At 36.6% G+C, this 72,089-nt stretch overlaps 2 protein-coding genes and 1 long non-coding RNA gene across 4 annotated transcripts in view; 1 reads left to right on the plus strand and 2 right to left on the minus strand.

Annotated features, from left to right (window-relative positions):
* Positions 1 to 12,561: 12,561 nt before the first annotated feature.
* Positions 12,562 to 25,632, minus strand: LOC105420890 (cell number regulator 8-like). The gene is made up of 3 exons (XM_011626193.3): positions 25,284 to 25,632; positions 18,151 to 18,347; positions 12,562 to 13,004 (listed from the first exon to the last, which is right to left on the minus strand). Exons 1-3 carry the CDS (start codon positions 25,588 to 25,590, stop codon positions 12,771 to 12,773), a joined length of 738 nt encoding a protein of 245 aa, XP_011624495.1. The 5' UTR covers positions 25,591 to 25,632; the 3' UTR covers positions 12,562 to 12,770.
* On the minus strand, positions 23,257 to 23,524 carry LOC148781744 (uncharacterized). The gene is made up of 2 exons (XR_016058312.1): positions 23,421 to 23,524; positions 23,257 to 23,316 (listed from the first exon to the last, which is right to left on the minus strand). It is a non-coding gene; the product is annotated as an uncharacterized LOC148781744 (long non-coding RNA).
* Positions 25,633 to 71,018: 45,386 nt separating the features above from the next.
* LOC18437208 (biotin carboxyl carrier protein of acetyl-CoA carboxylase, chloroplastic) overlaps positions 71,019 to 72,089 on the plus strand; it is a 23,265-nt gene continuing 22,194 nt past the window's right edge. Inside the window, exons 1-3 of one of the 2 annotated variants that reach the window (XM_011626192.3) lie at positions 71,019 to 71,324; positions 71,923 to 71,970; positions 72,079 to 72,089. The exon at positions 72,079 to 72,089 is cut by the window's right edge and continues 138 nt beyond it. In XM_011626192.3, the coding sequence (XP_011624494.1) occupies positions 71,187 to 71,324; positions 71,923 to 71,970; positions 72,079 to 72,089 (197 nt within the window). In that variant the 5' untranslated portion in view covers positions 71,019 to 71,186. The remainder of the gene's footprint in view (positions 71,325 to 71,922; positions 71,971 to 72,078) is intronic. The other variant, XM_020669032.2, reaches the window with a different exon arrangement.

Consider the following 72,089-nt stretch of genomic DNA (forward strand, 5'->3'; position numbering starts at 1 on the left):
CCAATGATCTCAATAAAATAGCATATGGTAAATCATGGAAACCAATTACAGCCTTACCATATTATAAAAGACCTACACCGGTAGATGTCCAATTGGAAGAAGATGCAATACAACAGGCAGTATCATATTTTGGCAGATCAATTGTAAATTAGACTATTGATGGCTTATTTGATTTAAAAATATTAGATGTCATGAGACATATGACTATGTTTGCATCAGCCAACAAGATGGCCGGTAATCCTGATCAAGAGGTTGCCAAAGCAATAGTCAATGGATTTACAGGTTGGTGGGATTTTTATGTTGATGATGAAACCAATAATAAAATCTTAACCAATACCAGACAATGGACAGCCAGAAATGAACTGAATCAAGAAATACTTTATATTGAAAGGGATGTTGTAAATACTTTAATTTATACTATTACCCTATATTTTGTAGGAAGTACAGCCTTATTAGCAGCAAGATCAGAAAACTTGTTATCAAATCTACAATGTCCTACTCTATCCCATTATAAATGGTATAATAATGTATTCTTTTCAAGATTATTAATAAGAGAAGACTGTCAGCTTGATCATTGAAAAGAAAAGTTTATTGTTGGTCTTCCCTACTTATTTGCTGAAAAAGTCAAAGAAAGACTAAGAAAGAAACATAATGGTGTTATTACTTATTCTGCTTATACATTAGGAGAATTATCAGCGGAAATATGTGCTGAAGGATTAGTCTTATGCACAGACCTAAAGCTTAAACGCCAACTCGACAAACAACAAATTACTAAACGAAAAGAGCTTGGTGATTTTTGTGAACAATTTGGGTATCACATTGATAATAAAAATAAACCAGAAAATTTATATAAGAAAAAGAAAAAATATCATAAAGGAAAACTGAGGCTAAATAAATCCCATAAAAAATATAAAAAACAAAAATTTATCAAAAAAGCTATGGCCAAAAAAAAAAAGGAAAATCCCTGTATGTTACAAGTGTGGAAAACTTGGACATTATAAGCATCAATGTAAAGTAAAAAAAAAATAGATGCTTTACAATTAGATGAGTCATTAAAAACTAAAATATATAATATTATTAATTATGATAGTACATCCTCTTCCAGTACAAATGAATCTTTAATAGGCAATATACATGACGATGATTTGGAATGGACAGATTCTTCAGATTCCTCTTCCTCCTCAAAAGAACATTCATCCAGTTCTATGCAAGAACCAACTTGTGCTTGTCCTATCCAAATACATAATCTCCATACTTTTAACACAAGAAGATAATTTAATTTTAGATCTCATAGAGAAAATCACAGATCCAGAAGAGAAATGATCTATAATTACTAAATTTATAAACCTAGCAAAAACAAAAACAAAACCGCCTCCTATAAACAAAACAGATGAATATATTTTTGCCGCTATTATGAAAAGAGTTAGTCAACAACATCTCACTAACCAAAAAGAACCTTCTATTTCCGAATTAAAACAAGAGATAAATGAGGTAAAAAAGGAAATAAATAATGTTAAAAGCCAATTAAAAAACAAATAAAATTTTCTCTGCACTTTAAAACAAGAAATTAGATATAAACATGTAGATGAATACCTCCTATCCTCAAAAAGAAAAAAAGTAGATATTGAATACTTGAAAAACGATTACTTGGCACAAGAAAACCAAGATATTAAAGAATGGTATCTCAAAGCTTTTCAACCCAGATTAATAGAATTATTTCATAAACAATACAATAAATTCCTAAAGAAAGAAAAACAAACTAAAGGACTTTTCATATGGTTACAAGAAATCTGTGTTCAATATAACATCCAAGTTCCTCAATTTAATATAGAAACTATAGAAGAGAAAACTTAAATAAGCACAGATGGAACAAGTACTGCAAGTGTTCATCCTCCTGAGAAAAGTATAGTAATTGAAAGGTGTAAAAACTCCACCAATAAAAGGAGAACCACCACAAACCTTATATGAAATTAATGCCACACCTTATAAGGCTATTATATATATATATATATATATATATGAAAATGAACAGTAATTTCGTCTACCCTTATCATCGTCCAAAGTTCATCTCACGATCAGGATTGTCCCTTAGTATTTCATTTTTCATTTTTTTTTACAAATTAGAATGACTTAAACCGTATATACATCTTAGTATGCGCACTTAATAAAAATATAAAAATAATAATTAACGAAAACTATATTGATCAAAATAGCCCCAAAACATTTTGGGGGTATTTTGATCAATGTTTTTCATTTAAAATATTTTTTTGATATTTTTCGTAGATTAGTCTATTTTTTATGAACACACGCTCCACATTTTATATCATTCCGATTTGTTAAAAAAAAAATTAAAAATGAAAACACTACCGGACAATTGTGACCGTGAGATGAACTTTAGACGGTGAAGAGGGTAGGGGAAATCACTGTTCATTTTCGCCTATAGACAGTATCTTCCATATATATATATATATATATATATATATATATATATATATATATATATATGATCTTAAAAAAATCAGGTCGGATCCCAATCGAATCCACTTGGGTCTAGATCCAATCCAAATCTTTATTAAGAGATCTAAATTTCAGATTTGGATCGAAAATTCAGATCCAATTCTTAGATCCGTATACGGATTCAAATAGGATCCAAATTTCGGGTTTCGGATCCAGACCAATTAAATTTTTAACCCTACTAATTTCTAAGGGGATTTTCTACTATTATTTTTATGAAATTTTAAATTTTCTATAAATTTCTAGAGATTTTTAGATGATTTTTGGGTTATAAAGTTTATATAGATTTAATTCAAAGCACCTTTAAATGAATATACCCTTAAATCCCAAAGTCGCGCATCAAAACGCTACCAAGAACCGACCTAAAACACCCCAATGACCATTAGAAAGTCCAAAAAGCCTCTAGGGCATTCTGGATATTTTTGTGGCAAGAAAATTGTGTTAGAGTCACCATGGATCGTGGAGCCAGGCCCCATGAATCGAGTCGTGGGAAAGGGGACAAAACGAAATTTCTGCAAGACTAAAATGCAAATGGCTCTCCACAAGAAGTGTCCTCGCCGTGCTCTCAAAAAGAACAAAATGGGTGCGTGAGGGGGAAAATCTCATCTCTTTTCTTTTTTTTTCTTTTTATTATTATTATTATTATTATTATTTATTTTTTTATTTTTTTATTTTTTTATTTTTTTATTTTTTTATTTTTTTATTTTTTTATTTTTTTTTTAAGTTAACAACAAAAGGAAATCTCAGCTGTTTCAAAGAAAAACTCGCGATCATTCCGCCGAGGACATATATAGGCATCCATGGTGCAATTTTAGATTTATAATATATATTTATGTGAGGGTGTGGTTATTTTAAGGTTGCAACTTTAAACAATCCAATTAAAGCGCACCTCCAAATTTTATCATACATGTAATTTTGGTGTAAAAAATTCTTAGAATTAGCTCAAAATCTATTTTCATATCTAATTATAAAACTTTAAACTCGAAAAATGGTTAATATCAAGTAGATCTATAAACATATGAAAATTTTGAAAATGGACATCTAAATAATGTGTTGCAAGATGCATTATTTTTGGGACTCATAATCTTTTTTTATATATATATTCATACATCTCGATGTTGAACAATTGGAGATATTTTCAACATTAAAACAACATTTTTCGATGGATTTTTGTGGTGCATCATTAATTCTACATCTTAAAGTTGCAACCTTATATAAACTTTTTCCCTTTGTTTTTTATAAGGCTTGAATGGATTGATTTGGATTATCCTTTGCACTTTGATTACTTTATTGCCAAGTCACTCATGGCAGGGAGAGTGCTTCCCAAGAAACGTATTTGGAAATTTGCGTTTGGAAAAATTGTGCGATCAGGCTTTGGGTATTTGTTTTTTTTTTTGGGTTAGTCAGTGGGGAGAGGGCTCCTACTCTTGATAAGAATTAAGCCTAAGACGTAGTGCTGCAAATGCTAATCAATTAAGCCTAGCTCTTTTACTAGGCTTTGGGTGTTGCAGGCGACTTTAGTGACCATGTTGAAGTTGCACAGTTCGGTTTGCCAAAGGTGGTGAATAAAGCGGCAAGAGGTGAACAAGGAGTCATTACTGTTCCTTTCTATATTGCACAAGTCGCATATGTTTTTCATATGAAGTCCCCAGCATTGAAACTTCATCATTTATGAGTAGTTTATTTCGGTATGCTAACCGATTGAACCAGGAGGTTCTAGGAAGGATAGGGGCTTTCCATATAATTATTTTAGAATATCATTTTTGTTCATGTGTTCTTTGATCACCTTATGGAAGCTCTAGAGATAGAAACATCCATCTTGAGCGGGAATCAAACTGATTACTTCTGCTCCATCATTGTGCAATCCAAACAGTGGACATGTATATTTTATGTTTCTTATCAGGTTCTATCCAAACATCAGACACCACTACAATTACAAGAGAAGCTAGTTACAGGAAAAGCCTATCCCCACGAAAAGCTTCTCTAGGTACCCAAATGGACCCTATGAGAATGTTCTTCAATGATCGATAGGTGTGCCATGTAAACCTTTATCCATAACTCTCTCTTTGTGGTCTTAGGATCCCACAAATGGTATCTCCCAAGAACATCACCATCATAGCCTTTTCTCAATTAATTGAGGTCGGCTGCATGAATCATGATCTTCCCAAGGTACTTTTTCCTAATTAATATTAGTAATGGCGGATCTTCCCCATTCGCCAACTCTCATCCTAGCTTGGCTAACATGGCCGAGTCGATTTCCTTCATTTGGTACCTAGCCACCTTCACACTTGACTTTCACAAATCAAGTTCCAATTAACAAAGCTTGGACGTTTCGGTTAGTTGTTTAGGAAAGCCATTTGAAGCCTCGCAAGGGCATTTTGTTACAGTGGAGAATAAATTTATAAACGTTACACTGGTGCAGTGTGATTGGGGTGAGATAGGAGTGTTGGGTGTATATGGCCATTAAAGGCATTATTAGTAATTGTAAATGAATTATATAGTGGAACATGAACTCAATGGGAGTGTGATCCATACTAAGCAAACGATATTTGTTAATACTGGATTGTACTTAATGTGCTAAGTGAGTCTGGTTGGGAAAACTCATATACCTGGGCATAGAGAAACAAACCAATAAGGGTTCATCCCTTGATGAGGTCGGAGTATTCCCGGAAGAGTAAGCCGAGGGATTGTGTGAACCTTGTGTGTGATGGAGGCTTTCAGAGACTGGGATTGTGACCATTTTCCTATTGGTTAGACTTTGGTAACACATTAATGATCCCTTGCATGGACTGTGGATTATGGGCAACATTGGGTCGGTTTGAGAAAGCATGTGTAGTCTGTAGTCCACAGTTGAAGGTAGAGTACCCCAGTGCACATTTATTCCTAGACCATATGGATCATGTTCCCATCATGGTGTTTAATTTTTTTTATTTTGATAATGTATGCTTTTTGGAGTTGTTATTTGAATTTTTCTAAATCTTTGGATATTTTATTTATCAAATTTGGATGTATAAAAACATAGATATTGATTTTATAATGATTTAAATATTCAAACAATGATTTTTTATTTTTCTAAGAATAAAAAACAGTATAATTGCATAGGATGCCCAATATGACTTTTGGGCTCACCGTAACATGTTAGGTAGGGCCCATTATGTGCCACAAAAGGTGGCACGCCCCACCTAAGTGGCTTTCTATTTTGTTGGTCAAGCTTTAAAGCTTGAGAGGAAAGAAATTGTTGTTTTAGAAAGCTCAAGCCTCGATGAATTTGGAATAAAATTTTTAGTATATATGAGAAGGCTTATGCATGAAATAAGAAAGGATAATATCATCTTATATTAATTCCTTATTTGAATTAATTGATAGGGAAATAATTTAAGAAGTGGGGGATAATGGTTTTAGCACTGTCCATAAGATATTGATGGCCCATCTATAGAATGAAAAGCTCATATCTCCCCCTTCACAAATCATCCTAAATCAATGGTGCGTATTCAATATCACATGAAGCGGCAAGCTATGAAAAATCCTAAAAAACCTTCAAACACTATAAAAAGAGATGGACCCTACCCAATATTATCTACACCATATCTCTTACACCCTCACTATTTTCTCTCTCCCATTTAAAAAGGAAGGGGCACGTCCTTAGCAAGAATTCTCTCTCTTTCACTCTCTCTAGTTTGTAAAAAGGGGGACCCCATATCTTGGGACTCTCTCTCTTAGAAAGTTTCCCTCTCTCTCATGCAAGCCAAAAGTGGCACACCCCACTCTCTTCATCTCTTGAGATCTCCATCTCCCATCTCTCAACTTGGGTAATTTTTGCCAACAGGTTTAAGGTGCTTTAAAAAGAGACTTTATATCTTTCAAACTAGGTTATCAAAGGGGGTTCACATGGGTTTGAGTTTTGTGATCAAAGGGGTTCATATTCCATTGGATTGGCTTATCCTAACTTGCTTTCCTGGTTGAGATTGAAGGTTGACCGTTAGATCCTGCGTCATTAGAAGGTAGTGACTCGGTGTGGGGTGTAAGAAGCCCAATAGAGGTAATCTCCGACACGCTCTTTTGTTTATTGCTTATTTACTTATGTCTTCTTTATTCCCAAACATTTTTATTGTTTATTTGCTTATTGTTTTCTTTATTCCCAAACATAGGTTGTCTTTTCTTTGTTTATGAAAAGTGAGGTTTTGAATAGCTTCAAGTTCTTGAGATCTTATTGTATTCTTTTTATTTTATTTTATTTGAAGTTATTATATTGTAAAAGGACTACTTATGAGTGGTCTAGGCCGTGAAGAAAAAGGAAAAAATTAAATATATACTCCAATTAGATCACACGTGTCCTTCTTTCAAGGAGTTCATGAAGGCTGGTCTCCCTAGATATGAGAGGATTTCAATTGTCCAATCTTTAAGCCTAAGCATGAATTATTTAATAGAGTGACTCGTAATTTGTAATTTGAACAGTGCCAAACCCACATGAGGAATAATTCGAGTGGTTCGAATTCTAAAAAGCATCGACTTTGGTGTTAATAGAGTTTGGGAAGTGGAACAAGAATATTACATTACCAAAATATCCCCATCTGATTTTTGTTTTTTTTTAACGAGATATTGCTACTTTGGAACCAGGAACATGCAGGGTTGATTTGGGTAAGTCCATGTTTCAAAATTCGTAAATTCTGATCGGCAATCATCAATTCAAATTGAGAATCGGCAGGGACCCGACAAGATCCTAGTTAAACTGAGAATTAGTTCCATTTTGATGGAATCCCCCATTTCTATCTAAGAGCCGAATGAGCCTGTTAGGGAAACCTGGTCTCCAACCATTTTATTTTGCATTATTTTAAATTTTTAATTTAAATTATTACTTAGATTTTTGGGGTTTGATTATCACACCAGAGAATTGTTCTAGATCACCAATCTAACCCAAATTTTCGAAAGGTCTTTCAGCCCAGCAAATCCCAAATTTTCAAACATGGGGTAACTTAACTGCGGTGGTATTACCAACATTGACCCCATGTAATTCTCAACGAGTACAACATGTTGCAGTTTTGAAACCCGGAACAAGTAAAGCGTTTCTGAAAATATTTGAAAGCATTTCTAGTATTTATGGAAAGGTTTTAGATATAATTTTTGGAAAAATTTCATACAGATCCCTAATTTCTCATCTTATTTCACGGTAGACCTTTTTTTTATTTCTCTTTCAAGCGACATAAAAAAAACCCTCAAGTATTTCAATATACCCCCTCATCTCTTCTCTCCCACGTTTATTCATTTTTTACTACAAAAACTAACCCTAACAAATTGTTTTATTCCATCTCAATCCAAAAGCTTTTTTAATCATATTTTGCACTTTTTGTAAACTCTCTCTCACTCTCATGCATACACACATGCGCACACACACTTTAAACACAAACAAATTCTTCTTCTTTTTGTTTGGCAAAATCAATACAAAATTGAAAAAGTGCAAAATAGGGTTAAAAAAGCTTTTGGATTGACATGAAATAAAATAATTTGTTGGGATTAGTTTTGTGGCCAAAAGTAAATAAACCTGGGAGAGAAGAGATGAGGGGGTACAGTGAAATACTTGAGGGTTTTTTAATACCGTTTGAAAGAAAAATAGAAAGATGGTCTACCGTGAAATAAGATGGAGAATTAAGCTGTATGAAATTTTCCCTTAGTTTTTTTAGTTAGGCTTTCTTATTTGATAAGGAAAAAAGTTAATACAAGGTGGAGACCTTAAAATATAGAATTAGGGTGCCCATCTAAAATCCTTCCAAAAAGGTTGTTTGGATAAAAACCGGGCAATCTAACTAGCAATCGGACGGTTAAATCCGAACCGGCTACTGGCCGGTTTAGGTTTCAACTGGTTTTGGTGACTAGCCGGGTATTTTTAAAAAAAAATCAAAAATAAAAAAAATAAAAATAAAAATAAATAAATAAATAAATAAATAAATATATATATATATATATATATATATATATATATATATATATATATATATATATATAATCTAAAAAATAAGAGTTTTGTTTGTAATATATTTTTTAATGTTATGGCAAAGATTAAAAATTGTTTTGGTCATTAATACTTACTTTTACTTTTTTCTTTTTTTAATAAAAAATTTAACAAGTACCCTAGGCACAAATCAATTCTTTAAAATCTTTTTTTTTTTCATTAATTTTCAACTTCATTTGAATACGTTTAATTTAAATATACTTTTTATATTTTATTAGATGTTATTTTTTATTTTTTTCAACACTTTTTTGACTGCCAGGGACTTGCCCGATTAGAAAGGTTGAATCAACCGGTTTACCGGTTAGGCCAGTTGAAGCGCTTCTGAGCCCATGTCCGGTTAACTGTTCTGTTCGATTTTGCGAACACTGGTTTGGATGTTGGAAAAATATGTATCTGATCATCTCGACATCAAAATGTGTAAATATGGAGAAAACAAAAAGAGATTTCAAGTCCTAAAAATATTACATCTTACAACATATTATCTAGACCTTCCATTTTCAAGATTGTCATGTATTTATAGATTGCTTGATTTGAACTAGTTTTGGAGTTTAAAATCTTATAATTAGAGATATAAGTAGATTCTCCGACCATCCTAAGAATTTCGACACCAAAATTACATCTCAAGTTCGAAGGTGTTACAATTTTATGCAAATCACACTCTTTGAAAAGACCTAGATACACAAACCCTGGATATGTCTCAAAACCTAGTTGTGCATATTCTAGTATATGTAAAACCTGATTTTGAAAACAATAGCATTTGGGTCGCTACTAGAAGAACCCAATATATGAAACATGTCTTGTTTGGCTCCACTAAGTTGAAAACGAGGTTTTGGTTATTTATTGTTAACCTAGTTTAGCTGTTCATTTAATAAATTGATGATTCTATTATAATATATGGCCAATATGAAAGATTTTTTGGGAAAAAGTTATCGACAATATGACGAACAGGTTCCAATAAAATTACCTCTCTCTCCACAACCCATACGTTATTCCCAAAATACCTCTCTCTTTCCACGACCCGTACGTTATTCCCAAATTACATCATATCCATAACATATTTCATTAGAGAGTTAAGAAGTTAAATATAAAAGTACCATGAAGTCCAAAAGTAGACTTCGTATAGGTTCTTTTTTAGCTTTATGATCATAAATAAAATCAATTTATTGCATAGGCTATGATATTCTAGGTCCTCTGCAGAAACTTGATCCATGAAGTGCATAGGAGGTAAAACAATCCCAAATTTCTTCACATACCGTTGCTATATTGATGGCAGGGTAAGAGTTGTACGCCTTGGGATTATTTCTTAGAAAAACTAAAAAAAACTGGCGAAAGAGAGAAAAAAAAAAAGAAAAAAAAAAAAAGAAAAAGAAAGAAAGAAAGAAAGAAGAAGAAGCAATGATTTGCAATAAAAAAAATGATTAACAGGGAACATAATTTCAAGCTCTTAACTGTCCATATAGAAACCAATTTTCAAAGAAAAATTGCCAAAAAAACAATCAGAAAAATATCAAAGAAGCAATTTTGCTTACCAATCTAAAAGCCACACAAATGAGACCTTGTTGATGGCAGGTTTTGTCTTCAAAGAAACACAGTGACAATGGAGTGGGATTCAAAACAGAATGTTTGAAGCCATGCGATTTCTGGTGGTGGCTTAGGAGTTTGCTAGCAAGTGAGCAAGATCTGCGAATGGGTGGAGGAAGCTACTGCAATGGCTTGGGTAAAAGAAATTGAGGTGGAGAGAAGATGAGATTAGAAACGGGTGGTATGACTGTCGAGGAAATTTCAACTTTTTTTGGAATGAGCATTATGCTCATTTTCAGGGGTTTTGAGTATTGCCAAAAACAGGTTTTGGTGGGTACAAATGGATCCAAACAGTCGAACTCATGTCAAAACCTAGAAATACAAAATCGGGTTTTGCATATTATAGGTCCCAAACAGTGGACGGCTTCGAATATTGTATGGGATAAATAAATCTTTATTCAAAGGGATTGTATGCAATGTCACCGCTTACATTTGATATAGAGAGGTCACAATTATTTACAACCATCCAATATGAACTTTCTAATAGCTTAGATGTATCACAAAGTTCGATAACATTTCTTTTGAACTTTTAACTTGACCAATGAAATAAATTCAGACACCCCAATTTTTCAAAAGGGGCAACTTTCTAAATATATAACTTTTTTTCAAAAGGGGCAACTTTCTAAATATATAAATTTAAAGGATCACATACAATGAGATCATTTATGTTTGATACAAGGTGATCACAATTACATAAAACCATTTCATGTGATAACTTGGGTATATCACAAAGTTTGAAATTTTTTCTTTTGAAATTTGAGCTTGATCAATGAGATAAATTCAGCCTTTTACTTTTACATCTAATAGTCAAGATTAATTGTGACCACCTTATACCAGAGATAAATGGTCCCATTGTATACTTTTCTTAAATTTAAATTGTATGAGAAGGCACATGGGAAAAAGTTAAGAGTTGAGCTTTAAAATAGTGATTCCTCTCCAAGTATGTAGATGGACCTTTTATAAGAAAAAATAATGATACAATATTTGTTCTCCTTTTGCCCTAGCATTTCTATTTTCTTTGTTCCTCCATCATTATATTATCTTGAGCTAATACTTTGCAGATAATTTTCATATAACAAAGAGGGAGAAAGGAGAGGGATATTAGACAGAGAGAAAAAACAGTCTGATCTTGAAAATAGAATCCCAAAACTCGCCTAATGTCAAGTATATGATCCAGCCCAGTACTGCTGATAGGCGCTTCTTGGTCCGATTTTAAATCTTTAACTCTGTACGAAACCATCACCTCTACTTAATCGCAATATGTATTCTAAGGATTGTCCATAACAAAACCATTTATTTCTTATGCATACTCATTCATTAAATGTCGCTTGGGGTTAGTTACGAAGTCTGAAATTTTCTTTTTAAAACTTAATGTCTAATAAAAAATACTCTTACAACCGTCTATTTTGAAATTTAAGAAACAAAAATCAATGTGACTTCTTTGTAAAAAAAGATAGATGGTCTCCGTATAAATAATCCCTTTATTCTCAATGGTAATTGAAACTGAGCACAGGAACCTTCCCCTGCTGACTTACCAAAAATAAATAAATGAACCATCGAATAATGCACTTGGCAATAGTTTACATCTACGCAGGATGTAAACGCATGCTACAGTATAGCATATTATTGCCTTCCAAATATCTAAAATTAACTTATTCCGACTTCCCAAACACAAAAAATGAATAGGGGTGGTAATGAGCCAGACCAGCCAGGCCCTAGTCCATATAGGGACTGGCCAAATACAATAAAAGCACACAATATGTTAAGAAAAGCTCAAGCTGGGCCGGCACTAACGTGGAGCTAGCCCAAGCTTAGCCTAGCCCGGCCCTATCCTCGAGCCGTAGTGGCCCAGCTCTCACGCTACATTTTATAGCCCAAGCCCTAATTTTTGGGGTCCAGCCATTTGGGCTGGCCCAACCAACCCAATGTTAACCATAAAAATGCAGTAGGTAGTTGGTATCGCGCAATAGATAAATAAGAATATCCAACAGAAAGGAATATCCATACAAGTGTGTTTCCAAAGGTCAAAAGAAAAAAAGAAGAAGATGCGGTTAGCATGCATGCCAAGCCCACACATGTAGAAATGCATACCTCTTGATAAATCTATTTTTGAGATGGATTTTTGGACTTAATTTTTAAGGACATGTAATCTCTAAGATGAAGATCATGAATATGAATAAATAAATAAATTTCCAAAACTAAAAATAAAAGTTCTATTGAGAAATTATATGGACCATTAGTTTCAATTGTTTTTAGATTGACCACCTATTTGCATCCCTCTTTAAGATGCCTTGTACTTGTGGACGCTATATGTAGAAATGCGGTCCAGCTCGCATGAAACAATTTTGCAAAAAAGAGAAGCTCATATTTTCAGTTTGGCTCCTTAGCACTTACATAAGAGCCAGAGTGAAACCTTCCTTATTCCCCTCCTTTTTTCTGGGTTTAGAAACAAGCACCAATTTCAAAAGGACACTTTCATACCAAACAATATCGCAGCAATACTATGTGCACGAGGACCAACAAGTTTAGTTTGTAAAATAGGTAACATCACCTGAGTTCAGCCTCCCCATCTAGATCAAATTACCATATAGCCGAGACCAAGAAACAAATAATGAGAACAAAGCACCTCCTTCAGACATGGTTACGATGATGGGATCGATCCTCAAGTCTAAGGTCCATGAGCCATAGCCTGGTTTGAAGGAGGGCTCATTACCAACATCGATTGGCAATAGAAACCAGGATGAGGCAGCCTTCGTCGAAGCTCACGACCTTCCTGACAGAGAGCAAAGTTGTGGCAAAAGAAATGACTTGCACGGTCACATCGGGCATCCCATCTATCAAGGTGCTCCTCATCCTCAATGCAAGTGCAGCATCCAGATCTGATCAAAGCACTGCAGCTCCCCTGTTCTCTTCCCCTCACAAACTTCAGCCAACAGAAATAAAAACTAGAACACTACCCTCCTATCAGAACAAAATGAAAAGCAAGGTCCATTGACTCCATTCTGGTATGGGATATACATTACTAGAATGTTGAATGAGGTGATAACCAACAAATGAAATGGAGAACATGAAAATATTAGATAGATGATGATTAGGACGCGAAATGGTGTCCTACAAAACCAAGTAACTTAGGCAAGATTCCAACCCAACAGCCGGAATAGAGAGCGAAATTTATAATTAATTCCTAGATGCAGATCTTGTTAGAAAGTTGCATAGTTAAATTATTTCCAGGAATATAGAAGGTTTTTTAGATTCAAAAAAGAATCTAAACAACTGATCTCCTGTTTCTTATTACATTGCGTCGCAGAAAACTGATTGATATGCAATTTGAACAATCAAAAAGGTTGCCAATGTGAATAAATAGAAAACATGAGAGGGCAACACAATTTGAACAATAAAAAAGGTTGCCAATGTTAATAATAGAAAACATGAGAGGGCAACAAATTAACAAATATCCAAAGAAAAAATAACAGGATTTGTGAATGGTTAAATTGAAAAGTGATCCTGAATGAACGATTTCCTAGAAAGGAGTCTCGTGCAAGTCATATAATATAGGGGATCATTATACTTCATGTTTTGAATACTAGAAACACCTGGGACTCACTTATCGGTATTGGGAAAGCCAACTGTGGAAGATGTTTTCCAATAGAAATCACCTAATGCACTGAAAAATGGGGTTTTGAAATTTCGGTACCTAGAATGCTGCCCAGGTAGAAGGCGCTATATTTCTCAACAATATTTAGTACTTGGATTATTTCTTGTCTCTTGATCTTAAAAAGATAATACTGATAACAGATACAATATGCCTCGTTTACCCTGAACTAATAATATAAGAATAATATTAAATCACCTAAAGCACCGACTATATGGTTTTGGTTTCAGGACGGAGAATCCTGCCCAGGTACAATATCTCTATATTTCTTTTGCTATTTTTTGTCCCTTGTCCTTAAAATAATACTGGTAACACATAAAATATGTATTACTTTACCCTGACCTAATATAAGAATAATATTTTCCCAATGGCACCTACAAGCACTCCTTTTTGCTAGTCTCAATTGTGACTGCCAATTCCACCTATCTTAAATGGAAATAGATGATAAATACTGACAATTTAAAGTAAATTTATTTTGCTATTATATAATACATTAATCTTTAGCAGCTTTTCAGCATCAACAAATCAATCCAGATTCCACAAAACAGTGCAACATAAGAATAATTATACGTAAGCTGTCATTCTAGCTACCCATCAGCCACATACAAATAGTAGAGTATCCAGATTTCTTTCAGGTAACCTTTTGTGTAGATTATCTGCCAGAGGTAGATGCATCCTTCATCTTTGTAAATATAGTAACGATGAAATACAGAAAATTTCCCATTTCTAATATAATATTCAATTTGTAAACAACCCATTACAAACTAAGACTGCTAAAAACAAATAATTTAAATAGTTTCTCGACACGCCAGTAACTATGTGCACCGAAACAACTCACTAGTACTCTTCTAGTGCAGAAAACACAAATGTGGTCCAACCAGAAAAAGCTTTTCCAAGACAGAATCTTTTTTTTTATGTTTTTATCCCTCATTCCAAATATAGCCCCATGTCGCAACTCAATAAAGATGAACCCTTTTTTTAACCTTTTCAGAGGGATCTCATTGGAAAGAAGGACAAAATGCCTACCCGAGTGGTTATGGCACATGTACGTTCCAACTAATGAGTATCTACTTTCCCCACAGGTGCCCGGGAGGGTTAAGGACGCCTAGGTGGCTACCTAGGACCTCAAGCGCCTAGAAGTTTGAGACACATAAATGTGCTGTCCAAACACACATATATGCACATACGAGTGTTGAAAATGTCTATTCATGCATTTATATGTATTCTGACTAACTCTTTTATCATAAGGAAAAAGTGTATATAAGGTTGCCACCTTAAAATGTAGAATTACATATGCACCTCAAAAATTCATCAGAAAAGGTTGTTTTAATGTTGAAAAACCTTCTAATTGATCATCTCGACAACGAGATGTATGTATATGAAAAAAAAAGATCGAGTCCCAAAAATAGTGCATCTTGCAATACATTATTTTGACCATGCATTTTCAAAATTTTCATATGGTTATAGATCTACATGATTTTAACCATTTTTGGAGTTTAAAATTTTATAATTAGATATGAAAATAGATTTTGAGATAATCCTAGGAATTTTATACCAAAATTACATGTTATGACAAAATTTGGAGGTGTGCCTTAATTGGATTGTTTAAGGTTGCAACCTTATAGAAACCACACCCTTTATATAAATGCATGTGAGTGGATGTAGAAACACGTTTAAATCACTGAAATTTTGTTTCTTTGAATAAAAAATGGAACCTTTAGATCCAAGGGTATCCAAAATCATGTTTTGCATGCCTATTGTATTTTGGATAAAAACATGTTTGGTAACTTTTTTGGACCCATAATCATATTTTTTGAAAGTAAGAAAGAGGGTCAAAACATGGTACACAAAGTCAAAGAAAAAGTTGGCATATTAAAAACCTAACTTTGTGTAAGCATGAGAGAGAGAATACAATATAGTACAACTGATGATAATACAATAATATTATTAATAGGAAACGTACACAAAGAGAATAACAAATATTAATCTTATTATAATATAATGATATTAGAAATACAAAATTACTATAAAAATAGAATTGTATAAGGCCGAGGCCCTAAACAATCAAGTGGGGCACACCTTCAAATAGTGTCGACATATGTTGTTTCAGTATCAAAAATCCGTATGATGCCATGAAAATTTATTTTCATCTCTAATTATAAAATTTAATGTTAAAAAATAGTGTAAATAGAGCAGATCTATAAACAATTGAAAATTGACGGTCTATATAATATGCTACAAGATGCACTATTTCCAAGACTTGAGGTCGACATGATCGAATTGAGGCGTTTTCAGTATCAAAACAACCTTTTCTAAAGAATTTTTGAGGTGCACCTTAATTTGATTGTTTAGGGCCGCACCCTTATATAAACTTTTACCTGTTAATAATGAATGTCATAATATAATAACATGTATAATAGTATTACATTAATATATAATAATAATTTATTATTATTATTATTATTGATACTGAAACAGCATATTTTGGCACTATTTGAAGGTGCGCACCACTTTGGTAATAATGATAGTAATTATTATTATTATCACACAACGGAGCCACGCACTTTATCAAATACAATTAATTCCACCAAAATACCCCCACAAATTAAAGAGAGAAACCATCTCAAATTTTAAGTTTTAGCGAGAGAGCATCTGAAAATCTTAGAGAGAGATACTACATCAAATTTTAGAGAGAAAAACTAACTGAAAACTTTTAGAGAGATAAACTATCTCAAATTTCAAATTTAGAGAGAAGGATCTTAAAATTTTAGAGAGTGAAACTATATCTAATTTTAGAGAGAGGAAATACCCATAAATTTTTAGAGAAAGAAACTATCTCACCTTTTTAGAGAGAAAAGCCATATCAAATTTTAAGTTTTAAAGAGAGTATCTTAAAATTTTAGATAGAGAAACTATATTAAATTTTAGAGATAAAAAATAAATGACAGTTTTAGAGAGAGAAATTATCTCAAAAATTTGAGAGAATCTCAAATTTTAAGTTTAGAGAGAGAAAGTATCTTAAAATTTTTAGAGAGAGAAATTATATAAAATTTTAGAAAGAGAAACTACCTGAAAATTTTGAGAGACTATCTTAAAATTTTTAGAGACAAAATACCTCAAATTTTAAGTTTTAGAGAGAGAATATTAAATTTTTAGAGAGAGAAGCTATATCATATTTTAGAGAGAAGCTAACTAATAAATTTTAGAGAGAGAAACTATCTAAAATTTTAAGTTTTAGAGAGAATCTTAAAATTTTAGAGAGAGAGGACAGAAACTGCCTGAAATTTTTAGAGAAAGGAACTTTCTCAAAAAATTTACAGAGAAAGCAGCCCAAAGTTTTTAGAGAGAGAAGCTATCTCATTTTGAATTTTTGGGGAGAGAAACTGTCTCAATTTTAGAGAGAAATACTATATCAAATTTAAAATTTCAGAGAGACAATTTCAAGTTTGATGTGTTTTCTCTCTCTCGTTCTGCCTGTTTCCAACTGTGTTTACCAAACATGGGAAAAAGCATGCTTGAGTAATTTTTTCCTGTAAACTGTTTGCATATTTTAAATGTTTTTCTAATAAATATTTTCTTGTCGAACTTTCCAAACAACCCCCAATAGCAAACTAGGTTATACAAGAAGATGATCCCAACATGAGATTTGCATAACCTGGGTACCCATTCAAAGCCATTCAAACATTCTTGTTTCATTAACCATGTTTTAAAATAACCAAGGTTTGGCATAATAAGGTTTTAATTCAAAACCTGGGTTTGTTAGATCATGGAGCCAAACGAGCCATAAAACAGTGCAAAGAAAAACATAAGTACATAGTATATTAGTGATTTAGTGTCCATACATGATACTCTATAGCCCATACTGCATACAGCCATAGACTCCAAGTCTCCAACGAGACCAAATGACCAATACAAGATGACGTTGTACAAAAGATGCTATACAAATTAAAAAAAAGAGGAGATCCTTAATGCCTTGGATGTCTTAACTTCAATGTGCAGCTGTCTAACAGGCTCATAACCACCCCAAATGTCTTCTAAGAACATTATTTGAACCCTATATTAATTGCAATAAGAGATATGGTAAGGTTTCGGATGTTTCCACAAAATTCTCAAAAAAATCGCAAAAATCAGGAGCTAACAGACACACATCACAGAGCAAAAACTTGCCTACCGCACCAATATGAAACATGGAACTCAAAATGAGTCCCTATATTCCTATACTAATTTCCCTCCTCTGAGATATACAAAGTTCACAAGTTTCCCTCAAAATCCAGGCACACAACCACACAAATGCAACAAAAAATTCCAACTAGGAAGAATATCCATGAAGTATTCATTCTAAAATCAGATAATAACTAGCCAATAAAGCTACAAAAAAAAAAAAAAAAGGATTTACCTCCAAGTTGAATTGCCTACGAATATTTGTACGGCTAGGATGGGTTATACATGGTGCCAGACAATTGGAACCGCAAATTGAATAGCCCAGAAGACAAATCAATGCATAACTCGTACAGCTACCCAGGTATCCACCAGACCTCATCCTCTCAACATTGCTTGCGTAGAGCATACAAGGAGCAAATGCTCCAAGAAGACCTGAACATAATTTTGTGCGGGTCAGTTTCATAGTGTTGAGACATTCATTATACACCATCATGCTAGTCAATTAGTACTGCTGTTTACATATACTATGAAACAACATCTTCAGGTTACAAGGTCGAATCACACATTACAAAACAATGCATATACAATGTCCACAGAAATGTAATTATCAACCAAACTAACCACCATCCAAGTCACATGTAACCAAAAGGAGAAATCCTGCAAGAAGGGAGCTAATCCTCACTCACAGATCAATTGGCTGGGGATGTCAAGATAAAGGAAAGATAGAAAGATAAGTGAATATAATCATGTCTATCTCATCATTTGACTGAAAGCATGCAAAAACACATGCATAATATACCAGCTCTAATCCCTATACTTGCTTACATTTTCTTCAAGTTAATTAGGTAAGCCGAAAGAAAGAATCCTTTGAGATTACCTAATATACTTTTTCTTTTTTGTAATCAAAGGTTCAGTCAGATAGTGCAATGTATAAATGATGACAACAAAAGCATAATATACCATCTCTAGTCCCTATAATTGTGGAATGCGTTTTCCTCAAGGTAATTAGGTAAGCCGAAAGAAAGAAATCCTTTGAGATAACCTAATATATTTTTTCTTTTTTGTAACCAATGGTTCATTCAGATAGTGCAAGACATAAATGATGAAGCAAAAATAGACTTATTTTTAATTTTTGTTTACTTTCAAAGGATATATATTTTCATTTTAATTTTAGGGTTTTTAAATTTTTTTAAGGATTCTAGGGTTTTATTATATTTTTAAGATTTTAGGAGTTCTTTAGAAAAGTTGTTAGAATGCTTATGGAATTATTTGTTTTATCGAGGGCAAAACTGATATTACAATTTTGTCCTACGTTGGGACTATTTAGTCAATCTCATTTTTGGATAGCAGGAGTATTGACTTTTATAATAAAATATGGAATAAAAAGAGATGCATCGAGCTCTATTTTGCTCCTTAGGGTTTTGGGAAAGAAACCTGGTTCCTTTTAATAAATGCTTGTGCTTTGCTTGGAATTTGCAAAGAAAATATGCCCGCGTGCATGCACACACATTCACAAAATGCTTACAAAACAATATATGTCCCCCACCCCAACCCCCTACCCTTAGGGCCGTCCAGGTACCATGGCTGCCTCTGCCGTTTTTAAAATTGTTAACTACAAATTGTGGTCTTGGATTCAAAAAGTAATTGATAAATGTCGAGAAAGCCTCTAAAGGCCAGAAAATTGAGTTCGAAGTTTCCTACATGATTTTCAATGCGGGTTCAGGGTTAGCCACATTCGATAAATTATCAATTCCTCAATATACATATCAAATCTGTTTCTTGAGGATTCTTCTTACCGCATATAATCTTTGAGCCAACAAAGAAGAAGAAGATTGAAGAAGTTGGTTTTGATGCTCAATTCATCTTCGCATACTTCAAAACTCAAGAACGGGTTTGCTCCAAGCAGGGTGTCCTATAGGACAAAATTATTCTTATTTTTAATGTTTTGTATTTTCAAAGGATGTATATCTTAATTTTAACTTTAGAGCTTATTTTTAGGGTTTTTAAGTTGTTCAGGGATTCTTGTTTTTTTTTAGGATTTTAGGAGTTGTCTGGAAAAGTAGCTAAGAATATTTTGTTTTATTAGTCAAAATTAGCTAAGAATATTTTGTTTTGTTAGGATTATTTAGTAATTCTTATTTTTGATAGGGGCATTATATAGAATAAAAATAGATGTGTGGGGCTCTATGGGGCCATTTACGTGACTTTGAAAAGAGGAAAAAGTAAACAAAAGCTTTTGCTCCCTAGATAGGGTTTTGGGAAGGAAACCTTGGTTCCCTTAAATTGGCGCCTGTGCTTTATTTGGATTGCTTAATTTTATGTTTTATTCATCAAATCTCTACATCAATGTTTTTTTTTTTTTTGAGAAAGGTTCTACATCAATAAATATCGTGCACCTTAAGTTGTGGAAAGACAAAAGACAAATTAAAAAAAAACGAAAGAAAAAAGAAGAAAGGAGAGAAATACAACGTTAGGGGAAAAAAAGGAAAATTAAAAAGAGAAAAAGAAATTCAACACCAACTCAAAGAGTGTGAATCTGAAAATGAAAAACTGCATCCCAAAACTCCACTAGAAAACTGGTTGGCTTTCTAGTCAAAGAGGCCCATCATTATAGGAGAGCTGGGGACTCGGGAGACTGGAGTCTTGCTTGATCCTAACAGCCAACCACCAATGAGGTCCATTTACCCTGATATCCCATCTAATAACATTAATGGAGCCTCCTGCAACAACGGCCCCAGAAAACAATGGTGAAAAATGTGAGGCCTATGAATAATGTGGAAACTTTCGCCTTATGAGGGTGGTCCATATCGCAACCATAGAAAAACTTTTCCAGCCACACAAATAAAAACCCAGTAGAATTGCCACCTGAGAGGGCAAGCAATGCCTAAAATCCTATCACCATGTGCTCTAAGAGGAGCAAAGTTTTAGGTGGAACCTGCTTGAGAGGCAGTTTGGAGAAGCCCTTTGCCAATTGAGGAATCTTGTCCGCTCCACCCCCTCAGTCTTTTATTTACTTTTTATTCATTTTCTTTAGTTCTGTCATTTGGAATGCATCACAACTGCAACTCTATCTCCTACCACTTGACACACACAAGCAAACACGAGCACCATGCATGTGAACACAACACACAGAGGGTAAGAAATGGAAAAGTGCTAGTTCAAATTGCATGATTTCCAGTCCCATAGAAAAGCCTCACTAATCAGATTCTAAAAAACTGAATCACATTTTATAAGGATAATTCAAAGATAGACAATTTCTCTAGGATTACACATAAAACAGTTACATTATTATCAATGTCTTAAAAAAGGGTCCGCCCAGTGCCTAGGCGCCCGCCTCGGCGGCCTGGACCAAAATACTGCACGCCCAGACCCAAACAGCCCTACACGGGCAGATGTACCTGGGCGGACGCCTATGCAGGTGCTCAGGCAAGCGACCAGGGACGTTGGCTTTTTTTTTTTTAAGATACCAAAAGGGAAAAGGGTGTAATTTTGACCACCAAAAATGTTTAAATAGGTTATGAGGATTCTTTTCAACCCCTAAAATTAAAAGAACAATTCCATAAAACCTTAATGTCTTTGCTATACCTATTTATGAGAATCAAAAATATTTTTGTGGTTTGAAGAAGCTTCCTAAACTTTTTTCACTTATTATGGAATATGGAAAGTCGGAGACTATTTGTATGGTTTGAATTTTGAAATTTTGAACAGGGTTATTCTCAACTTGTGATATCTCATATGTTTGTATAAAAAATATGTTACAATAATATAATATTTTCAAACGCAATAAATTACAAATTTGATACAAATATATGTATATATTATATGAGTAATGATCTTATGAGACCCTCCCACACCCATGTGTGTAGGACCCCAAAGGATCACCATTAAATTTAGCACAAATCTCTGGAAAAGTCAGGTCCCACACCCATTTATTTGATGATCTGTGCCAAATTTAATGGTGATCCTTTGGGATCCTACACACATGGGTGTGGGAGGGTATCATAGGATCATTATTCATATTATATATATATATATATATAGAACTTGTACTACAGGGCGCCCAAGGTTCTAGGTGCTCGCCAAGGCGTTGGGCGCCAGGCTGGCCGCCTAGAGGCAGCCTAGCGTTTTTTGAAACCTTGATTGTTATATATACTAGAAAGGAAAAAACGAAGCAGAGGATATGTTTGCAATGACCCAAAGCTCAGCATGAACAAGAATTTAAAAATAGGTATAGACTTTATTTTGCTCTGGTAATGATTGATTGAGTTTAGTTTACATCCCAAAATTTCTTCCAAGATTAAGAAAATTTCATGACAACATGTGATGCAGATCAAAATGAGATGGATTTAAAAGGTTGATTTTTATATTAGTAATGAGTCGTTTTTGTTTAGTTGATAAAGTCTTCTTTTTTTTTAAATGTCCATTTTTTTATCTTAGGAAAGTCTTATCTTTTAATTAGGTAGGTGGATAAGTTGGTTATTTTTAGAGTCTTTTTTTAATTTAAAATAATCTTTTTTTTAGGGATACGTTTTTTAATAAGACATTTGTTTTGGTTTAGGAAGGTTTTTAGGAGGTAAAAAGCCTATATGATAAGGATGTGGAGCAAGTTTTAAAGAGTTGTTTTAAAAAGGAATAAGTGGGCGGTCTTTGGATTACGTGGATAAAATTTGTTTCCCTTAGCAAGTTTATCTTTAGTGGATGGGAAAAAGGAAAATTTATACAGCAACAGCATGCTTCCACGATGGAGTAAGAGACAAAAAAGACATGAGAAAACAATTAATTTCCATTCTGTCCACTCACTATTTACCTATTTAGTGCTCCTTGATTCAAACAAGACACTCAAGACTTACCTACCACAGAACCAGTGAGATACATAGCTTACATTCAGAAAAGTAAGAAATTCAGGACCTTCAACTGGTTCAATTTCTAAAATCAGAAAATTAGATCTAAATTTGTCATTCAAAGAAACAAAGTGAATACCAGCTTGTCAAAAAGATATATGAGTTTATCATGCTTATTGGTCACATATCCTTCAAAATTTATCCTGTTAGTGTTTAATTTTGCGTACAAGTAAAAAAATAGTTGTGTATCAAGAATATTGTAAAATGGATAGTTAGACTCTGTCCCAAATCAATCAATGCTTTATCTAATTTATCATTTTAAGAAGAACTATAACTTCAATTCAGTTGTAAGAAAATGAGAAGGGTTATAACTTCAATTCAGTTGTAAAATGGATAGTCAGATTCTGTCCCAAATCAAACAATGCCAGAGACAACCAAATAAAGGAAATATTCACCATCAACCCAGGTCTTTTCTAAAAATGTCCCTCAAACTTGACGAATTGATTAATGGACCACCAGTTATTTCCTTTATTGCCGTTCCCAAGTAGTGCTACAAAGTACTGTGGAATGCCACACAAATATCATAATGAATATCAATAAACATTGTTGTCAAAAGTTATAAATCTGATAAATTTTGAGAATCTTCCAGTCTATAACTATCCACCTTGAGAGCAGCCTTTCATATCCTGCCACACCATCCTTCCATGTAACACCAAAAGGTCCACCATCTTCTTCATTGCTAAATCCCATATAGTATTTTGACATACTGGAAACAGCTATCAGAGCCCATTAAACTTAAATTATGTTTCCAAACACAATGAAATCTCATAGAATTCCCTGAAATATCCAAGTTATCTACCTTTTTATAATAGAGTAGAACCTGTTGAATTTGAATAAAAGCTTCACTACTAGACTTTCCTCATCAAAAATTACACACGACCTTCAAAAATTAATGAACCTTGTTCCCGTATCCTCATATTGTCAATCCTATAAAATTCCTTATGTTGCACAGCCTAGTTTTTCCTACTTAAGTCTTCTGGACCCTGATTTTCACTATCATCATCATCGATATTTCTACTTTCCTCCTGTTAGTGGCTATCCTTCTATCCTCTGGAACTGCGTTAACCAAGTATCAATACTCCCATAAAATCCGTAGTTCTACAATTGAGCTCCCTTACTAATCATAAAAAAGGAGCGCACTTTTCACAAAAATTTAAGATTGTTAAGAAACGTAGCTATCCTGAAGTTCCATATTGCACAAATCATCACTGGGTCGCACTGCATATCAATCTTGTCAAAAGCCTGAATTCTTCAGCAGGACTCTTTACAAAATAACTCATGACCTTCAGTTCAGTCCATGAAATCTGAACACAATGAATGCGACTTTCCCTTGTTCTGATTGGTGTATTGAATGCCACTTTCAAGCAAATAAAATCCTTCAAACCCAGCACTAGAGCTGGAAGTGATGGCATTAACCAATACCCTAAAACACTGAGTTTTGGAAAATAATGAAAAAATAAAAACAAAATCTACCCTAAATCATGGGCCTGGAGACGTTCCTTCATGGAAGTTAGTTATCTAAAACCATATTCTTCCACTGAAACTTTTCAAAGTTCGAGCCATTTGTAAACAAAATGGAGATAGGGACTTCCAGTGAGTGTTAATTCTGCATCATAGAAATAAGGTCACTGCTCATTACAAATTCAAAGATTTCATGCATATGAAAGGAGATGATGCCTAACCAGTTTACGGTTAGCTCAGCTCAATTAAGTCAGATCTAAATTACCACTTGTTTGAAATAAATAAAACTTTTAAAAAGCATTGAGCATACAACTCATGTTAGTCAGAGATATTTGGTCCACAATAAGAAATGATATATAAACCCTAAAAGAAGGGCATGATATCACAAATTTAAGGGGATACAAATCAATAGGGGAGACAAACCAATAAAGGCATCAGAATAACATCCTGAAAGACGAATTGCAAGGATTAGTCCACATGCAAATCAATCATACTCATAACCTATCAAAGACCAAAGGGGCGATAAACAACAAAGAAAGGTGTACCAGAAGAGAACGATAAGATGAAAGAGAAAAAATCAATTCGGAATAACAAAAATAAGATCCTTAAAAGAGATCAAAACAATAAAATGAAATTCAACATGAATATTAAACAATAATCCAACAGAAACCAAACAAAAAATAAAGGTGCATCAAACAGAGATGACATCAAACCCTCTCGACAGATCAAATTTTGATTCAGAAATCCTACAGAAATGTCAGAGAGAGAGAAATAGATCCTTGTGTTCAAATTTTGATTGAGAAATCCTACATAAATGTCAGAGAGAGATCCTTGTGTTTACCAGAGAGATAGGAGATATACAGAGAGAGAGTAAAATTGATAAATGTCAGAGAGAGATCCTTGTGTTTACCAGAGAGATAGGAGTTATACAGAGAGAGAGTAGAATTGAGAGAGAAATAGGACATCTTAGAGAGAGAAATAGAGAAGCTAGAGAGAGAGGACTCACAAACTTCAAGATCGCTGCTTAAGAATTCGTTGTCAACACCACCAAGGCAATTAAACATGGAAGAGTTCCACTGCTCCCTAACCCTAACAAAAGCCACACCTTCAACCACCTCCTCTCTCTCCTCTTTCTTCTTATGCTCTGAAACAGACTCTTCTTTCTTCTCAGATTTCGCGTCCTCCTTCAAAACCCCATCGTTAGCTTTTGCTTCATCTCTTTCTCTATCTTCTCCGTCGTTTCTGGCCCAGAGCGAACACTTCTCTCCTTCTTCTTCTTGTACCTTGGATCTCTTCATGCCCGCCCCTACCATCTTCCTCTGCAATTCTTCTTTCCTCTCCTGCCTCACTACGACAAAACCAGGGGATTAAAAAGCGGATGGTTTAAAAATCGGATCGGTGCAAAGGATCGTGCACCCAAAAGAGACACCGAGGCGAGTGAATCGGCAATTCGATTCAGGAATCCATCGCCTTCAAAAAAAAAAAATCTAAACAATTATTAAAATTTATTATAAATATTATTCTTATAAATTCCATAAAAAATGAGGGTCTTTCATTAACAACTTTTATTTTTAATCATTAAATTTATATTATATAAAAAAAACTTCGAATTATCATGGATAAAATATATCATCATACATAGACTATAATAAAACATACAATTCGTAAAATATGACCTAATAATAAAATGAAAGACGACGTCGTTCTTCATCTTAATCACACTGGTGTCATTGATTGAATTCATGTGACAATTCATTAACTCGATCTAAAAACGAATCATCCAAATTAGTGGACACTTGACTATTCCCAAATCTCTAAGTATTAGAATTTTGTTGCGCTCCTAATCCAAAATCCTCAAAGCTTGTCCATCTTTCATGCTCACATATATTGTCGTACTCGTCCTTACCCTCTTACTGTTAGGGCTCTGTATGTGAATAATTTGGTTGGGATAGGGTGGTGGCATAATCATCATCTTTCTCATTTTTCCTTATACCCCCTTCTAACTCTCCATCATTAAGTGCAACACCACCGATATCTCCGACGAATTGTGCCGATTTTGGCAGGCAACTTCCTCTTTCATATTGTTCATCACCTTTTTCACGTCTTCTTCACCGATAGCCTCAAGGAATGGTCTCTTGTGCAACACTAGCTACTATTCCTCTACTACCTATTGTTTTGTTGTGCAACACTACCGATATCTCCGACGAATTGTGGCGATTTTGGCAGGCAACTTCCTCTTTTATATTGTTCATCACATTTTTCACGATCTTCTTCACCGATAGCCTCAAGGAATGGTCTCCTGTGCAACACTGGCTACTATTTCTCTACTACCTATTGTTCTGTTGTGTCTGTGAGAAATATTGGGTAAAAGTATATCGGCCTATAGTCTTCAAGCTTCCTTCTTATTTTTTTGCTCTCGGAGGTCTAAGTTATAATGAACGTAGACTACCTTATGAAGCCTCTTCGAAGCGAGTCGATTCCTTCTAGCAGTGTGCAACCATTGGAACATGCTCCAATTTCGCTAACACCTAATAGTAGAACATGTATGAGAGAGCATCTTGATTGTTATCCTCCTTATGTGAGGTGCATCAATATCATATATCTTCCACCATTTAGCTGGATTAAAATGCAAAAGCATTATAAGGGCAAGAACAATTCATAAGATTAGAGATATAAAATAATAAAATATTAGTTAAGGGTTAACCTGAATCTATCATAGTTTGAGAATTCCTAGCAAGTCTAGTTTCGAATGATCCTACAGCATCCATACACATAGAAAGCTACAAAAATATATTTCGTTTTAATGCATTTGTTATTCTTCACAAATATAACAACTCAATGAAGCTCTTATCCAAATGTTAAATCTTACCTCCTGTATTACCTCTACTTGGTTTCGATGGCTTCTCTCCAGCCTAACAATAATGTATCTGATACCTTCTACAATCTTGTTTGGATGTTCAAGTGTCAAATAGAAAATTTTTGGGCTGAAGTAGTAATTTAGAAAATACATAAATAATTAAAGGTCATTTAAATGCACATTAAAAATATTTTTTGAAATTGAACACTCTAAGGAAACAAATATATATGTACCTACATAATGAATTGGGCAGCCCAATTTGGTATCCCATCTTCTTTCTATAATCTCGATCATTTTAATAGCAAAACTACATTTCTCCCCAATTGCTGATTTGGCCCTCTTGATACCTTCGTAAAGAATACCCATAGTAGCTTTTTTGTCAGCATCCATCATTCTTAACACAGTGACCAAAGGGGCAGTGGCCTCTACGACACTGGAACACTGAGACTAGAACCTCCTATCTATGACTATGCCTTCCACTTTTAGGTCATTTCTAGACTTCAAGAGGGGGTCTTTTGACCACTCTTTGCTGGTAAACAATTTCTTCAATGCAGCTTGGGATTCCCGAATGGAGTCCACAACCAAGTAATTTGGGTTAAAGGGGGTTATAACAGAGGCCTGATTATCACTTTTTTCTCAGATTGTTCTCTAAATAAAATAAAATTTTAGAGTGGTTACATATAAATCTTGACACGAACCTCGCTGCCTCTAGAGTCTCATTCACAATTTTGATATCATTGATCTTCTCTAACATAAGATCGATGTTGTGTATAGCACGCGAGGTTTATACTAGGTGCTTCTTCTTATCTATCAACTTGCTGCCTGTAGAAACACAAGCACCTACATTGTCCGTAATAAACTGGACCACATGGTTATCTGCCACCTCCTCCACTATTTGGTCATATAGTCGTACCAATAAGTTTGCATCATTTTTTTTCCCTGAGACGTCTTTGCTAGACAAAAAGGTTGTACCTATTGGGGAATAAGCTAAGACATTAAGATAATCTTTTTTCCTAACTTTATTCAACCAACAATCACTCATGAGAGTAATGCATGTTCTTGGGCAACCCTGTTTATATTATTCAATTAACTCCTAACTTCATCCACCTCTTCATTCAAGATCGGCCCACTGAGCTCATATGCAGTCGGGGGTTTTCCCCAGGCGCGAATCTCTGGATTATGTTGACCATAGGCCGAAAATATGGGCTATTGACTGTATCAAAGTGGATTCATTTATCATAGAACTATTTACCAACATATCTGCCCAACATGTTACTTGCACCTTTCACCATGGGCTATTGGTTGCATCAAAAGAGATCCCTTTAACGTAGAACTATTTACCAACATATCTGCCCAACATGTTCCTTGTACCTTTCACCATGCCTTTGTAGGTCATATGTTGTGACTTGAGCTTTGAGAGAAATTGGTATATGTGACTATGACCTGTAATACTGGTGCTTCTAGATAAGTCAAGAACAATTTCCTCAACATCCAGTGCCTCTGGATACATATTGCCACCAACCCTTCCATACATATTCGAGTTGGGCCCCCCATATATGCTCGAGCTGAGGTCGTCATGCATGCTCAAGCTGAGGCTGCCATGCGTGCTCGAGCTGGGCCCACCATCCATGCTTGAGTTGGGCCTACCATGCATGCCCATGCCATAACCACCAAGCAATCCGAACCCGCTTTCTCTCTGGTATATTTCGTGCAAGCTCATTCTTGTGGCCATCTCCAAGTCATGATTATATTGCTTTTGTGGATCCATCCTGCTCGATGACGTATATAAGCCAACTATCTCCTCATTCATCTTCTACTTTGCGACTTTTTTTACCCTTGGTAGCCTTGAGAATGGCAGTCATTTGTTTTCTTACATTGCTAGGGACACTATTGCACACAGAAACATCTTTCTTAACCCCAGCCACATGTTGCTTGAACCTAAATACCTTACTACTAATCACTTTTTAGCAGTAATTATAAATAAGTTTATCTTTTTTGTTGGGATCAAGTCTGACCCTATGTTGCCATGCAGGCCCTTTGTTAGAATTTGTCATGGTTCAACTGTTTTAAGATGTAAATGGTTAAAATAAACTTGACAATTCAACATGAAAAATAATCAATAGTGATAATGTGTAGGGGTAGTTCATGAAGTTATCATTGTTGTTAATGCAAAATACTTCTACTGACAAAAATATTTTAGTTCCTACTGGCAAAATATTTTATTTATGCAATTTTATAGATAAAAATAGTCGATATCAGCCAAAACTAGAATCAAGAAAAAAAATATTTATAATAATACAATATCAATAAAAAAAATATTTACAATGATATAGTCATTTATAATGCCACCAAATTGCCACATATCTTATTCTTGACAATAAAATTAAAAAATACAATTTTTTATTGCATGATAATTATACATTCATGACATACTTAATTATGTATCAATCAAAATTTAATTATATATCTAGATTCAAGAACATACATTTTAGTGCATTAATAAAATTGAACATACATTTTAGTGCATTAATAAAATTGATAATGAAATTTAAAAATACATATACATACCTAAAATTTCGAAGCGATTTCATTTATACAACTTTATAGATAAAAATAGTCTATATCAGCCAAACCTAAAATCAATAAAAAAAAATTACAATAATATAATATCAATAAAAAAAATTATTTACAATGATATAGTCATTCATAATGCCACTACATGTAGCCTCACCACATATCTTCTTTTTTACGATAAAATTTAAAAATATAAGTTTTTATTATATGATAATTATACATTCATGACATACTTAATTATGTATCAATCAAAATTGAATATATATCTAGATTCAAGAACATACATTTTAGTGCATTAATAAAATTGACAAAAAACTTAAAAAATACATATGCATACCTAAAAATTCAAAGCTATTTTATTTATGCAACATTATAGATAAAAATAGTCTGTATCAGCAAAACCTAGAATCGAGAAGAAAAAAAATTACAATGATATAGTATCAATAAAAATTTTATTTACAATGATACAATCATTCATAATGCCAATATATCTTGACAATAAAATTAAAAAATACAAGTTTTTTATTTTGTTTCAATCAAAATTTTAAAAATACAAGTTTTTAATTTTTGCTTCATTCAAAAGAGTAATGATCTTGTAGGATCCTCCCCCACCCATGTGTGTAGGACCCCAAAGGATCACCATTAAAGTTGGCATAGATTTCTAGAAAAGTTATCACATGGGTGTGGAACTTGACTTTTTTATATATCCTTGCCAAATTTAATGGTGATTCTTTGGTGTCCTACACACAAGGGTGGGGGAGGGTCCTATAGGATCATTTCTCCATTCGAAATGCATGATAATTATACATTCATGACATACATAATTATGTATCAATCAAAATGATTTTAGTGCATTAATAAAATTGACAATAAAATTTTAAAATACATATGCATACCTAAAAATTCAAGCAACTTTCGATTTATTGCAAATTCGAGTAACTAGTGTTGCTTAATCTCAATAAACGCCTGCAATAGCTTATGAAGATCATGATTACGAGCAAAACCCTTTTGCTTTCAAGAAAAAATTCGGCCATATCGATTCAGATTTCAAGATTAGCGGATTTTCTTTTTTCGTCAACTGTTCTTCATAAAGTCCCTCTGACTTCTTGAAAAATTGACCAAATCAAGCAAGAAGGCTACAATAGCAAATGAAGATCAGGATTTCCAACAAAAACCCTCTGTTTTCAATAAAAAAATTCGGCCCATATCGATTTAGATATCAAGATTGGTAGAATTTCTTTTTCCGTCAACTGTTCTTCACAAAACCTCTGATTTCTTCAAAAATCGACCTCCAATATTTGTTGAATCACAAAAACAATTACGACAATCATCTGTAGAAAACAACTTCCTTCAAAAGCCCTCTAATTCGAACAAAAAACAATCATTATTTCTGACGAAATTGAAAAAATGGCGGATTTAAGGTTTTTCGTTGCTTTATAATAAAATATAAATAAATTCGAACAATAATGCAATGGAAAGGCTGAAACTGATCAATAATTGAAGAAAAGGCAGCAATCTACAATTTTCATGACCTTTTTTTGGCTATGCACTGTTCATCGATTTTTTTCAACGACTCGGACGAGTCATTGTTACGAACCGAGCAATTCCGTCTTTTTAGCCAACAAGGTACGTTTTGGGCGATTCCCATATCGACTCGGGGAATTCCAGGTCGACTTGCCATTTTTTAATCCATGGACAAAACTATTTAAAAGAGAAATACTAGTTTATTATGAAAAACTGTTTCATGCGGGGCTGGACCGCATTTCTACAATAGCGGTCCCCAGGTATAAGGCATGCAAATAGGTGAACCAACTAAAAATAATTGAAACTAATGGTCCAAATGTTTTCTTCATAAAATTATTATTTTTATTTTGCATAATTTATTTATTTTTTTATATTCATGATCTCCATTACTTGTCTTTTAAAATTGAGTCCGAAAATCCATCTCAAAAATACATTTTTAAGGGTTGACTCATTTCTACATAAACTCATAGAAACCGTGTCCATTTATTATTATTTGGTTGGTTAAGTATGACAGTGTCCTTTGTTTTCTTTATTTCTATTATTTCTTCCTTTTTTCTTTTATTTTCCATTTCATTTTTTTCACATAAACACCGGCTTTGCCCATATATCAGCCACGTAAGGAACACAAACCGGCTTGTTTACATTTAAATATTTTATTTATAAAAAATTATCAAAATATTCAAGAGATCATTCCCTTTTAACATTTTTTTATCTTTTTGGAAGGGCCGTACATTATTTTATAATTATTTTAAATTGAAATAAAAAATATAGATAAGAACAAGATTTATATGAATCCTGAGTGTGGAAATAAGTCCCCTCTTAAAATTGATTTTTGAGATGGTTTTGGACTTAAATTTTAATGAATATATGATTTCTAACACGAAGATCATGAATATGTAAAAAAAAGAAGATATTTTTATGAAGAAAATATGTAAACCATTTGTTTCAACTTTTTTGGAGGGAAAAGAGTCAGGTTTAATTAGTTAGCGCTTGATGATTTGCAATGCTTGCTCAATTCCTACCAAACCGACTCACCTGAAAAAAAAAAAAAAAAAAAATAGTTTGGTTGTACCACACACATGCATTGAACCTTTAAGATGGATGTTTTATGCCTTGGGGGACACAAATGTAGAAATGTGTCCCCCATGACGCATACAATAATTTTTCTATAGATCGTGTTAAATTGTTAATCTCACATAGATAAGTTGGTAAATTTCCCTTTTTTATAGATAAAGTGTTATATCCGCCAGGGGACATATTCTTATAGTTGCATCCCCCGAGGTATAAACCATCCACCCCAAAGATGGGTGTAAATGGTGGTCCCTCCAAAAAAAGATTAAAACCAACAGTTCAAATATTTCATTCTAAAATTGTTATTTTCAATTTTAAAAAATTAATTTATTTTTACATACTAGTGAACTTCATGTTAGATATTATACACTGCTTCGAATTTAACTTTATTTATGAATTCTAAAACTATATGGCACACTATCTCAAATACCATGGGACATATTTAACCATAGTCATTGCCAAAACATATTCCAGCCCAAAATATTCATTGAATTTGCCATATATCCAAATATCCCCTTCTAGGAAACCAAACATCCTTAGATATAAAACTTTGGAAAATCTAAATATCCCCTAAATACTTTAAAAATCCTTAGATACCATCAATATTTCATTTTAGGAAGCCAGATAATCCCAACACCCAAGATATGTGGGTCAACAATTTAAATTTCCCACTTAGGAAACTAGATTTCCAGACAAAGTAGTTTATATAACCTGAAAGGAAAAATTGCACATCACGACTTTCTGGAGCAATCCAAACTCGATCAGACCACCACCATTAGGATCAGCGAAACTCTTCTAATGAATCTTATAAAGGCTTGGAATAGAGATATTTCAATGCCGCAATATGTGGCATAGAAGACAAATAGTTTTCATTGCAAATTGTAGAGCAGAACACATGGCATCTCCAGATCAAGTCAGAGCATTGCTTTCCCGTTTTGTAGTATATTTTGCTCATATAAGTCATTTTTCTAGCCATTTCAGTAGATCTATACCCAAGTAGAAATCCTAACCTAATTCTTAGTTATAGAAACTTTGTAGCCCTAAACCCTATACTTAAGCAACTCAAACTCTAGATCTATGACCCTACTCCAACAACTTTAAAGATCAAAATAAGTCATTTTCAGTCAACAAAATCCCTAGATATGAAATTCCTAAGCATCTTTCTCTTCCACGGGTTTCTTTCATTCAATCAAAATCATCAACTTGAAGATTGAGGAGTAATCTTCATCGTTTGATCTGGGCCCAACTTCAAGGTGTCGGACTTAAGGCCCCGGCTTTCCAGGTTCATTTCTTCTTTTCTTTTATTTTCTTTCATATTTTATTTGTTCTTCTATTTTCTTTACCTATCTAGTTCTATTTTTTTCTTAACAGATCTATTATTCACATTTTTCTCTTGTTTATTTTATTCTTGTTATTAGATCCTTTAGTTTAATTAATATTTTTCCTTTTATTTCATTTATCTTTATTTTCTCTAGTTATACATTTTTATATGCTATGGACATCTCTTTAGATCCATTATCCTTGTTTCCTTTATTTTATTTCCTTTGTTTTTTTGAGTTTATTTCAAATTTCATACTATATAAGCCGGCTCAGCCGCATATCTGCGAAGAATAGGCTTTTAAGGTGGATTTCTTTTTAGATTTGAATTTGATGGGACCCACATCCCTTGACTCTTTTAAATGACTAAGTTTGTCTATAATCTCAGAGGTCTCTTAAAATGGTCGGTCTCGGATTCGTGAGTATATAGTTTGGCGCTCATCGTGGGGCTCATCAAGCTTAGGTTTGTATGAAATCCAATTAAAAACACATGATATTCACCTCTAGATATTCTCTAGCTTTGAATCCAGAGACCTTAAAAAGAACATCTAAATAACTAAGAAGCATATCGATGCACTCCGAGTTCATTCAAAGTCTGAAAGTTCTTTGCATTACAAATCCCAGTGCAGAAGATCACTGTTATGTGCAACAAATCGCCGCACAGATTCCAGAGACCCTCGGAACATCTCGAAGACATGCTTCTCGTCATTGGTGCTGCTTGTTATGCAGTTTCAACTTTCTGTTCGTCTTGATTTTCTCTGTTTTGGCATATTTAACTTAAATTTTGATTTCATAGTTTATATACCTTCTCTCAAAATCACTTTCTAGCATATTTTACCTTGCTTTCTATTCAAAGTAGGCTTATTTCTATAGTGCTTCCATCGCCTGCCGGTAATTTTGATACTTGTGGGACTAGGTTGCGACCGACTCCTTCCTTATTCGTACCGGGGACACAAGTGCATCAAAAATAACGTATAACATGTACACCTTAGCCTTAGAATTCAAGAGGAGTTTTAAAAATGGCTTAATGAGGAGAGAGAGAGAGAGAGAAATTTTAATAAAGATCTTTTTAAAAATATAAAAGGTAACTACAATAACAGAAAAATCGAAGTAAACTGAGCTAAACTAAAAAAGCTTTAAATCATACTCATGAATAACGATAAAAGCATTAAAGATGGAGATAATGAACATTATGAATGCTTATAATCAAAGTAGGAGAGAGAGAAAAGAATGTAAGCTTTAATGGAGAATATTATCAATGAAGGGGAGGAGAGAGAGAGAGGAAGAGAGAGAGAGAGAGAGAGAGTTTAATGGGACATTAAATGCTCATTAATGGGAAATGAAAGAAAACATGGTCACATGATTTAAAGTTAAAAAGAATGAGATGAGGAACCTCTAGCCGGGCTCCTAGGCCTGGCATCGGGAGTCGACGCTAATTCAGAGTCGATAATTCCATGATTAGTCACAATACTTCGGGCTTAGATGTAGCAAGTGAATATGGAGAGAAGAGGGCCCAAAAGGTCTAATTATCCAAGTCGCCTTCTTATCAAACTGTCGTTATGCAGGTTAAAATTTCAAGTTTTAAAGCTTGGGTAAAAGTTCGGGTTTGGTCTAGGTTTACTTGGGCAGAACTTACACACTTAATACACAAAAGTCATACACTAAACCTAAGGTCAAGTGCCTTATTTATAGCCAAATCAGGCTCAAGATGACCATTGTATCTTTTTTTGGTGCAATATTGACCATTCATCTCTCGATGCTAGTCGGAACACCTCAAACGCCATCGGTAATGGCCCTTAAGTCATCATTACTTACCATTAAATGCAGTCTTCAAAATTAAATGTTGCCTTAATTGCCCTCTAATCCATTTAATTGCTTTTAAATCATAGTGGCTGGATCAGGTACAAGTGTGTCAGAAACCCGCTGGTGCCATTAGAACTTGCTCCATGAGCCAAAATGCCATGTGTCATGTTCTGAATGGTTTGTTGTAGGGGGGATCAGGATCTGTTGCTACTTGGAACTCCTCTGGCGGCATTCTGAGTGGCGAAGGTGTCAAACATCTACTTTGGCATGTCATACGGACGGTGGTTGAGTGGACATTTCCTAGACCAACCAAAAGTTGACACACAAGTCCGTACTAACACCAAAGTCTGAGTTTAAATTTCTGAGCGGACTGCTTTAGATGAGAATGACTGAGAAATTTCGATTGAGTGAGCCATAGTTGTCCTCGGGCCTCAGGTGTGTTCCTCGGCTTTAAGGCTATGATAGTTTGGGAGTTGGGAGATAAAGTAGTGTAGTATCTACTTGAGGTAGTCTTTACCCTTTTGGAATGGATGACCATATGTGATTTTTTATCATAATTACCGGGATGGTTCTGATTCCTTTGTTTCGAAAGCATTTTTAGGAGAGTATTTTGAAGTCAAAGGGGAGAGGGGTTTTTGAATTAGATATTGATGAACCAAAGAAATTAAGGTCTTTTAAATGATAAACAAAAAGCCAATTTGTGAAATTCCCGAACCGAGTTGCCCAAGCATTCGGGTTGTTTGAAAGAGGGGTGAGATTCGGCCATCGTGGGGCATTTTTAAGAAGATGGTTTTTTAGAAAGAAAGGTGGTCACAAAGTTTAGGCTCATGCGACCGAGGAGCTAACTGGGCAATTTTTTGTGGTGCAGTGATGGATGTGATCAAATAGTTTAACGTTGTGCGATCGATGGACGTGATCGAGCAATTTAATTTCATGCAATAATGGATGTGATTGAGCAATTTAACATCATGTGGAATGGACGTGATCGAGCAGTTTAACGTCGTGCGATAATGGATGCTTCTAGCTGCCCCGAATAAGTATCGCCAAAAATCCTATTGTGGGGTGTTGATTACCGAGCTTAGGTCGATAATTTCGTTTATTGTGGGGCCGACATCCGTTCGAATCATATCCGGGTGATGTTGAGGGTCTTTGGCTCCTGGCGTCATTGCCAATGATTCCAGTGACATTCGGAGTGTCGCTGTACTATGGAGGCTATTTTAGTCATTTTGATGACACTGAGCCCAAAGGGAATCGTCCTCCTTGGAAGAAAATCTTTTCTTCAGATTGATGGGAGGTAACCTGGTCCCTTCGGTTTTGTTCGTGAGATGACTTGTTGCAGTTTGTGCCACCATTGCCAATGGCGACACCTTGCTCCTAGCAGGGTTATGTAATTGATGGCCCTTAGAGGCCTATGAGGTCGCCTTGCTCGTTTTCTGGCAGTAGTGGTACTAGCGATATAACTATCATTACCGATGATGCAGAGGGTTCCCCATCCTCAATGGGTCACTCCGAGATGGGGCATAGTAGCACAACTAGTGATAGTAAGCAAGACTCGCCATGTCTCAAATTTATGGAACGTAGCATTCTCGATGACGGGATCGGTAATAGGGATCTCAAGGGCATCTACTATTGTCTAGACCATGCTTCCCTTGGTGGGCTATTCATGTTTCCCTTTCTTATGATAGGGGTAATTGAGAAGCTTAATACCCCAAGGGCCGAGTCCCTTTTTGATGAGGTGGCCAGTTTGGCTGGCCTAGTTGAGGAAATCCTAGACCCAGAGGAACAGTCCTTTGAAGGGGCATGGTTGGCCGAGTTAAAGGACAACCTTCAGGAAAGGCAGGAGGGCTACATCAAGAGAGGAGTTCTCTCTAAAACTTGATATAGTTTCTCGCTCTAAAATTTTAAGATATTTTCTCTCTTGAAAGCTTGATATTTAAAATAGTTTATCTCTATAAAATTTTGTAATAATTTCTCTATAAAAATTTTCCCTCTCTAAAATTAGAAATAATTTCTCTCTCTAAAAATTTAAGTTACTTTCTCTCTCTAAAACATAAAATTTGAGATAGCTTCTCTTGCTAATTCGTGGGGTTGTTTTTGTAGAATTAATTGTATTTTATAAAGTGGGTGCTCTATAACAGAAAATCTGGCATGAAATTAATTTCGAAGGATAAAGACAATGATATAGATTTTTTTGTTGGGTGTGGTTTGTATAGAGCTAAGGCTCGAAATAATCAAAGTAAAGCGCAGAAATAGTGTCGAGAAATGTGGTTTCAATACTGAAAATCTTTGTGATAGCCTTAAAATATATTTACATCTTTAATTATAAATTTTAAAGCTTAAAAATAGTGTAGAACGAGTATATCTATGAAAGCATGAAAATCTTGAAACTTGACGGTCCAAACATAGCGGTACAAGATGCACTATTTTTGAAACTTGAAATCCATTTTTTTTTTTATATCCATGCATCTTGATGTCGAGATGATCAATTTGAGGATATTTGGGTATCAAAACAACCTCTTCTAATAAAATTTTGGAGGTGGGCTCTAATTTGATTATTTAGAGCCTTGGCTCTATATAAACTTTTCCCTTCTTTGTTGGCTCGATATAAATTTTTTCCTTCTTTGTTTTTGGCTTGAAATAAAGTGAACAATTAGGGCCAGAAATACTTCTCCGTTCCAAAATTTCGATCCAAACGTCAAAAATATGCATATTCACTGAAAAAATATTTCTGAAAATATATTTCCAAAATATCGAAATGACCCCTAAGAGTCCCCACATTCCTCACCAACAAAACACATGAAAAACCAAACATAAAATTAAAAGAGACCTTGGAAGTAGCCCACCAATTTCATTGAATGGTCCAATCCTTATCCAGTGAGGCATCATGGGATTTGTCGCCACCACAAGCTTATTTAAACCAAGAGGACGACCGTCATCTACCCCCCTTGCATAGAGTTTAGCAATCTCATTTCTCATTCGATGCTTACTAAGCTCCCAAACCCCCAGAGCACCATTTTAAAACCATCAAATCCTCTCTCTCTCTCTTTCTCTCCATCCCAAGTTTAAGTCTATCTACCTCTCTATCCTAAGTCTCTCTCTCCTCCTCTCTCTTTCTCTCTCTATCTATTTATCTATCTATTTATCTGTAATTTCGAGCGGATGAACAGGGTAAGGGCCGAAGAAGGGATACTGAAGATGGTCCACCCAGGTGGGTCAGTGGAGATCCACACAAGCCCAATTTTGGCCTCACAAATCATGAATAGGAACCCTAGACACCTAGTCACTCGCCCTGATGTCTTCAAATTCCCATGGATCGTGGTCCACCCCGACACTCTCTTGAACCCAGGCCATGTCTTCTACATCGTGCCCTATCGCACCATATACCGCTTGCTGCAGGAATACAAGAACATGTTCGTGGCCAGCAGCTCATAGATACAGCATCCTAAATAAAAGCCACACAACTTTTATCATTGCTTGGAGTCTCTTACCCCGTCACTTGTTTCATCTTGAAATGTATAATCGCCATATTCAAGATGCAAAGAAAACAAATATTCCATGATCTTCTGCGTGGTTTTCAAGATATTCTTATACATAATTTTTGTGGAAGTTCTTATTCATGATATACTTGTCAAGAAACTATCGTCAAGAAACTATCATATGTTGATGTTCAAGAAGCTCTAACATGGCTCATTTTGCAAACCCAAGTTTTTTCATCAAACATCTAACGTATTCACTTTTCTTCAAATGGTTCTAACGTATTCTTTCCCTTGCAATATCGATGAGAATGGCTGTTTCCACAGCATGTGATGGTTTATTTTTTGGGATGGTACAGTCCACATGATTGGATGATTGAAGGGTGCATAAGCATATCATTTAATGGTTCAGATTGAACCTATTATCATCCAATGGCTCAAAAAAAGTTTTACATTTTATATTTAAAATAATATTTATCTAAAATTTAGAGTATAGATATATTTATATATGGCACATGACATAAAAAAAAATAGTTTGAATTAAAGTTGATCAAAATACCCTTGAAACAATTTGAGGGAATTTTGAACCAATTATATATATATAATGTGGTTTCTCATATAAAAATACATCTATAATCAAAATTTTAGACAAGTAAAAATAAAATACAAAATATAAACTCTTTTGAGGTCGTTGGCTGTGGCCGTGTTTAATATGAGGCATTGAAAGGGTGCTTGTGCACCCTTCCACCATCCAACCATCCACATGATGTGGACGGGAGACTTTCGCTTAATTATTTGATATGTTAATTGGTAGGAATGATCAATGGAACCTTAGGCATCAAATTGTGGCTCTGCCACCTTGACCATCAAAGCCAAGGGCCATTCCTCAGCATGGATGGTTTACCACATCAACCGACAGGCTCGTACAAGTTTTACTGTTGATCACTAGCTTATACTGTAAATGGTTTCCAATATAGCACTAATATAAAAGGGATGTCTTGAGTAATAGTTGTCGAAAAAAGTAATTTTCAGCACTCATGATCATACGAAATGTTCTCCATTTTTTTAAGGACAAAAAAATAAGAGGTTTTTTTTTTTTTTCTTGACTGCTGTAAGGGTTCTTTATCAGTGTTTTGCCAAAAAGTGGAGCTCTAAAAGCTGAGTGGCTTCTTGAATGGCACCATGCCAAGCTTTTTATACAGTAAGAGAAATTTATTTTACAGCCAAAGACCTGTGCATCCCAACATGATTACAGTCAATAGTATTTCGAGAAGGAAGCTTAAGCTTATTTTGGTCACATGTAGTTACTGTATGAGGGTAATTGTCGATAAAGGTGAGAGAATATTTTATAAGCCCCACATTGGATTTATTTTGTGACACATTTACTTGCATGGGTTCTGGTAGCTATAATCTTCGACTCCCCTTGTGGAGAAGAACATATATTTTTTATGACATTGTATACAATAAGACAATTTACTTTTAATACAAGGAGGTTACAAAGTTCGAGAATATTTCTTTTGAAGTTTGAACTTGGTCAATAGAATAAATGCATCCATATAATTTCTCATCCAATGGTCAATATTAATTGTGACCACCTTGTACGAAAGATAAATGGTCTCATTGTATACTTTTCCAAATTTTATACATGTAAGTTGAATCTGTTGATGCATAGCTGATAAGAAAAAAAAGCAACGTGAAAGTTTAGATGCATGGATATTCTTAAGCTAAGCATTCCCGAATGATAGAATCTCGCCTAAATAGGTTGATTAAGAAAGTGGCCTTATGATCTCCAAATTCTGGATTTTGGTTCTGCCACAAACGAGAATCTTAGTTTAGAACCCTTTAGACCCTCAAAACCTTAAGGAATCCCTAATCCCTCATGAATCTTAATTTTTCATTTGGGAGCCTTAGATAGACCTTATCCTTAATTCTTCTTGAAACCCATGAATATTCTTAGCCATTCAAGCTTAGGATTCATTTCATTTTTATGGCATAAACCTAGCTTCCTAGGGACTTTCTCCATTTTCAAACTTCAAGTTTGAAGAACTAAGGAACTTAGCTATTTAATTCCTCTTATCGAGGCTCCTACTCTGGATGTCGGTTTGACAGGCCTGACAATAGGTAAGGAACATTATTTGCTTTGATTATCATTTTATCTCTTATTTTAGTATTTTTCTCATTTTGTTCTCTTTAGATTAGTTGTCTTTAGCTTTCTTCTCGATTTCGATGCGATTTATAGCTAGTGCTGTCAACAATCTGTAAAAGGTTTAATCTCCTTATGAGATTGGGTCATATTTGGATAAGAATTCTACAAGACCCCATTCTTTCTTGAGTTAACTAAATTAGAGCAAATTTGCACGATATCTAAAATTAGGTCAGGCTGGGATTCAGTTGTAAACACTTCCAATGGTTGCGTCCTTAAATCTAGCTATGAAGTCAGTGAAGGACTCGTTAGGCTCTTGTTTGGTGGCACTTAGCTCATTGAGGGTGATTAGCCTTGGCTTTGCCCTGCGATAATGGGAGGAAAATCATTCGAACATTGTGTTGGGGGTTGCATGTGGGTTATCCTTCATAAAGTTTCAATGCCATATCAGGGGTTCTCCTGACATGCTATGTAAAAACAACACTTTAAGTTGATTGTGTCAGTCCCGCAATGTAAGAATTGAAAGCAGGTACGTGGTGATATGTGCCTCTAGGCCACCCTTCTTGGAAAACTTGTTTCCAAATTGTGGTTTCTTATACATGAATATTAGGAGTTGTAAATTACATATTCACATCCCCTCTAAAGAGTCTTGAAGGTGTGTTTATACTCGAAAATGTGGGCAAGGAATTCGGTCCCCGTCTTGGTTTCAAGCTTAAACTCGTCGAATGAAGTTGATATATGAAGGGTCTTGGCAAATTACATTCTAGGCAGGAGTCAAGCCACAAGACCTTCTCCCACTCAGACCGCCGGCAAAGCTGGCTTCCCACACACCTTAGCCTTGAAGTTCAAGAGAGGTTTTGGAATGTTTAATGAACATAGGGGGGAGGTTTAATGAAGAACTTTAACAAGCCAAGGAAAACTAATAAATATACGAAATAAAAAAACATAAGAGGAAAAGCTTATAAATTCCACTACTGAAAGTGAGCTAACACAGAAAATGATACCTTAGGTCGGCCCCTAAGCCCTGTGTCAAGAGTCGATAATTACACGGCTAGTCATGTTCCTTCGGGTTTACTGGTTAAATCTATGGGTGGAATAGGGACTTGAAAGTCAAATTATATGGACCGCATTCGGTTCCGATTAAATTGGATGAGATCTTAAGGCATGAGATATGAGATTTTGAGTTTGGTTTTAAATATTGGGTACGCTCGGGTCTGGTCTAGCAGAGCTTATGGGTGTTATTGTCAAAATTGTGTCCTTTGGCTTGAAGAGGAGCCCTCTACTTATAAACAATACAATTATAAGACCACCATTGGGCGTTTTTTATGCAATATGGGCCCTTATGTCACCACTTGCAATGACTATGGTGCCACTGGCAATGGTACCCGATTAACATTAATTACTGTCAGTAGCATTAAGTGCTCCATGATCACATGATCTTGGCCCGAGTATGGCTTTGTAGGTTTCGTTAGCGTCATTTAGAGTGTCTTTCTGTCAAAATTTGCCATGTTTTGTCTTCTAGGCATTCTTTCGTACATCTCACCGACCAATCAGATTTCATCATCATTCTGATTGTCGTTGAAGCTATCCCCAGTGTCGTTGGTGTTAGTCGACAATTTGGACATCATCCTATGGTTGATAGTTGATGTGATATTTCCTTCGATGAATCCAAGAGCGGCATGACCTTTTGTATTGACACCTGACGTGTCAGTTCTTTTCGACATGTGTCAATTTGTACTAACACATGACACAACCCCATACATCCAGCATGTATTCATCTTTTGACTGTTAGAGGGGTGACATTGTCTCAATGGTGCTGGCGTTATTGCCAATGGCGTCAGGCCTTTTTCTTCTTTCTTTTGTCGCCATGTCTGTCCGAAGTGTCAGTATTCTTGTATCATCACTAGGCGTGGCGCTTGCGCCGTTCGCAGTGGAATAGAAACTTTCCTCTTCCAGACTACTTCCAATTTGGTAATTTTGGGTTTTAATTGGCCTTGCTCGATCTTTAGGGCTGTTCTTCAGTGCTTTAAGCTCTGCTAAGCGATCTGGGTTCATGGGTTATGGTTTGTGGTTAGGTCAGTAAAGGTTGTGAATGGTTCAAGTGCCAAGGTAAATTGTCCGATCTTCCATTGTTTCCTTGATCGAGATCTGGGTGTCTACAATTGCCCTCTTTGTCGCCTATGTCACACGTTCGCGGTGGGACACGAGGTGGCAAAGCAATAGACCCTTAGGACACAGAGTTGGGTGGTATGGTATAAAATATCGTTGTTTCTCATAAGCTTAACAACAGTCGGCCTCATTGAGCTTGTGGTCTCTAGGACCAGGAGGTGAGCTAGCCCATTGATGGGGGTGATCACTACACCCTATGTTTTATCGGCTAAGGTCGTGGTGCCAGTATTTTGAGAAAGTTTGATTTTTTGTAATTAGCGAAGATGATTTAGATGAGAAGGGCAGGGAAATTCCGATCAAATGAGCCGTGGTCAACCTCATGTCCTAATTGTATTTTTGGGCGTTAGGGATGAGATAATTTAGGATCGAGGTGTTTTTCTTTTCCTTTTATAGCTTTTATCAGGGTGTGTAGTGTTATTTGACACAGTGTTTTACCTTTTGGACTTGGGAAGCCTTTTGTGTACTCTGTTCATCACTACCGTGGCTGATCCGACTCCTTTGCTTTCGAAAAGCAAAGCCTTCACTCTTCAGCTAAGGACAAGGCATCAGAAGCTTCTTTGTGATGCTTAAGCCAAACCGTTTCTCAAGCCATCATTCATTGTGCTTCTTTGATAGAGGGGGCCTCTTGATATGTAGGTAGGGGTGGAGGTATTAGAGGTGCTGAGGGGACAGCTTCGGCCAAATGTCGATCCCCTTTGAGAAGTAGGGGCAAGGGTTGCCCGTTCCCACCAATTCTCATAAACCGTTGAACTCCTTGGACCATTAGTCTTCTCTAGATGCTCCCAGGAGAATTCACAATTGATTGGCCCTCGATCTTGTTTCAACTGGGGACATGGTGTGGGGCCCGACCTGAGATCAATTTCTAGGAGACCATGTGCGTGCGTACACTAGAATCAACAAAAGAAAGATTGGGGGTGCGAGGTAGGACCTACCGCACGAGATGGGGTCGTGACATGCCGGGGCGTTGAGCCCTCTTAGATCATAATGTAGAAAGCCCCTTGCCTCTCGACTCGGTTTGATTTTGGCTTATTTGCACTGCACTGCGCACCTTGATTCCCACACTTTCAAATGGCTCAACGAGGGCTGATGACCCTTGGCTCATCCTTGAGGTTAAAGGTGATGGGGATGGGTTTGAGATTTAGGGGGTTCAGAGGGTCAAGTTTAAGAGTTAGAGGGTAAGGAAAGAAGAAGAAGAGAAGACGAGAAAATAAGAGAAGGGGGAAGAGATCACCCATCAATCCAACAGTCTTCCAATGTTATCTCCCCTAAGAAGTATTACTGGAAGCGATAGAAAGGGTATTAGACCAAAGCCTAAATACCCTGCAGGATTCTTAAGGTCGCTAGACTATAAGTCAAGCTCAAGTAAGATGTGCCTCAGAACAACCTCTCAAAGAGTTGCGGATGACTAGTGAAAAGGTGAGAAGTGGTTATGGCAAGAAAAGGAGGAGAGGAGTGAAGAAGACAAAGAAGAAAGGAGAAGAGATGAAAAAGGAAGGAGAAACTTCTCAACAATCGAGTAGCCTTTCGGTGCTACCTCCCCTAGGAGGTCTTAACCGAATCTACAAAAAGGGCATAAAGTCAAGGCCTAGATACCCCGGAGGATTCTTAAGGTGACTAGACTGTGGGTCAAGCACAAGCATGATGTGCCTCAAAAGTTCCTTTCTTAGTGTAGTAGTCTGAGTGGGGGAAGTGGAGGGAGAGATAAAATAAGAGAGTAAGGAAGAAGAAGGAAGAAGAGAGAGAATGAGAGAGAGTGTGAGTGGGAGGAAGAGACAGAGGTTAGGTGATAAGGAGAGAAAGAGAGAGGAAGAAGCCGAGAGAAAGGGAGAGAGATAGAAGGAGAAAGAGGGAGAGATAGAGGTTGCCCAACGGGTGAGCTGCTGGCTCAGAGAGAGAGAGAGAGGTGGCCAACCAGTGAGCTGTTGACTCAGAATGATAGAGAGAGAGAGAGAGGTGGGCTGGCAGGTGAGTCTCCAGCTCAGAATGAGAGTGAGAGAAAGAGAGAGGGAGTGGGCCGACAAGTGAGTCGCTGACTCAAAGAGAGAAATCAAGAGAGATGGGTCGGTGGGTGAACCACTGGCTCCGAGAGCGAGAAAGAGAGAGATATCAAGAAATGAGAAAGAAAGAAAGAAAGGGAGAGAGATAAAGGAAAAGAGAGAAGAAGAGAGGGAGAGAGAAACTGAGAGGGGGAGAGATAGAGAGATAAAGGGAGAATAATAGAGAGCAGAGAGAATGATTTGTATCTAATGGTGAGCTGGTGGCTTGAGCCCGGGTGCCAGGTTCGGTCGTTGATAGTCTCTGAATGCTCCTTGAGTGTGAAGCTAAGGGTTTAGGTGGATATGAGCTTAGGTGAGCTAAGGTGTATGGGTTAAGTGAGTATGAGCCTAGGTGAGCTAGGGTGTATGGGGTTTTCAATGGTCTAGTTAGAGGTAAGGATGGGTAGTTTAGGGAGTATAGTTGGGTTAAGTAAGGATTATGATCTAGGGATAAAGGTAGGTGGTCTAACGAGTATGATGGGGTCAAGTGTGGACTATAATGGGTGGTCTAAGAGGTAACTCCCAAGGTGAAAAGTATCATCTCCCATCTCTTTTAATTTGATAATGAAGGTAACAACACATACTTAAAGAGGGAAAATCTTGATTTTAATCTCAACTTAGCCAACCTTGTTACAAAATGAAGTAAACTGCTTATATAGAATCATCCAAAACCGTGAGTGGATGCTCAAAAGTAACCTAACTGCTTAATATTACATTTAAATGAATTAAAAGAGAATTTCATTTTTATGCAAAAATGATCATTTTGACCCTGCATACTTTTGTGGAAATGACAAGACCATTCCTAAAAATGCATCTTTCCCTTGCAATGGTTCAGGCCTATTTTCAATGCATTCCGGTGACGTTCCGAGCGATCCACTGTTATAGAAACATTAGTCTTCTCGAGATGATCGATTTGATATACATTTTTAGGCTTGAATTGAACTTTTGACCTTGGTTAAAAAATCTGGCCAAAACCCATAAAATTAAAATGTTCAATAGTCGACATTGCACGTTTCGTCATGTTTTTTGTTATTTTTCTTATCACAAATCGAAGGGGAAGTTGTTATAATCGTTTTGCAATGAAAATCCCTCAATTTGATTGTCATTTGATCATTTTTCCATTTTTGAAGGTCATCAAAAAATGAGATTATGGCGACTGAAAAACTGTACCTAATTTTGAGCTTCAATGGGACATCTTCCTAACCTCTATTTTGAGCAAGTAATATGTCAAAACGAAGCCCTCTTAGTCACGATCGCAATGGACCCAACTTTGAAGTCGTAGGAGTTTGAAATTGTGAGATATGCTCATTGGAGTGACGACATACATTGCTGGAAAATTCTACATTTTTCTTGTTTTTTTGGCTAATTTCTATGATTTCTCCTTATCCGGGGGTCCCCACCATGTGTGCCACCCACTTAAATATAGAACTCGGCAAGAGGAAAAACATACTGAAATTTGGAGTTTATCCGCTTCAAGATGAGAGAGATCCAAGCTTCACAAGTTACCCCATTTATGGAAAACAAAGTTACTATAAAGGGTAATTGGTGCAAAGGGGTTCAAGTAAATAGTAAAAATCTTGCCACTTTTTGAAAGTAGGACTTAAAAAGGTTTATTTGAGCCGAAAGTTGGTAAGGTGACTGTTTTTTAACCTTCTAAATCTATATGTTGTGGTCTCATGGCCACTAGATGTCTCTAGAGTAAAGTTCTAGCCATGGTGCACCACAATCATGCTAGTAGCATGGGTCGAAAACTGATTTTGTACTTGTTTATTCTATTTACCCCCAAATTGGCTAAAACTTGTAGGGCCTCCTTAGAACATAATAGGAAGCTCATGTGCTCGATCTGGGGTCGAAAGGATATCGTCATCAAGGATTTACAAAATTAGGCTTATTGGACATGGGCTTTTGTAATCCACATGTATTTTTGGTACCTGCAAGTCTAGGTCGCGACCATTGTCTCTTTTTTCATACCGAGGATACAAGTATGTAAAAAATACCCTGTAACAGAGCTGTACCTCAAACTCAGGGCAGCATGTTGGAGGACCTGATGTGACTAACCCCTTAGCAAGGATGTTAGTCGAAATTGCTATGGTTGGCAAATCACCCTTGGGTGAACCTTGACTGCCGAAGAACTCCATGAGGGAAGTAACCCTCACAAAAACTCAAACCAGCTGGGGTAATATGGAAATGAATGCTCGAAGGAAGGATGAAAATTGAGTCCTCCAAGTGATGCAGATCAAAATCTGGTGGCTATAAATTTAAATCCTATTTTTATAGATGCAGTATAAAATTTACCTGCAAAACCACTTGAAAAATTCAATCGTATTTTGAAAGAGAAATAAAAATAGTGAAGAAAATCATAAGAAAAACAAAAAAACAAATCGTGCGAAGAAAAATATTTTGACACGGGCCCATAAATTCAAGAGAAGGAAAAACACCCACAAAATGGGTCTCTCTCTACAAGAAAACACTTTCTTTAATTCATTGTATTCAATTTATCTTTACATTGCATGCCCCACCTTTCCTTTTAAAGAAGGGAAAAGTTTATATAGAGCCGAGGCTCTAAACAATTAAATTTGAGCCTACCTCAAAACTTTAACTAGAAGATATTGTTTTGATGCCCAAATATCCTCAAATTGATCATCTCGACATCAAGATGCATGGACATGAGAAAAAAAATGGATTTCAAGTTTTTGAAATAGTGTATTTTGTAACGCATTTTTGGACCATCAATTTTCAAGATTTTCAAGTTTTCATAGATCTGTCGATCTACACTATTTTTTAAGCTTTAAACTTTATAAATAAAGATGAAAATATATTTTAATGCTGTCACAAATTCTTCCAATATTGAAACCGCATTTCTCGACACTTTTTGAAAGTAAGCTCTAATTTGATTGTTTAGAGCCTAGGCTCTATACAAACCGCACCCTTTAAAGAATGCACGCCCCAACATTGCTCTTCAAGGTTGGCTTTATCTACAATATACCATGATCTCATCTACTGATAAAATGACGCACTCCTTCCCTTCTAAAGCTCTAATACAAACACGTCCTTATCTCATAATATCAAACTTCTAAAGGCAAAACACAAAACCTTATCCCAAACTAACCCATAAGATTTGCTTCCTAAAATAAAGGATTTCTTCACTTATTATTCCTACGTTTCCATAATCTTCTTTCCTTTGTAAAAAGATAACTACAACTATCTCCGATCTAAAGACCAACCCTTCTAAAATATAAATGGACTCTTAATGTTCTATGTTTTTCTAAAATAGATAACCATAAAATTTCGTATCCTATTAAAAGATAAGAGTGGACTTAACATAAAAAGATAACAACTCATTTAAACTATAAAAGAAAACGTACTTAATATTCTTAAGTAATACATACTTCATAAAATAAGACTTATCAAACTAAATAAAAAAAAATCTTATTTTTAATAATTAACCCTAATAAAAAAAGTCTACCCAATTTTTGAAAGTAAAATTAATAAAAATAAAATCTATAGCCACCAGATTTTGATCTGCATTATTCTTCCTTGGTTGGAGAAAACACGTCATCGAGTATTAAAGTGGGCGAAGCTGAGATTTTCCTTGTAACCTTCTTCAACTTAAAGATTACAAACACGATCTTATGATCTATGAATTATTGTACTAATCAAAACGCAATCATTGTGCACTGAAATTGAAAAACCCTCACAGAATGAGTCATCGTATATTCATAGGAAGCCGTAAAGCACACTGAGAGAGCATCTTGGAGCAGAGAACTTTCGATAACTTATTCAACTGCACTTATCGAATCTCCTTTCAATGCTCCTTTTTTTGCTTCATCAAATATTTCCATAGGCTTGATATGTTGCTCATCCATCTCTCCACAAATGAAAAAACTTAGATATCTCTCTATTAATGAAAAAATTAGATATCTTTTTTGCTTCAATGGCAACTTCTTTCCTTTCACCTTGTTCTTCATAAAAAACAATTTTTTTCCTTCCATCTTGTTCTTTATCAGAAACAAGAACTTCATCAAAGATGGGGTAACTTGACTGCAATTGAAGATCCAAAACTATTTGTTATTCAAGTAGTTCTTCATCAAATTTAGATAGATCAATATCCCGAACATGAGGAAATAGATCATTCTCCAAAGCGTTGGCATGGAACAGGTTCTTGAAAACAGCATCCGATTCACTTATGTCACCATAGTGTGCCAAGGCTAGTTTTTGCGCTAAAGGCAGGGTCCTTCTCAAACTTTTGTTCTCGATCTCTCGGAGAGCTCAAGGTTCATTCGTGTTGAATGGGTTGAGTCCCGATACTCGGCCATAGACCTTTTCCACGAGCCATGAGGTCAATCGGCGAACACTACAATCCATAGAATCGACTACACTCTGATATCACCTAACGCATTATAAAATTTACTGATGAAACCACGCAGAAAGTTCAACCGCATTTTAGATAGAGAAATAAATATCATGAAGAAAAAAAAAAAAAAAAAGAACAGAATGTGTAGATATGTAGATATGAGATTCTGACACATGCCCATAAACCTAAGAGAAGACAAAAAAAACACTTTCTTTAATTCATAAAATTCAATTCTCTTTATATTGCACGCCCGACCTTTGCTTTTAAAGAATGCACGCCCCACCATTGCTCTTTGAGCTTGGCTTTATCTACAATATACCATGATCTCATCCACTAATAAAATGAGGCACTCCTTCCCTTCTAATACAAACACGTCCTTATTTCATAACCTCACTTCTAAAGGCAAAACACAAAAACTTATCCCAAACTAACCCATAAGATTTGCTTCCTAAAATAAAGGATCTTTTAACTTATTATACCCACGTTTTCATAATCTTCTTTCCTTTGCAAAAAGATAACTATAACTATCTCAACCAACACTTCTAAAATATGAATGGACTCATAATCTTCTATGTTTTTCTAAAGGAAAATGGTTTCATACTGGCTGGACTGCATTTCTTCATATGTGGTCCAGAAAGTATAAAGCATTCATCTTAAAGATGGATGTAAGTAGGCGTTCCATCTAAAAACAATGCAAACTAACGGTTCAAATGTTCTTACTAGAATTATTATTTGAAGTTTTTAAAATTTATTTATTTTTTCATATTCCTGATTTCCATGTTAGATATTACAAGTCCTTAAAAATTAAGCTTTAAAATCCATCTCAAAAATAGATTTATTAAGAGGTCTGCATTTCTACATATGCGGGCTTGGCCGCATAGAAACCAAGTCCTTTTCTGAAAAAAGCTAACCATAAATTTTCCTAACCTATGAAAACCTTTCTATCAAAGATTAATCCACGGATAAAAGCGGACTTGACATAAAAGATAACAACTCATTAAACTATAAAAGAAAAGGTACTCAGTTTTCCTAAGTAAAACACACTTCCTAGAATTAGACTTTATCAAACTAAACCAAAAAATTCCTATTTTTAATAATTACCTTTAATAAATAAAAATAAAAAGTCTATCCAATCTCTAAAAATATTATTAATAAAATTAAAATTAAAATTTGTAGCCATTGGATTTTGATCTGCATCACCAAGCCCCGGATGCACCAAATGAACTTCGTGAGAGCGTCAAATGCATTCCAATACGCAACAAGAGGCAAGGGTCTGGCTTCATCATCTTTGCAAACCAGACCCCTTCTTCCACGGTAGCAAGTCTAGCCTGTACAAGCCGGACTACTGCAATGTGCTTATAGGCCCATACCTAATAAAGCCAAATAAAACAAAATGAATAATACAAAAAAATGAAAGAAAATGCAAAAGGGCACAAAAAAGGGAAACACAGCTGAATGAAGAGCATTCCCCCTTGAAGATATCGGCTCCTTTAGGCAATCCAATCGTAAAGGCCTCGGAAGATGGCAGCCAAAACAATTGGAGCAATATTAATCTCAAAAGTATCCCAGGAGGAAGCTGTGAGAGGGATAAGAGAGGAAGAAATGGTCATGCGGTCTGTCAGGAAAAAAAATGAGATCGATCAAGCAAAAATAGAAAGTTCGTGTAGATACCTCCTCCCCTGCAAAGGGAGTCCTAGGAAACTAAAGACCTTGAAACCATAAGAACCTAAAACCATCCCAAAACTATAGACCCAAGGATCATCAGATACCTCAGAGATCAACTTGTACACAATCCCGACACCCATAACCATAGAAATCATCACCTTAAAGCTCGAGCTTTATGGACCCTTTAGAAAACAGCCTTTCAGGCCTAAATTTGGTTCCAATGAAAGTAGATGTCACAAGTTTTCCAACGGCTCAAGAATCTCTCTTGTACGATATACGATTTGAGAGTTATGGCACTCGAGAATTCGTTTGAGAAAATGACCATTTGGTCCCCCAAAGACATCACTGCCAACACTGGAGAGGGGACCACCAACACCATAGATCTATAGTCCCCAATGCCAGAGTTATCACTAGCAGCGCTGAAGACCACAACGTTAGGACCCATAACACCGAAAATAGAGGTGGTAAAGCTGGAGGAACCACTGTCTGAAATGATTATCTGAGCCACTGACTTGGAGACCTGCTCGAAAACAAGGCCCTAGGAGTCACGGGAGTGCAACGTTGGTGGCGCCAACTCTAGCGTTGGGGGTGCGAACTCCACCCCAGTCAAACTCAAATGTCATGAACTGTGACTTTGCAAAACAAATAATTGAGTTGAAATGATTACAATCTAGATCTGGTGGTGTCAACGCCAACACTATAGGTAGCAACGCTAAAGAAAATCTCCTTCATACACCTCAGAAATAGTGTTTTCATTAAATGAAAAGGATTGATAATTGAATTTGAATGATTACATTATCGAGTTGATGGTGTCAACACCAGAACTGATGGTGCCAACACTGCACGAAATCATCTCCAAACACCTGTGGAATAATGTTTTCATTAAATAAAAAGGACCAATAATTGAATTTGAATGATTACAACACAGAGTTGGTAGTGCCAACGCCAACACTGCAGGTAGCAACGCTGAAGAAAGTCTCATCCGTATACCTCAGAAACAATATTTTCATTAAACGGGAAGGACAATTATTGAAAATGAAATCATTACGGTGAGCTTTGACAGTGCTAACGTCAGAGGCAGAAAAGGAAGATAGATCTCCCAGTGCCAACACCAATGTTAGTGACAGCAGTTACTAGAAAGTGTGGCATTGCTAATGGTAGTTCTAGAGTTGGTGACAGTTGTGCTAGCAATCAGTGAACACAACCGACACATGACCACCAGAATAGTGTTTCCATTAATGAAATAATACGTTTTGAACATGCCTAAGTAAATCATCAACAATGCTGACACTGTAGACATGGTTTTGAAATGATTGATGTGGAAGAGTTGTTGACGCCAACTCTAGAGTTGCCACCGGTGGAGCTGGGAATCAACTGCCCATATTGACTCAAAATTTTATGACACTATTTGAGGACTATTTTTCTATAAATAGGGGCCTTGGCTTCAAATTTGAAGAAAAATTGAGACTTCGAACCTTAGCCAAAACTTTGCCACACTCAAGACTCAAACCCCTGAACCTAGAGACCTAGGCCCAAGTCCTAATCGTGACATCCTAAAACCCAAACTTCGGCACTACCATACACCAATCTATTTGATAGCAATATCTTCTACCCAATGGATTCTAAAAGACTGGAAAAAGTCAGCACACCAAACATGATTCTGAGCCGGCCACCGACTCCAGGTGCCGGGCCCCGGCTCAAGGTTAGCTTTTCATTCATTTTCTTGCTTATTTTCAATCTATTTCAAACCCTTTTCCCCAACTATCTCCCCCTTTTATCGAAAACTCTATTTTCAAAACATTCCAACGGATTCTTAGTTTTCTTGCCCCTCAAGCCGGTTTTACCAGTAATACATACAAAAGTGGTTCGATGATTGAATCCTCGCCTGGTTTATAATTAAACAGGACCCTTATCCTCTACCTTCTCTATCGATGAGTTTGCACACAAAAACGAGGTGGAGGGCATATTTCCTCTGTCAAAATTTTCACGTATAAATAGTTCGAATCCTAAGCTCAGGGCAAGCCCTAGCTTGGTTAAGAACCAGAGCCTCAAGGTCCATCCATTCCACTCGATGAGGGATCAGACGTCAAAAAAGCGACGGCTCGCAGGAGTGTGCTCATCATTTTTTGGCAAGATGAAGGCTAGATATACGAGCCAATTCTTCCAAGGTGAGCGTAACATCACCCGTTAGAAGAAAGAAGGTATTGGTGAGCGGACTAAACCTCTCAGTCAATGCCTCCAGGTGATTGACGTTAATATGAGAGCTCACCATAGGGAAAACCCCCACCATGGAAACAACTGAAAGCAAAGTAAACTACTTGGGCAGAGTCAAAACCATTCTTGAAACCAAGCAGGATTGGAGGGGTAACCCCAGATCCGATGAGGATGGTCGCCACCCGCCACATCATGGGCGACGTGGTTAGGAATGCCATAAGGAAAAGGCTGCTCCTTAGTGAAGGATGGGATGTCCCCCTCATGAGACAAAGCAACTGTTTAGCGACGATCTATCATGATGAACTAAGCAAGAAAGAAAGAGTAGGGAAAAACATAAATTTCAGAGCTAAAAGTCCTTAAAATCACGAAAATTATTAAAAATCATATTTAAGAGTTGAACTATTTAACATCTCACTGGAATAACTCGTCATTTTCTATTAAATCTTAAATAGCCCATCAAAGTAGACATCATCCATGGGTCATAAATTGTTGGAGGGGAACTTTTTGAAATTACATAAAAAAGGGTGAAATATTGAAAAAGTTGTATATCAGGATTAAGAATTTGCAAATTTTCCATAAAACAATGTGGTGATTAAATTAATGATTTTACTAACAAAGTAGTTACTTTTCAAAACCATTCAATTTAAGTATCTTCCTCAAGAATCGTGTTAAAGAGACAAATTGCCGTTGTTCCAAGTCTATGATCCAAAACAAGTGAGGACGTTTCAGTAGTTTGACCACTTAAGCCACTTAAATCGAATATATAAGTACATTGCTTGTCTTGGGTTCTAAATCTAGAATATATTTTTTGAGTAAAAAAATCTTATTCTAACTTTGGAACCTTAATTCGTAATTCTGTCACATTCAAGACACCCAAGGCAAGAAAAGTGAATACACTTCGTTTCACGTTCCAAACTGTGAACAATACTTGTGTGAACAATACTTTTTATTTGAAAGAAATTTTGTATTGGATTTGCAATATGGAACAAGTAAGATTATCTAAAGTCACTTGGCTCTAGTGACTTTCATGACCAAATACCACTTCTACGAAAAGTGGCGAAGGGCTGGGCAATTACAGCCCGAGGGTAGTGCCGAGCTTAAGCTAATAAGAGGTGATTTTCAAATGTATTTAATATATCTCTCAATTGAAGGGAAAATAGTTAAATATATATAGAGAAGTTACATGATTTTCTCCATGAATTTGGGACGTAAATATGAAGAGATGAAATTCCCAGCAATAGACCCGGTCAGACTTTTGAATAAGTCTAATACTCCCCTCAATTTGGAGCGTGGAGGTTCTTGATGTCAACTTGGCAAGTAGGAAACTGAAATTCTCTCGACCCAACGCATTGGTTAAGATACCAACCACCGGTGTGAAGAACCAACAAAACGTGGTTGAATAAGGGCTTGTTGAAGCTTTTCTCGTACAAGATAACAATCTCATTCTATGTGCTTTATGCGTTCATGATAGACTGGATTAGCCGCAATATGAAAGGCCGCTTGGTTGTTGCAATAAAGAGTCACAGGCTCATTATGAGAAGTGCCAAGACTGCCTTTAAGATATTTAACTAATTTGAGGGCAGCATCCAAGTGAGGTTTACGAGGGTGTTGCATGAATTGACTGAGAATGTGAATTGAATACACAATATCTGGCCTTGTTATCATCAGATAAATGAGCTTGCCCACAAGCCGACGATATGGAGAAGGATCGTCAAGCAAATCACCATTTGAATTGTTAAGTTTCAAATTTTGTTTCATTGGTAAGTTTGTTTGAAGGCATTTTTCAGCACCTTGGTCCTTGATGCGAAATAAAGAGGAAGTCGGTCACTAAAGCCTAACATACATTGAAATTCTCGACAGTCTCAGAATTGCCCTAGAATGGGTCAGAATCTTCCTAACTTCGAAAGGCCATCTGCCAAGTTTCATCGCAATCCAACATGTTTAAGGCAGTGTAGACAAAAAACAAATTTTGAAAAAATCAGTCTCTAAAAATCTTGAACCCCATAACTAGAGATTTATTTTTGGTATGTCAAATTGCTATGGGACGACTGTCATCGGATTTGGCACGGTTGAAAACCCTAGTGGGTCAAGTTTTGGCTTAATCGGGCACTCTAGGACAAAGTTATGGGTTAAAGACAAAAAAGGGGTAGACCGCACACTATTCTCGTGCAGCTTCTCTGCACCAAATCACCATTAAAGGTGACTGTTTTTACAGCCTCGGGCAGTGATCCATATCTCATTCGTCTCGAGTTGGATCGTACTCAAATTTTATGAGCATGTTCGTCTCGTCAAGACGAGCGTTTTGATATGTGGCACACCCCATGACGACACACGAACAAGGAGAAAAGTTAGAGACAAGTTGTCAATATGTGAAGAAAGTTGCAGAAAATCATCAGCGACATGCCTCGCTAGAGTGACTGAATCATGGCGTTCGCGCATCGAATTGATGTGAGACTAGTTCCATCGTGTGCGTAAGGTCTAGGGCCACCTTTGGTCTGAACCCCATACATGATGGACGATCGGATTTCTCACACGAAGCTAATAAAATGATCGTAAATTTTGGTGCCGAAATTTTGGATTCCGGTCAAAATTCCAAAATTGCGAAATCTTCATCCGAACACAAAATTGAGCTGCGTTGGTTGTCACGCGATCATGACGACATGCTTAGTGTGATCCAGTGAAGAAATCACAGAAGAAACATCAAGGAACGAGCACACTATCGATTCAAAGTTTTCAAGATTCATCCAAATTTCAAGTTGTATGATCGTGGCTTAAAAACATGATTCATGGCTTGAAGTTGGTATCAAATCGATCGCCATGCCGAGACCTACGAGAAAACAATCATCTTTCGATCAAATGGGCATCAGAGAAACCCCAGATCAGTCATAGAAGCTCACGCAATTTCTAGGGCAGCAGCAGGGACTGTTATGGACTTCCATCTATTGTTGGGCAAGGGCAAAACAGTCCTTTTGTACCTACTTTGAGAATTTCTTTTAATTCAATTAAATTTTAATTATCATCAATTTAGGTAGCTTTTGGGCGTACACCCATGTTTGGGGCTACTTCTATATAAACATGTAAAACCTAATTGTAACAGACCCCCCCTTTCATTCTACACATTGATCAATAAAAATTTCAATTTTTGCCTTGAGTTTGTGGGTGTATATTGAAGAGAGAGAGAGGAGAGAGATGAAAAGGGTGGGTGCCTCTCGATAAGGTACTTTTCTCTCTCCTCCTCTTTTCACTCTCTTTCTCTCTCCTCTCGCCTTTATCTCTCTTTTCTTTTTCTTCTTTGATCTTCTTTATCTACTTACCTTTTATCTCTTTATCTTTCCTTTCTTTTTCCCCTCTCTCCTTTTCTCTTTGCTCTCTCTTTCTTTCCCCTTCCTTTATGTTCATGCATGGCGGAACCTAACGCCTAACATGATGTCTTCTTGCTTCAGGGACGTAAACAGTGAGCTAGGCCTTAACCCGAGTGGCGGGCCGGGCCTCTGTCAAAGTCTCCTTGTCATATTCTCTATCATGGATGATGGAAACACCATCGCCGCCCATATCTTCTCTCTCTTCTTCTTCTGTAGACAGATGGTAAAATATGATCGCTATCCATGTTTTCTCTCTCTTCTTCTTCTTCTTACATGGACGGCGGAATACCATTGCCGCCCATGTCTTCTCTCTCTTCATATTATTCTGACACAAATGACAGAAACACTATCGCCGCCCATGTCTTCTCTCTCTTCTTCTTCTTCTGACACGGATGGCGAAACACCATCGCCTCTCATGTCTTCTCTCTCTTCTTGTTCTGACACGGATGGTAGAACACCATCGCTGCTCATATCTTTTCTCTCTTCTTCTTCTGACATGGACAGCGGAAGCACATCGCAGCCCATGTCTTCTCTCTCTTCTTATTCTTTTGGCACAAACATCGAAAACACCATCGCGTCCATATTTTCTCTCTCTTCTTACCCTTTTATCATAGATGGCGGAAGCTCATCGCCGTCCATGTTCCTTTTCTATCTTCTCTACCATCACCGTCTAGGTTCTCCTTTCTCCCTTCTCTCTTTTTTTTTCTTCGTCTTCCTTCTTTCCCTCTTCTCTTTTTTCTCTCTCTGTTCCTCTTCTCTTTCATTGCTCATCTCTTCTTCATCTCACATGCATGATATCGGTAGTACTGTGCATGTCTCTCTTTCTCTCTCTTTTTCCTTCTTTTTCTCTCGTTTGACCAAGAGAGGCTAAGATAAACATTGTCATGGTTGTCTCGTCGTCTAGCAATATTGTCGTTGAGCCGATCTTAAACACCGTGCCCTCTTTATTACCACGATAAGCTAGCCATTGTGCCAAACTGATCGATGATCGTTATGACGTCTAGCAGCGCTGTTGTTGTGCTTGTCTGGTTACTGTACCCATTTTACTACCGCGCAGGGTCAATCACTTGCTGGTCTAGCCGATGTGTTAAGTCTAGTCACCTAATCAAGTTCTTACCTTCCCTATTCTGCTGCTCTACCCTCTTCTTCTTTTTTTTCTTCTTTTATGTATTCTTTTCCCCTTTCCTCTCTTGGATGTGCACACCTGTATACAGTCACTCAAAGACAAGGTGGGGTCTCTTTTGACTCACCTTCCCTGTAAAATTAACCATGTGTATGTGATTGCAGAAACAAGAGAATACAAGTCAAGGGAGGCGATTCCGAATCAGTTCTACGACTGGGGGCTTTCTTCGTGATTGAAGAGGGCGCCCACGCGAGTCAGCACAAGTAAGTCCTGAACTCACCTTAAATTCCTCTCTCATCAATTGGTATACATGCCCTCGCTCTTGAGTGAGGTTCCCGAGAGAGCGATCTCAAAGTCTCGGGTTGTCCCGAAACCTGAGAGGCATGCCGCCCGATCGTTTAGATCCGAAGGGCGAGATCGAGGCACCTAACTAAAGTCATTAGTGTGTGCTCCAAGAAGTCACACGTTGTCAAGTATATCTAAAGTGTATTTTCTCTATGTAAGATAAATACCCTAAGATGAACGAGCCACTTCAATCCCCAATAAATATTTTAGAGGACCAAGTTCTTTGATATGGAACTTACTATGTAAATACCGCTTAATAATCTCAATGGAATCAATATCATTACCGGTGATTCAAATATCATCGACATATACAAGAATAAACACAGGACCCTGAAATCTTGGTGAAGAGTGAGTAATCTGCCTTAGATTGCCGAAATCCAATTATGTGTAAAGCAGAGGATAACTTAGCAAACCAAATTTTTTATGCTTGCTTCAGGCCATAAAAAGATTTATTTAAATGGAAAACTTTACGATCTCCCTGTCTGGAAAAACTAGGAGGAATCTTCATATAGAGCTCCTCGGTAAGGTCCCCATGTAAGAAGGTAACATACCATCCGTTTATAAAGACTAGAGCAAGCAAGCAACAGCCGCGACCAATTTTACCACTGGGGCAAATGTCTCGTGATAGTCGAGGCCCTCTATTTGAGTATAGTCCTTAGCAACTAGATGGGCTTTATACCGTTCAACACTTCCATCAGCATGGTATTTACCTTGTAGGTCCACTTACAACCAATGACATGTTTTCCAAGTGGGAGAGAGGTAAGGGTCCATGTATGATTATCTTCAAGGGCTTTAATCTCCTTGGCCATTGCCTCTCGCCAATATGGGACTTTCACAGCCTGAGAGAAGGTAGAAGATTCAGGAATGGTTTGGATAGCATCAAGGAAAGCTTGATGGGAAGGTGAGAAATTATGAAAATCCATAAATTTGGAGAGAGGAAAAGTTGTACTTACAGTGCATATCGCCGAAGGAGACGGTGTGGATTGGGTGCGGAAGGAAAGTTGGGAAAATGAACAATAATAGTCCTTAAGATGGGCATTTGGTTTATGGGCTCTAGTGAACCGGTGAGGTTGGTCTTGGATATTATTAGTAGGTAAAAGAGAATTGGAGAGCTCGGTGGGTGGGGTATGACTGGAGGTGGGGTCTAGTTGTGGTAAAGTGGAAGGGAGGGAAGATGGTGGCGGCGGGTGCAAGGGAACGTTTTGAGAAGGAGAACATGGTGGTGGGTTTGAAATGGGTGATGGAGGGCCATGATCGCATGCATGTAAAGTAAGACACAGTTGGGGCATGGTGTTGGATGTTGGCATATGGGAAAACATGCCCATGGAAAATGACATCGTGACTAGTGTACATTTGATGGTTGGCAATATCAAAAATTCGATAGCCGTTATGAATAAAGGGATAACTGATAAAACAACCCAATTTTGCGCGGTAATCAAATTTATCACGGTGATGAATATTATATACAAAATACAAGCAACCGAAAACACGAAGATTGTTATGATTGGGTTTGGTATAGAATAACATTTCATGAGGGGACCGAATATGCAACAGAGGGGAAGGAATGCAGTTGATTATATAGCCAGCTGTGAGGACACAATTTCCCCAAAATTCAAGGGGAAGATTTGCTTGAAACCATAAAGCCCGTCCAACTTTAAGTAAGTGATGTTTATGTTCCACTACACCATTTTATTGTGGTGTAGCAACCCAACTATGTTGGTGTATAATTCCTTGATTTTGGAGAAATGATTGCATATCTTTGGAGAAAAATTCACTCCCATTATCAGAATGAATAATTTGAATTTGAGACTGGAATTGGTTTTTAACGAGAGCAATAAACATTTTTAAATAAAAATTAACTTGAGATTTATGTTGTATGAGATATGTCCAAGTAGCGCGTGAGTAACCATTGACTATAATAAGAAAAAATTTAGCACCACAAAGAGAAGGAACATAATATCCTTCCCAAATGTTGACATGAATCAAACAAATGGAGCATTGGAAGTAATGTTATTTAAAAGAAAAGGTAATCTAGTTTGTTTTGCAAGGGGCATACATCGCACAATTTATTCTTGCAAACTGAAATATAAGGAAAAGATGTAAGATGATGAAGGCGAGAAGAGGATATATGCCCTAAATGCCAATGCCACAAATCGATGGTTGGAGAAGTAGTGGTGAAGGATGTGGGCATGAGTGGTCGTTGGAGGAGGTATAATCCATCTTGTTCTTTACCCAATCCAATTGTCGTCTTTCATGACAAATCCTGCAAGATACATGAGTCAGGAAAAAAAAATTATGGAACAATTGAGATTCTTTGTGAATTGACTCACAAATAAAAGATTTTGCTTGAATGAAGGAATATAAAGAACATCATGTAAGGCCAAAGAGGGGACAAATGTAATGAGCCAACATGAGAAATGTTGGTGTGATGCCCATTCTGTAAAATAACATGTTTAGATGAAGCAAGTGGGGTAGACTGTGATAGTAATGAATGATCACCAATTATGTGATTAGTAACACCACTATCGATAATACAATCATGAGAATATAAATTAAAGGAAAAACGGTGCTTACCGAAAATATTGTTAGCATAATTGGAGCTATCTGGGGAAATAAGATGGAGAAGTATGTGGTATTGTTAAGGCGTGAAAGGCATGGACTTGAGCGGGCATCACGGTCAAAAGTGGGCATGTTGGCTTGTAGACCTGCATTGGAAGATGCTTGACCAGTTGCAGCTAGCGAGAAAGTTTGACGTTGTGGTTGTAAAAGAGGACGTTGCTGCTGTTGTTGACGTACACTTCATTGTTGTTGCCTGTTGTTACCTCTACGTTTTGAAAAACCATGAAGTAACCAACAGTTTTGGACAAGGTGATTATCACACCCACAGTGAGTGCAACCTCATCCCCTAAGCTTTTCTTAAGGATTAGAGAATAATTTCCTTATTTTTCTAAGGGTTTTGGGATCTTCTAAGGGTTTTCTTATTTTTGGGCTATTTTTTTAATTTCAATAATTTTTAAGGAATTTCTTCCTCCATTTGGATTATGGAGATGGGGTATTTATAGGATTCAATTGGTGATTTTTCTTGATTTGTTTTGAATTGTTTCGAAATTTTTTGATTTATCTCAAACCTTTATCCTTATCTAATTAAAGAAAAAACATTTACTACATCATAAAAACACATTAATTGCATCATAAACATCTTTACTGTATCATCAAACGCGTTTAATGCATCATCAAGCCACTTATGGGCCTGCCAGACTGTGTTATGACTCAGGGGATTCTTGGACTGTTAGAAAGCTCTTGGGCTCCAATTCAAGTTGAGATATTTTGGGTAATTTTGAAACAATTATATTGGGTCTAGGTTGCCTAAGGTCTAGTAGGTTTTATGTAGTCTTTTAGGCTCAAAATCGAGGGTTTTAGGAGTTCCCAGAGCCAGAATTTCGAGGGGGTGTCAACAAGTACCCATCTTTGATGTTCACCTGGGGCACTAATTGAATGGCAATGAAGTAGACACCTGATACACGATGGGAAGGTAAACCTTTTTCGTGGGATCATTTTTTTGAATGACCAGAACCCTACCCTTTGGGTAGGCAGCACGCCGATAGATGCATTTGATCCATAAGACATCGAACTGGAACTGTTATATTTGAGTCAGTGTGGTTGATAAGTCTCTGAAAATTGGGATCTGAAGTGACAGTCAACTGGAACAATGCTATCTTTGAGCTGGTGACACTCCTTGTTGTAATCACTTCAGTGCTACTGGGGAAGCTGTCAGTGTAGTCATCTTCAACTTTAGATCTCTTTCTTAGGGCTTGATTCTCCAATCGAATGAGATTTTTATTTGGAAGAAATGATGGGATGATGAATTTCTGGCTAATTGAACTTCTTGTTCGCCTATAATTCTGATTTATGGGGTCCATAAGTTCAGGTTTTTTGGTATGGGAACCTATGGGTTGGTCTCTGTTTTCCTAAAAGTTTGCAAGCATGGCAATCCAGGATTTGGTGGCGGCAGATACATCATATCCAAGCCTCCATGAAACTCCTTCATTTTTTAACATATTTTGGAAGGTTTTGAAGAGAGATTGAATTTTGAAACAGAAACTGAGTTTCGGGCTACGTTTTAGCCAAAGAAATTAAGGTTTTTGGAAACTCGCGAAACACATAGGGGAAATTTTGAAGATGGATAAGAAATTTTGAAAAACAAGTTTTGATAAGCAATTTAAGCTCATGCTACCATGGAGCTCTCACTTCTTCTTCCTATTTTATTTTATTTTATTTTACTTTTTCATGAACTTGTCGAGCCTCTACTTTGGACTTTCATGATGAGGAATCACTAAGTACTTCCTCATCTTCCAATATTGACTCTTATGTCACAATTCAAGTAAGACTTTTTTCTTATTTTTCAGAGCAAGCGATGTCCTGGATAATATGAGATATGCCTCCAAGTACTATCATTGGACTTCTAGTTTTCTTCCTCCACTACCACTCTTTTAAAGTTTAAATAGTCGAGCCTCTTCAGGTTTTACTTGGACTGATGCATTCCTTTGCTTTCTAACACCATTCTAACATGAGAGGAGAAGAATTTCTGAAGATTTTGGAAAAGAGATGAAAAGATAGAGAAATTCTATTTTTCTATCCCCCCGGGGTCCCTTTCGGGTGTTCAGCCCAGTAGTTTCTTGTCCAACACTTGGGGTTCCATTCAGAATTTTAGCCCGACAGATTTCCTTTTTTCTTTTCTTTTTTTCCTTCTTTTCTTCTTTTTTTTTTCTCTGCCGCTAGGGTCCCTTTCGGTTGTTCAGCATAGTGGCTTTTTTTTTTCAAAGCTCGAGATTCCTTTTGATTTTTCATCACGATGGATTTTTTTTTTCCCCCTCTACCGCTAGGGTCCCTTTCAGGTGTTCAGCCTAGTGGTTTTTTGTCAACGCTCGAGATTCCTTTCGATTTTTCTTCTCGACATAAATTTTTTTTTGTTTTTTTTTTCTTCTTTTGAAGAAGATGAAGACAGAGGAGGATGAGAAGAGTCGGTGACATTTTTTTCCTTCTTGTGGCACTTCGTCCTAAAAAACAGATAAGAACTTGATCATCATTCATTCTTCCAAGTAGCAAGGAGGTCCTAGTCTTGGTTATCCTTAGATTTTCCTTACCCATAGTTAGTATCAGATATTTCATTGATAAATGTTGTCGAATTCTTATAGAATCCTTTCTCATTGGATTGCTTCACTTGAGCCTTGATCTTCTGTAGATACCCCATTTTAAAACTGGCAAATTCCATGGTTTTCCTGAACCCATAGAACCACATTATTTCAGTAAACCCCAAAACCATAGACCAGCATAATCTATGGTCCCCATCCTATGATCCACACCTAGTAAATCTTGTAGTTTTTAGTAGTTATCCATTCCGAATGCATGATTTTAGTAGTTATTCATTCTACACCTAGCAAATCCCATAGCTTTTAGTAGTTATCTATTCTATACCTAGTCAATCTTGTAGTGTTTAGTCGTTATCCATTTTACACCTAGCCAATCTTTTAGGTTTTAGTAGTTATCCATTCTACACAACCCTTTTGAGTTTATCAAAAAAAAAATCTATCATACCTCGTTTTAGAAAATCTTTTTGTGTGGGATGTGTAGGCTAGTGTAGGCCAAAAAAGGAGATCGTTCTGATTCTCACTCTCTATCACTCTTTTGAAAGAAATCAGTTTATGGTTCGAATCAGGTCGAATCTCATCTTGAGATCGTTCCGATTTGTATCGTAAACATCTTCAGACTCGGAGTCACTCTCAGCTTCGTAGTCCTTCAATATCTTGTTGGGTTGGTTAAGCTCATCTTTTCCCTTTATTATTATTATTATTATTATTCAACTCATTAGGTTGTCAATACCACGGAATAGAATGCCTAAGCAGAGCATGGATGCCTCACTTGGCTTATTTGAAAAGGAGGAGTAAGTGATCACCCCATGTCTTTTCGGTACTCTTTTTCAGTTGCAACTTCATGTTGCTCTTGAGGAGTGTATCGCCTCGAGACATGTTGGGAGTTATCAGTTAAGGCGTGGGCCCCACCGATTACCCCTGCTTTATTTTCAGCATCAAGTGAGAGTGCCCCTATCAAGTGGTTTGACAAGGCTACCTCTGAGGGTCTTCTCCATTTGATGAGACAATCAGTATCTTGAATGAGACCGCCTCTATAGTATTTTCATCAAATGGGGCGATCCCTATCAAACTGGTGGATAGGACTGCCCCTATTGGATCTTTTTTTTTTTCTTGATTGGAGGGTGTCCCAAGTAATGGAGTCATGCCCCTAGCCCTATGCTTTTCTTTGGATCATTTCTCTTAATGGAATAGTATGATTGGATCTTTAATGTCTAGTTCTTCATCTCATATAGGTGGGTTATTTAGAAAATCTTGTGAAAGGGGCCCAGGTGGTCCCCTTAGAATTCTAGAGTTTGATTTCTTTTAACTCTTGCAGAGGTGTTGGATCTTCATGAATGATCAAATTTGGATCCTTCTTTTCTTCAGTGCTGATTGCTAGATCAATCATAGTAACTGAAATTGACTGCTTTAGGTTTAGCTCTTCATCCCAGATAGGTGGATCTGCCAAGAAGTCAGGTGAAGGTGGCCTAGGTGGGCCTTTTAGTATTCTTGAGGGAATAGTTCTTCTTTTGGGTTCACATTAAGGGATAGTTTAACATAATCATCTAGGCTTGACTTATTTGTTTCTTTGTGGATTGCACTATCGAGATTAAGGAACTCCTCACAAATGTAGTCTTAGGAATCCCAAGCTTCAGGATCTCAATTGAGCTCATTAATGACTTGAGTCTCCTGTGGGTCATCCACTGCACTTATTCGAAAGATGAGATCATTTTCTTTTGTGGTGACATCGGTCACAGGGATGTCCTGAACTTTTTGAGCTCTCGTTTTTCTACCGAAATCGAGATTTTTCTTGTATGTTCTTTATTTTCTTGAATTTCAAAATTCTGGCTACAGTTACTTTCCTCAATTTGAATTTGAGAATCTATAACATCATGATTTGGATCATCCACCCCTGCCCTATTATGTAGGATACGGGTGTCTTGAGCCTTCTGCAAGTTTATTCCTTCCACTTCAATTTGAACTTCTTGTGTGGAAGTTTGCTCTTTCATTCTCTCTTGAATCATGGACCCAGGGCTAAGGCAATCATTAACATTTTCTTTATGAAATTCCCTAGCCACAGTGTTTTGAGTGAGCTCATGCTCATCTGGTATTTTTTTATAGGGTGGATAATTTGGTACCTTTGTGTCGTCATATTCTCAACTTTTTACTGGGACTGCTGGAATTGTTTCCTCCTTTTGTGGGTTGATTTCTCTAATTCTATAAGAGGTTCCCATGGAATAAACCCAGTGCTATGACAATTTTCATTATTTGGTTTCTGAAATTCCTTGGTAAAATACATCACTCTACCATTTCGGTCTTCATTTTTAGGGCAGTTTCTTCCTGTGCCCCAAGGCCATATTGAATGATTTTTAGTCTTGAGCTGGGATTTCGACTCGTCGATCTTTATCAAGTTGATACCAGCTAGGACTTCTTTTTCTTCATCAGTCCTATCATCTGATATTACCTGGCTTTGTTTTGAGTAAGCCTCATCTATATCCTTAAATGATTCTGGGGATGGTTTTGACTTGGGATCCCTGTCAAATTCTTCAATTGTCATCTCTTCATAGTTACATTTAGATGAATCTTCATTGTAATCAGGCTCGTGTTCCTTCATGACTTCATCTGACTCTTGCCCCAGTATGGTTTCATCATGCTCTTGCCCAAGTGTAACTAGTGACTGATCTCGGACCCTTTCATTTGCTCTTTCATAACGTGAAACCATTTCTTGCATTGAGTCAAAAGAGAAAGACCGAATGTTTTTACTGAGGTAGGGGAAGCATTCTCTATAGCCATACCGATTTTAGAGGCTTCAGAAAGCATGCAATCAATGACTTTTGCTGCAGCCTCTCTAAATCGTTGGACAAAATCTGTTAACAACTCTCACGAATTGTGTTTGGTGGAGACCAAGTCGCCAAGGGTTATTGATCTCTCTTTGGTCCCGTGATATTGCTCAACAAAACTTTGAAACAACTCATCGAGAGTTTGATTTGGGTATTTTGATACTACCATGTTAAAGCTTGTCCAGAGAGAGTGTACTGAAATATGACCTTGAGACGGCGAGGTTTCTCTTCAAGTGCAGGAACATCCAATAGGTAAGCGATGATGTGATTTTTCGGATCACCTTTCCCATTGAACTTTTTTCTAAACTAAGGGAATTTGAAACTCGGAGGAAGAGATTCGACATCCCCAAGAACATCCTTGACGTAAGATCTTGGAGAAAGTATATTTGAGACTCTAATCTTAGCCATGGTCTCTTTAAATGTGGTTAATTCACCTTTCAACTGGGCGAGCTCAACTAACTCCGAGCTTTTAACCTCAGAGGTTTGTTGGTTTCCCAAAATTGATGGCATAATTTGTGGTGCAGGAGACGCAGCTGATATGGGCTGCACCAGACTAGGGATAGGTTGGACTTGCAAGATAGCTGGATCTAGATAGAGAGGTGGTGCAGACATAGAGGCTTGAGTCAGGGGATAATACAGGTAGGTCTGAGAAGCGACTTGGAATGGAGGAGCCGAGTGAGTGTCGGCACATGAAATTGGACAATAGGGTTCTGGTGCACAGGATATCCCGGGTAAGGATGACTGGAGGCCGGAGGTGCGGCCAAAAGGTATGGATCCGACAGGTATGGTTAACTAGGTGGATATTGAGTTGGAACAAGAATTGAATAGGCTACCTGCGACTGATGGTGTGGGACTGGGGCAGCATGAAGAGGTTGCACTGGTGGATGACTATACATGACATGAGGAGGGTCAAGTTTAGACTGACTATGGGATGGGCGCTGCCGTGGTAGAGCCAATTCGATGAAAGATGAACGACGAGAACATTGACGGTGTCGGCTCGCCGACGCGGTGGAACTCATAGGACTTTGTTGTTTAGTGGCTAAAGAGGTCCCTTGACTTTGACTTGACTGACAACTCGATGCACTAGGGGGGACGTGTGATTCAACAAGGCAGCACACCTCAAGAAAGCTTTGACCTCGGGTAAGTTCTTAAGACACTAGATTGAAAGGGACTCGTAGTCCATAGAATTAGACAATGGTGAACTTTGGGGAAAAGAGATATGTCTTGATGAACTCTTGGTAGCTAGCCATGCTTGGGCCCTGACTTAATCTTCGAAAGTACTCTAAGTCTAACAGGTTAGCCTACCTGATGAGTTCATCATCTGGGTTTCTATAGACTTTACTAAGTTGGTGGCCTCTAGAATGGGTCTTTTGAGGAGGTGAGTAGTGCGCCCCTAATTGGAGGGCATCAATTCTAGGTTTTGACATAGATGGGTGGTGTGCCCCTAGTTGGGCAGCATCAACCTTTGACTTGGACATTTGTGGGGGGTGTGCGCCTGACTGGGCAGCATCTTCTCTAGACCTAGACTTAGAAGATGAAGGTGAGTTTAACCCTGATTATTTCGTCTCGAATCGAATGCTCTGACTATTGAGGGTGCCTCGGGCCATACATACTTGTTGGACTCTACGGCTCGATTAATTTACAGATGTGTTAGCTATGCTTAACCTTGGGTGTGAGACAATGGATCCACTGGAGCTTGATCTCGACTAACCTGAGACAGGGTAAGCCTAAAGAATTGAGTCATAAAGTCATGTGGGTCTAATCATCCTAGGGAGCCTAGATGATGCAGTCGACTCAGTATTTGAGTCACCACGAACTACATACATGGCTAGAAATTTATGTATAAAAAATCTTCCCTTTTTTTATTTTTTTTATCTTATTTTTTTTACCCTTTTTTTTTTAGCTATCTAAAAAAAACAAGATAAAGATGTGTCTAAAAGAAAAAGAAGAAGATAATTTCAAGATAATTATAAGCTATGCAGATAAGGTTTAACAACAAAAGATAAGATAAAAAAAAGATGAAGTCTATTTCTAGTATAAACAGATAAACTAGAAAAGGCCTAGATCTATCTTCTTTTTTTTTTCCTTTTTTCTTTTTTAAATTATCTTATCAAAAGATATATATATATATATATATATATATATATATATATATATATATATATATATATATATATATATATATATATATATATATATATTATGCTCCGATATGTGTCAATCTCTGAGAAGAGATCTGCTCAAATCTTAAAAAAAACTGAGTTACCTTTGAGAAGGTAGAGAGAGTGGGGTCACTTGAATTATGGGCTTAGAAAAATCCCATATCTATATGGATTCGGTCTTTTTCTGAGTCCACTGGCAGTGTTAGCTCCAAATTTGTATTTTGGGCTAAAAATATTTCTAAATTTAATCAAATCTAATAATAATTTAATTTCCTAAAAAAATAAAATAAAACAGAGAATTAAATGAAGAAAAACAAACTAAATTAAGCAAAAAAAATGATACTTACTTCTAGAAACCCGAAACCTGGAGTTTTGGGCTTGGATTAGGACGTTCTTCCGATTGGCACTGCCATCTTCTTTTTCGGATGCCTTTGCTTGCTGGAATTGGTAGATCCTAAGGTTCTTTGACCTAGATCTAAAGGTTCTTAAGGCATGAGGAAAAGCTGAAAATTTTAGGTTGGGTCTACCAAAGCTTTTCTTGGGGACTGGAGGAGACTTTCATTAGTTTTCTAAGGGTTTATGGATCTCCTAAGGTTGAATATGAATTCTGTGATTTTTTGAGATTTTTGATAATTTTTTAGGAATTTTCTAAGGGTTTTCCTATTTTTGAGTTATTTTTTTAATTTCAAAAGTTTATAAGGGATTTCTTCCTATCTTTGGGTTATGGAGAGGGGGCATTTATATGATTCAATTGGTGATTTTCTTAATTTGTTTGGAATTTTTTCAGAATTTTTTGGATTTATCTTGAACTTTTATCCCTATCTAATAAAAGAAAATGTCTTTATTGCATCATAAAAATGCATTAATTGTATCATACACGTCTTTACTGCATCATCAAATGCCTTTACTGCATCATTAGGCCACTTCTGGGCCTACCGCATCGCGTTACAGCCAGTCCAGCGGCCCGATACTTGGGTCTCACAGTGACTAAATTGTCATTTATTAGATATTTTTATCTCTAAGTCTGATTCAGGTGATTCTTGGACTGTTGGAAAGCTCTGGGGCTCTAATTCAAGTTGGGATAGGGTTTGGGCAATTTTGAAGCAATTGTATTGTCTAGGTTGTCTAAGGTCTATTAGGATTTGTGTGGTCCTTTAGGCTCAGAATCAAGTTTTTTAGGAGTTCCTGTAGCCAGAGTTTCGAGGGGGGGTATCTACAGGGTAATAGCCATGGCAGAGTTCTCAATGAATGTTTTTGATTGAACATGCAAATTGCGCCGCCTTTCCTCCTGCAGCAGTGGATTATAAGCTTTGTTTACTCGTGGCAGAGGATCCATGAGAAGGATTTGGCTATGAAGTGAGTTGTACGAGTCGCTGAGACCCATGAGAAGTTGTATCAACCGTTGTTGGTGCTCAAAAGAAGTTGTAGATTTGGAGGCGCCACAGGAATATAGAAGTTGTAGATTTGGAGGTGCCACAAGAACATCGTGGAATAGCAGAGATAGAAGAAAGCTCATCCCAGTAGGATTTGAGCTTACTAAAGTATGTAAGAATTAAAGAATTGTCTTGTTGCAGAGTGGTAATGCAACGAGTCAATTAAAAAATTCTTAGTGCTTGGATTTGAGAGAATTGCTCTCGCAGTTCAACTCAAACATCATGTGCTGAAACACTATTGTTGATGCTATCAGAAATGTCTCTAGAGACAACATTAAGTAACCAAGACGTGACCATATCATTGGCCCTATCCCATTAGTTGAACATAGAAGAATCCACGGCAGGTCGAGGGAGAGAACCATCCATGAAATCTAATTTGTTTTTGGCATTCAAAGCCATACACATAGCATACGACCTGTTGTAATAATTGTCGTCAGTAAGAACTTTAGAAACAAGAACAATCCTAAGACTACTCGAATGGTGAACTAATATGGGGAAGATGAATAAGCATCTGCAAAGATTCTAGAAAAAACATTGGAAAGTCCTGTCTCAGAAGATGGGCCTGGTTGGGATTCATGAGAAGAACCCAATTGGAGAGTGGGTTCTATCATGGCGGTTGAAGAGGAAGGAGAGCAGAGAAAGAACATAACGAAGATATGCTCTAAACCCGATCTCATGATACCATGATAAGAGGTGATTTTCGAATGTATTTATTGTATCTCTCAATAGAAGGGACAATACAGAAATATATATATAGAGAAGTTACACATTTTCTCTATGAATTTGAGGCGTAAATATGGAGAGATAAAATTCCCAGCAATATACCGAACCGAACTTTTTAATAAGTCTAATATAGGCCAAGCCCGGCCCAGCCCAGATAGGGGCTAATTTGGCCCTACGCCTGGGCCTTTGGCCCTGTCAGGTCCGGGCCGGGCATGGGCCACGACTAGAGCGGGGCTAGGGCCGGACTCCGTAACACCTTGGCCCCGTTCGAGGAATATCTCTCCTCGGTTTCATCGCGACATCTTCCCCTCATTGTCCCGTAGGGACAAACGGCAACGGACTTCTGGCTATCATATTCGGTTTACCAAAATGCCCACATTTTCCAAGTTTTCACCCCTACCCCTCTCCTTCACCCCTCATTTCACATTCATCGAAGCGACGGTACAGTTCCGAAATATTTTCAAAATGGGATGTCATTTTAAAACTTTTGGACCACCATTTATTTCAGTCTCCTTCATTCCAAACCTCCGCATTTTCTCTCCCTTCTTGCTCATTCATTTTCTCTCATTACCCATTCACCTCCCTCTCTTCCATGGCGTCTTCACTGCCCTCTGCATCAGCAGCTGCTCCTGTAAACAACAACAAGAATCCCTCTTCCTCTTCATCTAGCCATTTCAAGCGCTCTTTTCTTCGCCTACCGAGCCAGGAGCACCATGGCGCCTCTTATCGGGTGAGTTATCTCTTCCTCTTCTTATACTGTATTTAGAAGTTCAGATTCAACTGCACTGTTTATATTATTTGTTCTCTGGTTTTGAAATTATGTTTCTGAGCATGTTCAGTCGAACTTCTTTGCTATGCATGGAATGTGCACATTTGAAAGTTCGTTCATTGTTAGTTTAGTTTATATAGTTTAGGAATTTACACTTGCTTGAATTTTTGTAGATCTGTTGGTGCATCGAGCAAACTGATGAGCTGTGATGCTCGGAAAAACTGTAAATTTTAGTGATGTTTTGATTGCTCTGATTGATTATGTGTTCGTAATAAGCGAGTAGTTTTGGTTGATTTTGGCCATCATTTTCTTATTGTATAAAATGTTCGATTCTTCTCCTTTTTTTTTTGAATATTTTTTTTTAATTTTGAATATTTCTGTGATATGATAGATTGGATGGACTTTTGAATGTCTTTTCCACTAAGTTGATAGCTTGGATCAATTTCAAGAAATTTTAGCTTTTGGCGTATGACTGGGATTTATTCATGTTGTTCTTCACTTGATAAATGTAAGGATAGCTCATGCATTGGATTTTCTTGTAATTGAATGCAATTTACAGGGCCCATATCGTAATGGCTGCATGGTTCACAGGGCCCAATTGAAAGATGTAAGTTTCTGTTGATCCTGAAAGTATTTATTTTCAGTGTAAAGTTTTTATGGGCCTATTGTTCGAAGGGCTTGTCCAAATTGTAAGGCTATTGTTCATGGAGCTCAGAATTCAGATCT

The sequence above is a fragment of the Amborella trichopoda genome, chromosome 6 (assembly GCF_054954075.1).
Source record: "Amborella trichopoda isolate Santa Cruz 75 chromosome 6, AtrichopodaSantaCruz75HAP2 v2.0, whole genome shotgun sequence".
In the NCBI taxonomy this organism is placed as follows: Eukaryota; Viridiplantae; Streptophyta; class Magnoliopsida; order Amborellales; family Amborellaceae; genus Amborella; species Amborella trichopoda.

Bases quoted from the DNA above. Each gene is read 5' to 3' on its own strand.
- LOC105420890 (XM_011626193.3), bottom strand. From the start codon at position 25,590: ATGGTAGGGGCGGGCATGAAGAGATCCAAGGTACAAGAAGAAGAAGGA. The intron at 18,348-25,283 runs GTGAGTCCTCTC...AATTATGTTCAG, and splicing joins AAGCAGCGATCTTGAAGTTT to GTCTTCTTGGAGCATTTGCT. The intron at 13,005-18,150 runs GTAAATCCTTTT...GGAAGAGAACAG, and splicing joins GTAGGCAATTCAACTTGGAG to GGGAGCTGCAGTGCTTTGAT.